Raw genomic sequence first — 65,377 nt, forward strand, 5'->3', positions numbered from 1 at the left:
CCTCAAGCAATATAATGATAAATAGCAGACCTGAGAAAATGTCCTTGTACATGTCAGCTCTTACCAGAAAAAAATGAGGGTGGGTTCTTTTCGATACAGAACATCTCACATCAAAATAAAATACAGAATAATGTAAAAGATAAATAGTAAATAGTAGGATAGATTTAAAAATTAAAATAGATCAAAAATTAAAATAACAATAATACATAAATAAAAGTGACCATCTGAGTACAGGCAGGGAAGAAAGAAGAGACAACAGCATTAAAAAGTAGTTTGTCTATTCTGGTGTTATGATCTCTATCTGGAGGTCGTGTTTTTGTTCTATTAAGCACAGATCACCATTACCGGTGTGTTATTTTTGTGCAACGTCACACACTTAAAAAATAATACTGTGTCTCCACCTTGTGGCAGAGAAGTGCTACGGCAACTGCACTCCGTTTCCTGTTCAATATGGCAACCAGGTGGGGAATCTGTAGCGCGGGGAAGATCAGTCATGACTTCACTGTGGCCCTGAAAACTCTTCCTCCTGAAGACCATCAGGTATCAGTATGAGTATATGCGTAGACACAAAAACATCTCTGGTTTCAAATGCAAGACGTCTCCTCAGGACTCGGCGAGGCTTCTCGCTCCGTGCAGACTGCCTGTATCTGTATCTGCTGTTTCTGACGATCTGAAGTTCACACTGTTACAATCAGGTCCTATTGGAATGTTTTATGCAACCTGCCGCCTAACGGGCTAAATGCCACCGACACTGGGCATCAGTGAATTTATATCATAGACTGTACAGTCAAGCAGTTTGCAGCATTTCGAACACTTTGGCACGCTTTCTTTTATTATTTTTTTTTACCGTAAAATCCGCACTAAATGGGCATCTACATTTTCTTTGCACTCTATAACCTAAGTATTACGGTACGTTTTTTTCCCCCCAGCAATAATTACATTGAGGCAAAACAGATTCAAAAGCAGCTTCAGATGATAACGTTTTATCTATTGATTGATTGATTGATTGATTGATTGAGTGATTTAACGTTGAGATAAATAATATGAGAGAAACTGTAAAACAGTTTTAATGAATTTATTTTGCGAGTCTGGTAAATTTCCATCCACCAAACACTGGGAAAAGCCCAATAGGGCTAGCATTCAATTAAGTATTTGAGTAATGCAGAAAATGTAATATGACTATACTAAGTCCATATTCCTGCAACAAGTTAGATTGTAACGTTGGGCCTTTCATTAAGTTGGAACAGGAGCACTGTGTGTAATATATACTATGCTGCAACTGTATTCACAGGTGGTGGCTGTGGCAGCTCGCAAGTTAGAAGATGCACAGGGATTTGCCAAAAAGCACAGCATCTCCCGCGCATACGGCAGCTATGATGAGCTGGCCAGAGATCCAGACATAGGTTGGTTTCTGTCAGACCTGGGTCAAATTAGATTGACTGATGGCTCTTTGCATTTGCTATTTGAATTTCTTTGAGCACCAGATCTAAGCGACTTGCTGTTTCAGGACACTTCAGAGTGAGTTAAAACTTTACAGTACAGCAAACCTCAACCATCTGTTGAATCTCCACTCATTTCCAGTTTAGTTTGAACCACAGCTGTATAACTTTCCTGTTGCTGTTTTACTGTTACATGAAGTTTGACTGACAGAATAATCTCTCTTCCTACAGCATGCTCTCTGGTTTGTGTGTTTATGTGTGTACAGATGTGGTGTATGTTGGAGTTATCCACCCTTACCATCTGATCACTTGCCTGCTCTTTACGAACGCCAAGAAGAATGTGCTGTGTGAGAAGCCGCTGGCCATGAACACCAAGGAGGTGAAGGAGATCCTGGCCTCTGCCAAGAGGAATGACGTCTTCCTCATGGAGGTAGGGAGGGAGCAGAAAGACAGACATTCTTTTTACAAAAGTAAAAAGAATGTCCTCGTCATAGCTTTTATTTCTTCTTCTCCATTTGTCCCCTGTAAAATCTGTGAGCTTGGGATGTCAGAGTTAGAAGTTGATCTACTTTATTCTTTGTTAGTTACAGAAAGCGTCTGCAGAATGTTTGCAGCGTTGTTACGTGGTACTTCTTTTAATATGTTTCTTGTTTCTGTGAGAAACAGGTCACACTACAAATTAACAGTCATGTTTTGCATCTATGCAAAATGAAGGCAGCATTTCTTTTTTTAATAATACTCATTTGATTACAATTTTTCAAATCAAAATATAACATCCAAATGAAATCGTGGATGGATTAATTCACTGATAAGACTTCTACTGTATCTGTGTTGATATGTAGCAGTAGACATTTTAAAACAACTGATTTCATAATGATTTTGTCAGTTGGCAAGATAACAAGTCACATTTTAATCTCAGTTTAGTATACTCTACCGAGGGTAGTCTGTCTTCACTTCAGTTGAAAAGAGCCCTGAAATTACTTCTTCTAACCAACCTATCTTTTCCATATGGACTGCCTATATAGCCAACCAATATTTTCCTTTGCCATACATGTTTAAAGGCCTATTATGATTATTGTATATTTTTTCTCTTTCTATGATCGTTTATTTTCTCCTTTGTCTTTCTTGTCTGGTGAAGACTCTAGGCCATTTCACATTGAATGTATGCGCTTAGTCTGGTAATGATTGTGGTTGTGTATACTTGCATATATTATGAATCAGTTTTCTTGATGTGTGTGTAAAATTATTGATAAATGCTTATGAATTGTGTAAAGATTACATTGACATGATTGTTTCCTGTAATATGCTGCCTGGAGAATGCCACCTTTCAAGCCCCTGGAGAATTTTTAAGGAAATCCTCCTTCACATTTCCCTTACAAATTATATACATGGATTTCTCGGCAACGTCATCACTGCTTGCGCACACAGCGTTAGCCTAGCCTGCTAGGTAAATATTACGACTGCCTTCGGAGTTGAGTTTAGTTTATTTATGGAAGGGGACAGCGCAAATTAATAAAACACATGATTTCACATGGGTTAAAAAAGCCAGAGTTAGCCAAAAGGCTATTTTTCATCTGTAGTCCCCTGCCTTTGATGTTAAAAAAGGCTTTTTAAAATGCAAAAAAACAAAACAACAAAAAAAAAACCACAAGCAAAACAAAAGAGACAGAGACAGAAAACAACACAAGACAAAATACAACACATAACTTAGCATAAAACAAGACACAACAGAAAAACAGAAAAATATACAACAAGGCAATACAACATGATATAAAGTGAAAAAAATATAAATTAGAAAAGACACAGCCATTAAGAACAATAAAAACAGTATTAAACTAGGGGGAAACAAGTAAAATTCATATATGTTGACTCAAACTAATAGAATAATGAATAGTGTTAGTGCTGACATGTATATGTATGGACCATCCAGTGTTTTAGCTGCTTAGTAAAAGATGTATATGTGTTTAACTGTCTGATATGGTTTGGGATTGAGTTCCACTCTCTTGACCCTCTGATGGACCAGGCTGACTGACTAAAAGAACTTGTCCGCAGCAGAATAACACAGTCTCCTCTTGAGGATCCCCTTGTAACTCGAGCAGTATCTGATCTTCTGTTGATATAAGCAACAAGTGGCGGTGGAGCTAGGTTGTGAGTGACTTTATATACCAGACATACGTTTACATAGTTCATTAGGTCTTCCCAGCTTAAAAGCTGGTACTTCTTCAAAATTAAGCAGTGATGGAAATGCTTAGTTTTTTTATCTAAAGTTTTTATGGCTTGTTTGTATAGTGATTCAAGTGGTTTCAGTGTGATATTGTTGGCCTGGGACCAGCTTGTCAAACAATAATTCAGATGGGTGAAAATCATAGAATGTAAAAACATTTTGGCAGCCTCTGTAGACATGTGATTTCTGATGGTACGGAAATTAGCAACATTTAACCTGATTGTTTTACAGATTTTTTTCACATGTGATTTAAAGGAGAGGTTTGAGTCAATTAGCACCCCAAGATATTTAAATTCCTTCACAACCTGTAATTTTGCACCCTCAACCATTATGTGATGATCACTTGTGGATCTATTGGTTTTAGAAAAGAACATGCTAACTGTTTTAGAGACATTTAGTTGCAGGCAGCACTCTTGTAACCATGTTGTAACATTAGCAATGGATCTTGTGAGCTTATCTGCAAGATCTGCTTTGGATCTGCCATGTACAAATAAAACCGTATCATCTGCGTACATTATGGTTTCAACCTCACAGACAGATGGAAGGTCGTTAATGTATATACTGAACAAGAGCGGACCAAGAACGGATCCTTGCGGGACACCAGTAGATAAATGCATCGACTTCGAGCTATGATTATCAATGGAAACTGACTGAGACCTATTGGTTAAATAAGATTCTACCCATGTCATTGCACTATCACAAAAATTAAATGTGGATAACTTGGCAAGCAGAACTTTATGATTAACAGTATCAAAAGCTTTCCTAAGATCCAGAAATACTGCACCTACCACACCACCCAAATCCAGAGATGATTTTATTTTCTCTAAAAAAAGGCAATTAGCCATGTCTGTTGAGTGTTTGGCTCTAAAGCCAAACTGCATTGGGTGGAGAGGGGTGGAACTGTTTTCTAGATGGAAAACAATCTGCTCAGCTACCCATTTCTCAGCAATTTTGGATGCTGTCGGGAGAATACTGATCGGCCTGTAATTACTTAAGGAAGTTGAATCACCCGATTTGAGAATTAGGGTGACAATAGCTGATGTCCAGGCATTTGGGAACTGTCCAGTTGATATTGAGAGGTTAATAATCGATGTAATACGATTAACGAAAACTGAGCCGAGGTCTTTGAGCATAGTCGTATCCATCCCAAACACATCTTTTGCCTTAGAAGGTTTGAGTGACCTAATGATTCTGATGATTCCTGACTCAGTAATGCTTTTTATGGTAAAGGCAGGTTCTACTGTGGTTACTGGATCCACTCTGCCATGATCTACTAGGAAACTATTTGATATTTCAGCTACAGAGTCAATAAAATAGTGATTGAGGGCCTCTGCTATTTCTGTTGGCTGTCTTAGGAAAATTCCATTGTGGTTAATTTCAAGCATTTTTCTATTGCTGTGATGTTCCCCTGTCAGTTTCTTTAATTGGCTCCAGATCATTTTAACATTTCCTCTGGCTTCATGTAAAGCAGCAATAAAAACGTTTGCCTTGGCTTTTCTAATTTCCTTCGCTACCCTGTTTCTTAACATAATGTAGTGAAACTTGTCATGATAAAATGTTGTTTTAATGACTTTTTTTAGAGCAAGATCACGCTCTTTCATCTTAAATGTTATCATTTAACCAAGAGAGACTGTTGTTTTTGGCCATATGTTTAATCTTACGGGTAAATTTTGAGATAATTTCATGTATTTTGTTTGAAAATGTTAGACAATCTTGTTCCAGATTATTCCCTAATACCAGCTCATTCCAATTTACCTGTTGGATTGAGGTTTGGAAATTATTTTGCTCATTCCTTGGAATTCTATAAGATTCTGTTGCAACCAGTGGTTTAAATTGTTTGTTGTTTAGCTTCCTGGACACTATAATCAAGTTATGATCAGACAGTCCTGTTAGCATATTGAACGATTTTAAGGTTCTCTCAGGTCTATTGCTAAAAACTAAATCAATCTGTGTACTGGTGGAGTTCGTTATTCTTGTGGGCTCTTGGATTAGCTGTGTGAAATCCATCCCATCCATAACCTTTTTCAGATTTTTCCTATTTGGTTTATTCTCCCAATTTATATTTAGGTCACCCATGACAATTACCTCTTTCTTAAGATTGCATTCTTTCAATACATTATCAAGTTTTTTATAAAAAAATCAATTTTTATACAGTCATGTAAAAAAATAGGACACCCATGCTAAAGTTGACTAAAAAGAGGAATAAAAAAATCATCTTTTGGAAATTGATCTTAATGCCTTAATTAATACCATACCTAGAGATTGGCATGGTTTTATTTCAGTTAGCCTAATAGCTGGTTTGATTTGCATTGAGAGATGATTTTATGGAAAGTACCCCATGCCAATCTCTAGGTATGGTGAAGGGTATGTGATGATGTGGGGCTATTTTAATTCCAAAGGCCAAGGGAACTTTATCAGGATGCATAGTATCCTGGATCCATGAAATAACTGGCCTTTAAATAAAAAATAAAAATAAAGATCTGCCTGCCTCTATGGGAATTTAACATAGGGGTGTACTTACTTATGCCCCCTGTATTTTAAGGAAGAACATTTATTTATTTACGATACATTATTCATTCACAAAGAAAATTGGTGTCCTTAAAGATTGGATTTTTCCTCATTTTTTTTAATTAAGGCATTAAGATCAATTTGCAAAAGATGATTTTGTTATTCCTCTTTTCCAGTCCAAATTCCAGTCCATTTTCATTTGATACATTTCATGACAATTAAAAATATTTTTAGCATAGATCATTACCCCCCCCTCCCTTTGAGGCCAATCTGTCCCTTCTATAAATATTATAACCTGGTACTGATAGAACTGCTGAGGGTGAATATTCATGTAGCCAGGCTTCAGACAGGCAAAGAAAATCAAGATTAGATTCAATAAGAAGATGTTGGACTTGGTCACTTTTTGACTTGATGCTGCGTATGTTTAAATGTCCACATAATATACCTTTTGGCTTTGCTTTAGGGTCCCAGATTAATCTTATATCTGCGTCCACGTTGTCAACATAAGACCTGTGGCGTTAGTGCTCCTTTTGTACCATAATTTTATTGAATGAAATCTTAAGCTTCGCTCCTACGAGATGGGTGGGTTTTTGTTACGTTGCACACAAAGCTGTACGTATGCTAGCGGACATTAGCTAACGTAGCCGAGACAGCTGCAGTAGAGTTTCGGCAAGCTAACCACGACAGTGTTGGTGCCCTCTCGCCCACAATCAACATCTGCTGCTAAAAATAGTCAACCTGCAGTGATGTTTTGAAATGGATACACACATATCGTAGCTTTTCCCGGAAATCCTGGCCATTATTTCAAGGCATAAACCAACCATAGGGGTACACTCAGGGGTAACCCTGCTGCTAACATTGTCTGTTACATTAGCCTAAAACGATAATTATAGCCATACATATATATCACAGTAACACTGCAAAATTAAAGACAGACAAACAGATCCAACTAAAATCACGTTTTATTGAGTCAGCAGTTATATACAAACAATAAGGAAAGCTTCAATACTTAAGGTTGTTGCAGTAGCGGACCAGCTCACCAATCTGGCTTTCTGCCCCTGATATGCGCACGCACCCTGTAATGTTTGTAAACAGGAAACCCGTGTATATTGTATCTTTTAAATTTATTTATATGCGTAAATAAAGAAAAGAAAAGGGAAAAAAAGAGGCATAGTTAAAAGACCTTGAAAATGAAGTGAAGTTGTATTGTTTGAGCTATAGTGTAAGTCGAGACCTGGATAACAAAACACCAAGCACATATGTAACTGTATGAAATGCCTCCTGCCCTTTGCTCTAGGCTGTCTGGACCCGATTCTTTCCAGCCTCAGTGGAGATCAGACGCCTGCTGGCCCACGGGGAGTTGGGAGAGGTGAAGATGGTGAGATCGGAGTTTGGCGTGCCGTTGATGCACGTGCCGAGATCGACACAGAAAGAGCTGGGCGGAGGCGCAATGCTAGATATTGGCATCTACTGCCTGCAGTTCATATGCATGGTGTATAATGGAGAGAAGCCAGAGTGCATCCAGGCCACGGGGACCTGCCTGGAAACAGGTAATGACAAAGAGACCATTAGTGTCTCACAGATTTGATTTCTGAAGCTTGCTTCATTAACGTGGGGATGTGTTGTGAAAATAGCTGATTCATTTTCCGAAAAAAAAACAAACAAAAAAAAACAGCAACCTTTGTTCACATGATATGAGTCTAAAGTGCATTAAGAAGCATGTTGTAATTGCAAAGTAATCCTCCTCACTTCTGCTTTCTCTTTAAACGCATCACACAGGTCACACAGGTTGACAGTGGCAGGATAGTTACCCATTGACCTCAGTCGTATACACTCGTGTGCAGCTTCTCATACTATAACAGAATGGAATTTTTATTATGTTGGAGCTTGTAAAATCTTTGCCAGTATAATTCCTGTTGTCTGTGAATTGAGACGTTTTAATCAAGGGACTGTGTTCCTGTCTGATAAGACTTCACCTCTGATGTGTTAACTGGCACAATAAATGTTAAGGTTTGATATCCAGATACCTAGTCACGCCCTGCATTCTTATCTTGTTCTAAATGGCATTCTTCTTCAATGTAAAGCACAGTGGAATCAACATTTTGTTTGCAGTGGACGCATGGAAGACATGTTTCACTTTTTTAAAACTATGTCACTAACTTCACGTTTTGTTTTATTATCACTTCATCAAATGTAAATCACATTTCTGTATGTTATTGCAGGGGTGGATGAGACTGTAGTTGTCACTTTGAAGTTCTCCAAGAACAGGATGGCAGTGTTTACGTGCTCTTTGTGTGTACAGCTGCCCAATGACGCCATTATTAGTGGTACAAAGGGCACCATCAGGGTAGGTTATTACAGCCGGGCTGCTTAATCAAATACAATTCAAATAGTCTGAAATGCAGAACCAGTTTGCACTATGTGCATTTACATGTTGAATATAAAATGAAAGGTTGGTAAGTGAACCAAGTATTAAGGGAAATTGGGAGTTAGGAGGGAAATTGTGGAGTTAAATAGCTGTTGTGTAACACAAAGAAGTATTTTCACTGCACACACTATACTCCATCATAATCATATGTCTACTGTTATTGTTTTTTTTAGATCCCTGCCCATATGTGGTGCCCCACATCATTAGTGGTGAATGGGAAGGAGACCCAGTATCCAGTGCCAGAACCCTATTTGCCTCTCAACTTCCTCAACAGTACAGGGATGCGTTACGAAGCAGAGGAGGTTCGACAGTGTTTGCTTAAAGGTACAGACATTCATAATATTTTAGTGTGTATCTATATCACTAAAATAATTCATTTACATATTAACACAATAACAAAAACAAGCATAATCAGCAGGTAATGAATAATCAGCGTTTTTTGAATTTTCACTTATATACACTTTCAACACAAGGTGGCATCAGAAACACTGAAATCTTAATGGCCACTATGTTCATACGTGCAGACTGAACAGTACACTATACATGTTCTGACAGTGTGATATTTCCTATGTAGGGCTGAAAGAGAGTGCAGTTATCTCCCATGCTGACTCTCTTCTGCTGGTTGAGGTGGAGGATGAGATTCGCAGGCAGGTCGGGGTGACGTACAGCCAGGACTGCCAGTAAACGTTGAACATGAAGCTGGATCATTCCCCCTTGATAAATAGAAAAAGTATGGAATGGAAAATAAATGGTTCTTTAGGTTTTAACTGGACTTTACGTGTTTTAACTGGACTTTACATTAATTCACTCATCAGTGAGGAACATGGTACACTTTTGTGAGGAAGAAGAAAGCAAATCTTGACCCTTTTCTTATTTGGCTGACCAGGATTTGTTTTAGTCTCTCCAGAGTTTTTCACCTGAATAGATACATCTTTATTTCCATTGTATGCAGTACAACAAAATTCTGTTGGAGCCATCCTCTCCAAATAGCAGCATAGATTAAAAAGATATATATATATATATATATATATATATATACACACACACACACACACACACAGTGGGGAGAACAAGTATTTGATACACTGCCGATTTTGCAGGTTTTCCTACTTACAAAGCATGTAGAAGTCTGTAATTGTTATCATAGGTACTCTTCAACTGAGTGACAGAATCTAAAACAAAAATCCAGAAAATCACATTGTATGATTTTTAAGTAATTAATTTGCATTTTATTGCATGACATAAGTATTTGATACATCAGAAAAGCAGAACTTAATATTTGGTACAGAAACCTTTGTTTGCAATTACAGAGATCATACGTTTCCTGTAGTTCTTGACCAGGTTTGCACACACTGCAGCAGGGATTTTGGCCCACTCCTCCACGCAGACCTTCTCCAGATCCTTCAGGTTTCGGGGCTGTCGCTGGACAATATGGACTTTCAGCTCCCTCCAAAGATTTTCTGTTGGGTTCAGGTCTGGAGACTGGCTAGGCCAGTGTTTCCCAACCTGGGGTCCGGGGACCCCTCAGGGGGGCGGCAAAGATCACAGGGGGTGCGCAAGTCTATATCTGGTTTGAGGTTGAGGTAAAAAAAAAAAAAATATGTGCACATGTTAAACAAATTATGATAATACACTAGAATATATAATTTATACAAAAGTCTGTATAAAACCTATATATTTTTGTTCTCGCTTAAAATTGTAGGCAGGCTACTTAGTAGACCAAACCTCCGGGACCTCTTAACCTGTGAGCCTTGCTGTCATCAGGTCAGCTGCTAGCTGCTATCATCCTCGTTTTTCCTGCCGCCACGGCATCACTATTTTATGAATGAAACATGGCAGAGAAACGTAAAAGTGCTGATAACTCTTCTGTATCAAAAAAGAAAGTAAGGCTCTATCTCGGGGGGGGCTCAGCTTTTCTTAGACATGAGTAGGGGGGGCGCCAAGGAAAAAAGGTTGGGAACCACTGGGCTAGGCCACTCCAGGACCTTGAGATGCTTCTTACGGAGCCACTCCTTAATTGCCCTGGCTGTGTGTTTCGGGTCGTTGTCATGCTGGAAGACCCAGCCACGACCCATCTTCGATGTTCTTACGGAGGGAAGGAGGTTGTTGGCCAAGATCTCACGATACATGGCCCCATCCATCCTCCCCTCAATACGGTGCAGTCGTCCTGTCCCCTTTGCAGAAAAGCATCCCCAAAGAATGATGTTTCCACCTCCATGCTTCACGGTTGGGATGGTGTTCTTGGGGTTGTACTCATCCTTCTTCTTCCTCCAAACAGCAAGTGGAATTTAGACCAAAAAGCTCTATTTTTGTCTCATCAGACCACATGACCTTCTCCCATTCCTCCTCTGGATCATCCAGATGGTTATTGGCAAACTTCAGAAAGGCCTGGACATGTGCTGGCTTGAGCAGGGGGACCTTGCGTGCACTGCAGGATTTTAATCCATGACGGCGTACTGTGTTACAAATGGTTTTCTTTGAGACTGTGGTCCCAGCTCTCTTCAGGTCATTGACCAGGTCCTGCCGTGTAGTTCTGGGCTTATCCCTCACCTTCCTCATGATCATTGATGCCCCACGAGGTGAGATCTTGCATGGTGTCCCAGACCGAGGGAGATTGACCATCATTTTGAACTTCTTCCATTTTCTAATAATTGCGGCAACAGTTGTTGCCTTCTCACCAAGCTGCTTGCCTATTGTCCTGTAGCCCATCCCAGCCTTGTGCAGGTCTGCAATTTTATCCCTGATGTCCTTACACAGCTCTCTGGTATGGCCATTGTTGAGAGGTTGGAGTCTGAGTGTGTGGACAGGTGTCTTTTATACAGGTAACAAGTTCAAACAGTTGCAGTTAATACAGGTAAGGAGTGGAGAACAGGAGGGCTTAAAGAAAAACTAACAGGTCTGTGAGAGCCGGAATTCTTACTGGTTGGTAGGTGATCAAAAACTTACATCATGCAATAAAATGCAAATTAATTATTTAAAAATCATATGTGATTTTCTGAATTTGTTTTAGATTCCGTCTCTCACAGTTGAAGAGTACCTATGATAAAAATTAGACCTCTAGATGCTTTGTAAGTAGGAAAACCTGCAAAATCGGTGTATCAAATACTTGTTCTCCCCACTGTATGTATGTATGTATGCATCTATATAGATAGATATATCTAGATACACATACATACACACACACACGTTCATTTCATATTCTCAATAGCTAGAAAACTAAACAGCAGTTATTGGACTGAGGGGGCAAGGGATGTGTGTATGTTTGGATGACATGAATCATTCATGTAAATACAATGTACCACCTGAAATTTAAACTCATGAATATAAATTGTCAAACAAAACATTTGGAAGACAGAGTTAAGGTAAGTGCACATCTCTTTTATTGATGGAAATCCAGTCTTTTCGGACAGCTCAGTACAACAGCTAAACATAAAAACTTTACATTTAGTTAGTTTTTACACTCAGATTATTACACTCAGAAGCATGTTAGACACATGAAGACAGCTACAGTGGGTCACCAACATGAAAGGACAAGCAGAGGGGTTCTACCGCTTACCCACTGTGGTTGAGAGGAACAGGGTGTCAACCCTTCACCAGGTCCCCTTTGAAAAAACCCTAAAAGTGCTCAATAATATCATTCAACTTTAGTGAACCATACACAAATGCCAACTTAGAAATGATCCAAATGCAAATAAAAGACAAAGGCTTTATGATGCATCTAATAAAACAAATACAGTAACTAGCTCAAACACCACTGAGGTGGACATCCAAAACTAACATTTCTCTATTGTCAGACAAAATATAAGTAGTATTGGATGTCCCAAAACAAAACTTTACCATTCACAAAAGTCAAGTATAATATCGAATGTAACATTGTCTGGAGGAGATTAGGAGTGCAACACTTAACAGATACACTTAAAATACAGTGATAGCTGGCATAGAGAAGGGACACTTCATACAGACACCACTACAGAAGGATCTGTTTGGGTGGAAAGTTGGGGCCAAGGCTGCTCTGTGGGAGGAGCCCTTAGATTTAGGATGCCACACGTTTGTTCGTTATATCGGCAAAGGAGTGCGATTAGTAAACTGGTACAGTACTCAAGGTGATCAGCCTGCCTTAGCACAAACTACACCTAAACAAGAGCCAGTATGCACACGCACACAGACCAGGATGCATTCACTCTCAGACAGGTTCACCTTTAGTAATATAAGTGTTTGAGTGAATAAATACAGCAATATTTGGTCAGGGTGTATTAATCTGAGGCCCTGTAGACTGGTTTGATTGAGAAAATCAATGAAAAACAAATGGAGACATAATGTGGAATTGTAGCCTTCACTCCCACCCAAAACAGCCGCTTGGCCATGAAGACTATACTCTATTTTCTAATTTCTTTGCATTATTGCCTAAATGATTAATTGGTCAGGGATTGAGTCTGTGAGCCCGGGTGTTGGATGAGAAGGGCTGTGAGCTGCAGTGGAGTGTGGGGTGGCGAGCTATGAAAGATAGATGAAGGTGAAGGGAGAAAGCAGAGCAGCCCTTGTTCGGCTGTTCAGGCAACCAGAACTACGCGCATGGTGTTGGTGTAACCGGAGCCTGGGCGCCAGCCGGTCAAGACGATGACGACATCTCCCACTTTGAAGAAGCCTCGGGCCTTGCCTGTTAATTAAACATTAAACATTTAACTAAGCATTGCTTTTACATTGTGTTTAGCACAGTGGCACAACAATAGGTATTATGCTGGAAACACTGTACATTTGTAAAATGGTTCTTCTACACTCTTAAATAGTTGTGCAAACTACTACAAAGGTGACAGATTCTTACCCATATCCATGGCAAAGTTGACGCGCATGTCAACATCCTCTGCCCACACGTCGTGGGCGGGCTTGGTGTAGAGGACGGGGAAGATGCCACGGTACAGGTGGGCTTGGCGAGCCGTCTGGGCGTTACGGGTCACAGCGAGGATGGGGGCACGGGGCCTGTACCTGGAGATCAGGTGGGCGGACCTGCACATACACAAACATACAGCTAGGTATAAAAAGGTTTACCTCACCTCATTCACATTGTCTTTTAAACTAATGATTGCAACAGTATGATGTAATACTTCTGACGATTAGGGAGGGAAACAGCTGAACAAGTGCAGTGCTAAAATAATAAATCATGCTTACTTTAAGTGTGCAAAAAAAAAATTAGTTTACTCTTGGTTTTAAAAGTCAGTAAGAGGCTCAGTTACCAGGCATGACAGTATGTTGTCTTTTACATGAGTATAGATTACTGTGATATACATTTAATAGCAAAATTCAGAGACAAATATTGTTTAAAACCTTACGTTGAATAACACTTTTAGCACAGTATAAGCTATTAACCTTAACACCTTTTACATAAATTAACTCAATGAAGATGGATTCTTAGAGGAAGCAATTCAGTGTGATTAAAAACCCTGCATCCCACATACAGCAGGCGTTTTCAGATATTTTGGCTGGTTTAAATTTCATTTGCTGAGCTCAACAAATTTCATATACTTAAATCAAAACAACAACAAAAAGGTTGAGTTGTCATGTCCAAACAAGTGCAACTCAACTAACACTAGTTAGGGAAGCTGAGCATAGTCTTTACACAATCAGCCAAATTAAGTGACACTTCTGGTGTATCTTGGGTGTGCAGAGCCTTAATGTCAGTGGCCCAATCAAAATGTCCACTCTCACACACTTAGTCTTTGATGTGCATTAAACCAGTGAGGACTTAGGGCTGAAGAAATTACCCAATCCACAATTTATACCACAGTGGTATAATAACAGGGATGACAGCTGGCAAGAACAAAGTAACATGTACTGTATGTTACTGTATATAGCTGCACTGTGTACAACTCATGACTTCCAATACAGTTTTCTAGCATTCAATTTGATTAAATCTCATATGATGTTAAATAAGGTACGTGAAGGGTGGCCATTGGGACTGGGCTAATGACAACTCCTACTCTTGCAATCTGTTGCTATCTCCACCCACCCTATGTAACAGCGCACTTCAGACACACACGTACACACAACATCAAAGGAGAGGGGATCTGCAAGAGCAAATTAGGCGTTGGAGGGAGAATCAGAAGCCGTGTTGTCGACACCTTACCTTCTGGACTAGGATCATTTCACCTTTTGCCTTCTCTTTCCTACCTCCCAGTCTTGGTGAGAACAATCATGGCACTAGCGCAGCATTTGAAGGCTGACTCAACGGCACCAACAGCTACGGCCTCGGAGGGGTCTCTGGTCAGTTGGGAGTGTCTCCTCAGTTCCTCAAACTGCTGTCTGTGGAAGGTGGCCGCCTCTGCCTCTCGTGCTATCTGAGCCCAGAGGGACCATGAGGGAAGGGGGGGTGGGGGCGGGGGGTTACTCTCAATCCCCCACACTACCACTACTGCACGCCGAGTCATTCACACCACTGGGAGTGACGGGCAAATACGTAGCTAGATTCCTGGTTAAACAAGGTTAGTTGTTGGTATAATGATGGACTAACCTCAGTCAAATTTTTTGGTAAATGTGTAAATTTGTGCCTTTTTACTGCAGGTCTTTGACAAAGAGCTTAAATTTGTCCACATGGGTAAAAATCAACCAGCAGTCTACTTAAGGCGTTTGCCAGACTTTCCCAGTTACTTCGTCAGTCAGTCAGTCAGTCCCTGTCTGGCCCTACTCTCCCTCTCTCAGACTCCTAAAGTGCCGATTTCATTTTCTTCCTTGAACTGCTAGGACCAGATAAACTGCCTACCTTCCAGAGCCAGTGAGCACAATCAACCCAGAGGCTAAGCTCTTAAAAGAGGCCTCAACAGCGCCGATTGCAATAGCCTCAGCGGGGTCTTTGCAGTACGGCGTGGAACGACGCAGGTCCTCAAACACCTGCCGGTGGAACATGGCTGCCTCGGCTTCACGAGCGATCTGGCACAATTGAGGGCAAGATGCATCAAGACAAGGCATTCCCACACAATGCACAAACACACACGCACACACACACACGTAAAATGAGGAAAATGAGAAAAAAGGAGAAAGGACAGGAAAACGGAACAGAGAGGGACAATGTTAGAGAGACACAAGAAGAACAAAAGATAAAGTAAAGAATTGCAGGGAGAGAAGGGACAGTGAATAGAAGAGTAAAGGTGTGCAGTTAGTGGGGGAAAAACGTTAAAACATATCCAAGAGGCAACATTTTACTACAACCATTTACATGAGGTATTAGAATAACAAAACAGTACAATACAACCCACTCTAATCTGTAGACAACTATGCTGCTGAGATAACTTTTTTTGAAAGGACTATTTAACCTTAAGTTTAAAAGAAGAAAAATGACAGCGCTGAGCTTAATAATAACAAAAATTACTTAAAACTAGAGATGTTCCGATACCGATACCAGTATCGGCTCCGATACTGCCTAAAACGCTGGTATCGGGAAGTACTGGAGTTTATGCACCGATCCGATACCACGTAATAAAGCCCTAAAAAAAAATATATGTTAAAGTACTTTATTTATGTTCTTTTTCCGTTATAACCGACTGTCAAACTGGAGAATAAAAGAACGTTCTGTGGCATTCATGTTTCACAAAGAGTTTAAAATGAGCCAGACTGACAAAGATAGAAATCATATCACATCCATACAGGGATAGTATACAGTTCTTAAAACATAATCAAATAAATAATAATAATAATAATAATAATAATAATAATAATAATAATAATTAAATAAAATATATTAATAGTATCGGATCAGTACTCGTATCGGCCGATACGCAAGTTCAGGTATCGGTATCAGGAAGCAAAAAATGGTATCGGACCATCTCTACTTAAAACTACTGAAAAACAAAAGTCAACTGGGAGTTGAAAAATGGAGCTGGGAGTTAGAAGGCCACACACTGCACACAAATGTAAAGAAATGGTTAAAAACATTCAGGAGGAATGAACAAGAAATGTATTAGAAAGATTGAAGTAAATGTTAAAAAAAGTAAAGACAATGCCAGATAACAAAAGTGACTTAGAAGCAGAGTTGTTCCACGTAATGTTACAAGAAGTCGTCTCAATAAAAGTACGGTTTTAGGTCAGTGAAAGTTGTTGTTCACTTTGGACTGTAAAGCAACAAGGCGGGGGGGCGGGGGTGGTGGGTGCAGTACTGCTGAGTCACTCCTGCATCTGCATAGCAGTGCAAAAACAGAGTGTAGCCGAGAACAGTGGAGGTTAGCCAAGAAAGGCCTGAACGATTAAGCATTGAGTGCATTATCCATCCATGCAATTGATACCAATTGTGATTTTACCTATGACTTCATTATTAACAGTATTGGGTCTAAGACTTCAAAAACATGTTTTACTTGTGTCTGTCCCTGACTGAACAAAAAAAAACATTTTTTCAACAAATTTAGGCATTAATGATACAAATTTTAAGCATTCATTTTCTCAATCCATTATCAGCCTAACTTCATTTAATAGTTGTGGCGTTTTCTTTCGCAGGGTGAAAATATTCAACCAAAACAAGTTCCTTCGCGAGACTATATTATATTATATTATATATCCGGAGCTTCACAACAAGACGATTGTGATTGGTTTAAAAAATTGCAAATGATCCCAGAATGTATCAGAGGTGTAGCCAGACCTTACTCCACAGCGCTGTGGAGATAAGTCTGGCAATGCGAGACTACCTCAGTTTGGGTGGATTCAAATGTCCCAGTGTGTCATTACGGTAAGTTACACATTTGACTGTATTCCTATTGTATCAAAAACCACTGTCACAATTATCCCAACTGAATGGAAATTATGCAGGTCCAGCCGTTTATAACATCTGTACAGATGGAACTAATCTCACAAGGATGCACGAATAGGGGTTTTCCCAACTTTGCACACCATTACCTTTAACTGATCAAATTTGTAATGATGATCATACAATGATTACTCATAAGCATGCATAAAAGGTAGTGAATATATAAATTGGAAATTAGTGGATGGATAAATGAGAGGCGCTTCCAGTTGGCCTAACAAACCTAACCTGTTAGGCCAAGTGGAAAAAGAGATGCTGCGTCATTGGGAAACTGAATGAGAAGCCACAGAAGTGTTCAGGAGAACACAAAAATCAGGAAATGAGAAAGAGCAGTCACCCAGTCTTAAGAGAATGCTTTAAGATATATAAAATCACAAATAAAGCAGATTTATCCCATAAACATAATCATTCTCTCCAATCAATAATCCTTTCTTTAAATTATATCTCGTTATGCTTTGAGTTTGGATACATTATTGTAATGTGTATCTTGAATATAAATTAACTCACCATGTGCTGTGTGCGTACTGCCTCCAGAGGGTAATCTCCCTTGGCAGTCTCTCCACTCAGCATGATGCAGTCGGCTCCGTCCAACACGGCGTTGGCTACGTCACTGCCCTCAGCACGGGTGGGTCGGGGCTTCTTGATCATGCTCTCCAACATCTAAATGGTGTTCGTGTGAGGCGTTAGAAGGTAACATACACAAATCTCAAAATAACAGCCTTTTGAGTGATACAAACATATGTAATGCTCACATGTTTTACGAAGATTTAACTGAGACGGCCCTCCTTCACATTAATATAGCTGCAAATATGGAAACATTTGAGCTGTCCAGTACAGCTGGTCATCTGCCAGTCGTTAAAAATGACATAAACCTCAGCTCCTGGGGGTGATATAGCTGAAGAAAGACAGTTATGTCCTTTGCTTTTATCTAACCTGAGTTGCACATGTGATCGGCTTGCCAGCTCTGTTGCAGCGACCGATCATCATCTTCTGTGCTAGGAAGACCTTTTCTGTGGGGATCTCAATTCCCAGGTCACCACGGGCCACCATGATGCCATCGCTGGCCTCCATGATCTCATCAAATCTGCACAGGAGACAGAAAATAACTCATTTTAATCACAAAGTAAAACTGTAAATTATCATAGGATGTTTGGTGTTGGAAGGCCATGTAAAAGGAGTGGATTCAAAAAACAGCTAACCAAGGAATAAATCAAATAAGACAAACAACTTATCACAGCACACACATATCAAGGTGTAAACGAAAGATCAATTCTTTGGATCCCACACACAAAAAAAGAAAAGAAAAAGGACAAAAACACTATCCACACACACCTGCGTACACCCTCGTGGTTCTCGAGCTTGCTGATGATCTTGATATCTTTGCCTTTCTCTCCCAGCACTGCTCTGACAGCGTGTACGTCTGCTGCTTTGCGGATGAAGGAGGCAAAGACCATGTCGACTCCGTGCTCCAAGCCAAACTGCAGGTCCTGGATGTCCTTTTCTGAAACAGCAGGCAGGTCTACAGCAGCTCCGGGGAGGTTCACTCCCTTCTTGCTACCCAGGGTGCCACCGTTCTCAATCTCACACATGAGGAAATCAGAACCTGGAGAGACAAGAAAATATGAATGGGCTGAAGCCTTTCATTGGGAATCAATACATAGCAGTGCTTTCTAAACATTTAATGATCACAAGAGATTTTATTCATGTTTGCCAGTCCTCCACTCACCAATTTCCTTGACCTGGAGGGATATGAGTCCGTCGTCAATGTAGATCTTGCTACCAATTTCCACCACTTTGGTAATGTTCTTGTAGTCGAGCCAGAGGACCTCCTCACTGCAGTTCTCCTGATAACCATCGTCCAAGGTTATCTTGATCATGTTGCCCTTCTTCAGCTCCACCTCAGCTGTGCCGCTCTGTCAAATCATTAACAGACATCGTTTTTACTTTCTGGTTGGTTTGTTTTCCTGCTAAATGCTTATAAAGCCATTTTAAAAGACTACTAGGCGATGCTAAACTCACTCCCTTGATGAGGCCAGTCCTGATCTCTGGGCCCTTGGTGTCCAGGGCAATGCCGATAGGCCTGTATTGGATACTGCCAGGTTCGAAGCTCTCACATGCCTCACGCACATTCTTGATGGTCTCTGCATGGTACTAAAGAAAAGAAGGGAAGTACAACAGGTTGAAATATCTCCAGAGATAACACCAAGCAAGATACTAAACTGATTTTATATTTTGATCATACCTGTGACCTCTAACTCATCTTTCTAACAAACCATGATACTATTACACACATTGAAATAAAAAGAGATCTCAATTTGGCAGAGGCACTGGTATTACTAGAGAGACTTACTAAAAGATAAAGGTTTTATTCAGCAGACACAAATATTAGGCCAAGTCAACTGAAAGTAGACCTGGGCAATATATCGATATTATATCGATATCGTGATATGAGTCTAGATATCGTCTTAGATTTTGGGTATCGTAATATGGCATAAGTGTTGTCTTTTCCTGGTTTTAAAGGCTGCATTACAGTGAAGTGATGTCATTTTCTGAACTTATCAGACTGTTGTAACTGTTCTATTATTTGCCTTTACCCACTTAGTCATTATATCCACATTACTGATGATTATTTATCAAAAATCTCATTGTGTAAATATTTTGTGAAAGCACCAATAGTCAAAACTACAATATCGTTGCGGTATCGATAGAGGTATTTGGTCAAAAAATATTGTGATATTTGAATTTCTCCATATCGCCCAGCCCTAACTGAAAGGCAAGGTGTGTCTGCCATATCTCACACGTCATAAACATGAGTCATACTGTCAGCATCAGTATAAGGGTCATACAGTTCTTTCTACCAAGTGTCACAGAGGAATCTGGGTGCACCAAGCAGAATAACTTAGAGCCTTTAAGTTCAAGTGCCTTGTGAATCAAGCATTAAATAATTCCATTAAATAAGACCTGAGAGATTACATAACATACATTATCACTTAAGTAGCATTACACAGATATAGTATGTCATCGTATGTGTCCCTGAGAATTGCAATGTCTCTTGCCTCGTGTGTTTTATGAGTGGGTCAGCTAAAGAAGTGCAGTGTTTCTCAAGAGGAAGTTCCTCAGTGAAGTTGGCGTTAAACAATAGACAATACAACCCAACAATCCTATCATAATCAGAAATGTAAAATCATTACTTATGTGGCCTGATATTGTTCACACCGTCAACAGAATCTGGTGGCTGACCTTGACCCTTGAAAAATGTTTTGGGAAATGATAGAAAGGTAACTTTAGAGAAATTCAGCACTGTCACGTTAATGTTGCAGCCATCTTGGCCAGTGCTTGTGGCATTGAAGACAGCTCTCTGCTGCACATGGCTTAAACTGCCTACCTGGGGAACCAGAGCTTTCAGTAATAACTTAAGTGGCAGGTAATCACATTGGCTCACATTTGGTAAGAGACCGAAGTGAGGTAGACAGTGTAATGTTTTGAGACCAATGTTGCACAGGTGACTTAACTGTATGTAATTTTTGTGTATAGGTCAGGGTCCATACATTTGTAATTCCATTTTCTAAATGTATAGCAAGCATGTAAAGTGAAACTCCAGTTAATGTTCAGCTAGTCCTCATTTCATTAGATATTATTAATAGTTTTTAAATGTGACTTTCTGGATTTGCAACATAATCTACTTCCCACTTCTTACTTTAGTTTAAAGTGGACTGACCTTGGTGTTGGTTTGTCAACACACACAGTTACAGAGTATCAACGGGCTGCCTGATGAGGAGATAAAGGGCAGGGCAGGAAGCTACAGATGACGTATTTATAGTACCCAAAGCCAAGAAAGCTCCGATTTATTTAGCTTTTCTCCGAATCTAGACCAACCTTCGATCTAGTTGAAACACCTAGACCTACACAAACCGGATACTTTTCACTAAGAATTAATAATTTCTATATTCTTGGACGGATAAATATTTGTGACTGAACCCATTTTAATTCATCTACACAAACAAGTCTTTTCAAAATGCTAAGAAGTGTGGGATGTATGTGTCACATCTGTTAGTGCAGTGAAATTACATTTTTGGATGTAAAAGCTAAAAAAAAAAAATTAAAAAAAATTCTATGAGCATCTTACATACTCCTAATTTACATGGTCCTCATATAGAAAATTGCCATAATGTCAAATGACACTATGGAATTCAAAGAGCCCCACTTTGCATATGGATGTGCGTCTCCCCTCTTTGTTTTACCTTGTTGGGGCATAAAAACAACTCACCTCAACATGTTTTCTTAAGTTTGCCATAACTCATTCAGAGTTTGATTTGTCTTTTTCCATTAGGCAAGCCAAGCAATCAAAGTGATATGATGACTTATCTGGCTTTTAGATGAGAACTTGTACTGACCGATGGCTAATTCTCATTTGTCTGTTTTACATAATTATAGTCAAGAGGGAGGTTTTACTTGTGAGGCCTCATGGGTTTTGACTTATGAATGGTTACTGAAGTTAGCTTAGGCACATATCGTTTTGTGCACTGATAAAGAGCTGGGTGCTTTAGGTGAGATCTGTAGCTGGTATAAGCCACTTTATTCATCTGTCCTCCAATAAAACTTTACAGAGCACGTGCCCTTGTGTGAGACACAGATTAGGCTTAGTCAGGCTGCATCAGTTTGAGATGAACTTGGTTAGAAAGCCCATACTCTAATCTTAAGTAAGTTAGCACTACTATTTGTTCCCATTCATCCTAGTCTTGCTCAATGTGCCAAGCTGATTTCAGTTTCTAATGAATTACGTGCTTGCTCACTGTGCATGGTTGACCTTCTACTTTCACCATAGTTATTTTAGAGTTACCAACACTGCTTGAAACGCTAAAGAACTAGACAAGACAAACAAAGACCAACATACCAAGAAATACTATTCTGTGATAAGGCACAGAATGTTTATTGGAAATTATCAGCACAGTTTAAACGTGACTTTTAACAATGTGACTGGTTAGCTGCAACTTTAGGTAGAATTGTGCAAAGACCTACCTCATGTGAGCCATGGGAGAAGTTCAAGCGAGCAATGTTCATTCCAGACTTGATCATCTCTTGCAGCATATCCACCGAACGGGAGGCTGGCCCTGCAGGCAGTTATTGAAAGGAAAGGATTTAGACTTGTCATAACTTTTTAAATGTAACATTTATTTTACTTCTCCTGGTAATAAAGTGAATATATGTCCAGATTCATTTACATTTAGATGACACACTATATTTAGGTGAGGAAAGACTCATTTTGATTTAATGATTAGTACATTTCTAGCAGGTTTTATTTATGAGTTCATGAAGTTAAGTGCGTGAGCGCAACCAGGTTTAAAATGTTATTATGCAATAAAACTGCGCTGTTCCCAAAGATAATTGTAATAATGATGGTTCAGCGCTACCAGGTATCCACCTACTAGCAACCCTATCACCTCTGCAACTAAAATGTTTACCAACCAATGGTGCAGATGATGCCAGTGTTGCGTGCGGTGGTGGGCTCGGAGTCAATGTCTAGCAGGCACATGTGTTCCAGGAAGGTGTCAGCCATGGCAGCGTTGAGCTGCTGTGTCTGGATGAAGGCGGAGCCCATGTCTAGAGATTTTAACTGAGGCATGGCAATCACTGGTGCAAATGGAGAAGTCCTACAGAAAAGAAAAATGGAGAAAAAGAGTTAATATTGAGGACTCAGAGATGGCAAAATAGCTTTCTTCAGTTGACCACTGTTGGTCCAGGTTTCATGAACTTTTCTCAAAAGTTACCAGCCACTACCAACCAAAAGTTTAAAAACTGAATCTGCAGGTTATATTGTATACTAGGATTGCACAACTTTTTTTTTTCTAATCGAAATATCCACATGCGCAATAAACACTGAGAAAGATGCGATATTGCAATTACATTCTGTTGCAGCACTATTTTGTCTATGCACTGTGCTGTTAACTCTCTGGCCAATCAGACAGAGCCCTCACTGTTATGCATCGTCTGATTGGTCAGAATCTGCCTGCATGCGAGTGAGGTTTATTAGACTAGTGTTGCTGTATTACTCTGCATGGTTATTGCAAGTAATATCGTTATAGCGATATTCAACAACGTTTTCGCATATTTTCCTCATATGGTGCAGCCCAAGTGTATAGTCTACATCCCAAGTGTATAGTCTACATCAGATAGAGTACACCAACAGTTAAAACGTAATAGCATTTGTCTGGTAGCTGTATTCATGTATAACTCAAAAGGACAGAGATCTAGGGTGAGGGATTTATTCCCCACTAAGGTCAGACTGGCCACAATTAATGGCACTTTATTCACCTTGCTGAAGGTCCTTAACAACATATGGTACATAATCCCGCTGTGTAGATAACCTTGTGATAGTGAAGTCAAAAGAGAGGAGAATGTCCCAGTGGTAATCGATTAATCATGTTGATTGCTGACGTTCAAGTGTAGTACTTCCGGGACTAACAACTGTTGTTATTCACTTAAACATTTCTATTTCTCTTTGACTAACCTCAACCACCAACACTAACAATTAAGATCAGGCTCATTAAATGCTGCCACTGCAATTATATTTAGGGCTGTCAGCGTTAACGCGTTAATCGCGATGCGATTAAGGGCCGACGCAAAGTGATTAATTATTTTTTATTTATTTATTTATTTTTTTTTAAATCACATTAAATCGCATGCCGGCATGAGATTAATTTATTTGACACTTCACTCAGCTTTGCGTCGTGCCTAACGGCTACTATTTTGACCCTTTGGCCCTGCCGTACTTCTTCATAACACATCTTCTGCTGCAGAATGCAGGCAGGCTGCCAGCATGGAGAAAGACAGCAGCAACAAACTTCTGAATGGCGCTTTTCTTTTAAAAAAAGCTCCCGGACGGCTCGGTAGACAAAAGCCATATGCACATTGTGTAAAGCCGAATTAAAATATCACCGAAGCACATCAAGCTTGAGCTACCACCTACGAGCTAAGCATATTAACGTGACGCAGTTTGATGCTAGCGGGCTCAGGCAAAGCACTATTTTGGAGAGTGCTACTTGCCGACCTGTGAATGAAACCAAATCCCAAAAAATTACTACAGCTCTTGCAAAATGGGTGGCAACTAACTGCAGACCTGTCAGCATCGTAGAGGACTCGGGTCGTAAAGAAGTGCTACGGTTGGCATGGTCTGACCCGTCTTATACATTGCCATCGAGGGGGACAGTAGTTTCACCATACACAGCCTGTACGACACGGAGAAAGCAGCCCAACTGGAACTGCTGCCAAGTGCAAACGCTGTCTCATTAACCGGTGATCACTGGACGTCAGTGAGTAATCACAATTATTTAGGATTTACTAAACACTATACTGACTCTGGCTGGACTTTGCACTCGTTTGCCTTAACGGTGGTTGTTAGTGTTACATCTCAGTCAATTGTTCTCAATCCTTGTTAAAAATGTAAAGGTTAAATGTCCTGCTGTGGCATCTGGTTTTTGGACCATTTTGTTTGTACTGTATAAGCAACGTGTTAGTGTTACATCTCAGTTAGGTTAGGTACTTGTAGGAATTGTGCAATAATGACAGATTCACACATTTGTTTACAGTAAATAAATAACAGTCAAGTTCATAAAGTTACTTTCTTTGCATTCATTTGATTCCCAATCAAGATACACTGGTAAGAATTGCTTTCCATTGTTATTATGTACTTAAAAACAGTTCTGAAATGCAAAATAATAGAATTTTAATTGTGATCAAAAACATGCGATTAATCGCGATTAACTATAGAACTTCAGCGATTAAAATTTTTTAATCGTTTGACAGCCCTAATTTAAATAGAGATGGGAGCTAATTTGCACAAGACTGTCTTTTCTCGAATTACTATATGCCTTTCAGGTTTCACAACCAACAGCTTATACAGTGAATAAATGTATGCTTATGACAACTGAGGTAAAGAAAAACACTCCCACCTTTTCAGTTAGCTTCTAATTGTTTACAATTTGATAACAGATACATAATGTTGATCTGAAAAGCTAAGGACCATGTTAAGGCCAATACTTCTGCACTGCCACCATACTCCACACAGAGTAGAGTAGTATAGCTTATTGGGTTGCTACATCATATTGTACATTCTGTTCTCATCCACTTCTCCCTGAGTCACCCATGGCAACGACAACATCTCGAAGCTCATCTACAGGGCTGGAACTGCCAAGCTTTCATCACTCATTGCTAACCAGAAAAGGGAAAAGATACTGTACACTGCAAGCACAGAAAGGATATTACATCAAATCCTGTGTAAATGGCTCAATACTTGCCTGAGACGCATCCTTTTTTCTTCGGTCTAGCCCTGTCACCATTGTGAAGGACACTGTATAAACTAGGGGCGTCACTATTCTCCAAATCCAAGATTCGACTTTCGATTTTAAGGTCGCAATTTGATTTTCCATCTACATTTTTTTTCCCCCAACACTGACGGCATGCCATTGCTAGACTATCGAGTGCTGATTTGTAAAGATCAACAGATGGTTGGTTTTATGACCGGACATCTGTCATTTACATTTTCAAATTCTTCTTTAAAAAGATCGGGACTATTTAAGTCCTGGGTCCTCATGAGGTGGTCAGAAATTGGCCTAATTTTATTTCTTTACAGAAGCTGGGATCTAAAACGAGTAGCCTAGGTTACAGCATTACCAAAAGTCACTCACTTTGCTTGCTTAAGGTGAAGACCTTGCTGGCCAAGAATGTTGCTTCAATACTTGTAAGTGTAAAAACTCTTACAAGAAAGTGTGCTGACTACCTACATTCCCACTGCCATACACTGATGTACACTATCCACCTTTTGTACTTTTCACAATCAATAATACCCATCAGTACGATACAATGTGAAGATACTGTACATGATCATACATTTGAAACTTATGGCACTTTTTCAAAACAAGGATGGAAGGTGTTTCACAATAAAATAAACCAATACATTTAAGAATAAAATTGAAGTTTAACAAAGCAAGAAAGTAAAACATTCATAAAATAAAGGCGATGTATAAGATATGTAGTTGATAGAAGATACCAATAGCCCTATGTATATTTTTCTCAATTGGTTTGAAAATATGAGTGCCTGCCAGACGCAAACTCCACACCACAGTCTAAAACACCCAGGGACAGATTAAGTTCTCTCTGTCTAACTTATACATTGAAGTGCATTTCGACAAAGGACACTCTCACTGGTTGCTTCTTTGGCAGAGCAACGTAAAGGAGAGCTGGGGCAACTGCAACTGAAGAAATGTTCACGGTGCCCCCCAAACAAAAAAAAAATCTCTCAGAGGAAACTCTGTTGCGTTCAGAGGTAACACTAGTGGTCTGACCTCCTCTTAGTCATCACGTCCTAATTACAAAATGCATCATGGTGGGGGATTCCAGGCAATGCCGCTATACCAACAAGCTCCTTCAACTGGAGCTGCTGGCTGATGATGTAACACTTGAGTCAAAGGGGGAGAGCAGTGCTGTACGTGAGCACAGTCACATCCCACTACTGAAACACACACAACCACGAAGGCAGTGGGCAGACAGTGCATTACTGTAGAGTATACAATAAATTCCTTTTTTAATTCATTTATAAAATTCTTTTTGAAGAAACAGAATTGATTTAAAAAAAATCCTGGGGGGAATCCTGACGATAAATAATCAATTCATTGTTTTAGCATTTTAACCATTAAAAATATCAGCTCTTTGCTGGTTACAGCTTCTCAAATGTAAAAATATGCTGTTACCGTGGCTTGTTACATAACTTGGAAGGGCATTTGCCTTAACAATTTTATTTCAAGAATAACACCAAGAATAGACAACAAACTATCTAGACATGCTTATGGCAGCCATTTGGTGAAGAATCCTTCTTAACTGCTTTGCTATTGGAGCATGACCAATATAAATATCGCAACTTCACAGTTTAATGTAATACTACCACAATGCAACACTGACAGTTGCAATTGCAAAACTGAAAGGTGATGCACATTTAGCTTAGGAGGGAAATTATGAGACTCCCCTTTTCCATTTAAATCATAATTTCCCACCATTTCCAGCAAGGCCTATTAAGAGATTACTATGTGTCATGCACTGTTTTATGTTTAGCCTGTTATGTGCATCCACCACAAACTTTGCTCAAAATCTTTGCATTACTATCATGGAGTCACATTTAGTTAGTGAACAAGCATGTATCTTTGTTGGTTTAATTGAATGTCATCCTCAGGTTAGTCAACCTCAAATATTACCTGTCCTGTATCCTCAGTTGAGGTGCTATTTGTGGAGCTATCAGAGGAAATGTGCTTCTGATATTACTTTGAAAATCAGGTAGTAGCCTAACTATCCCTCAGCAAGTGCAGTAATGTCTTTGTATGTCTGATCCAGCTTGCCAAATCCTGGTTGTTATGGAAAGATAAAATTACATCATTGAAAGAACTGCTGACAGACAGACACGGATAGGGTGTGTGACCCCAGGACAGCCAGTGAGCGAGCAGCAGCCGCCACAAGCCAAAAGCAGCCATAATAACCCTGACACTGATGGCTGACTTTAGAGCTGGCTGCTAATAATCACTGCCAATCCCCTCCCCCCAAGACTTCTTCTGTAGCTTTGAAACATACTCTCTCTTTGTAACATGCCCGCAGTCATTGTCTTTCTAAACAATTTCCTTATCACTATTCCTGTGCAATCATTAGCAGCCATCGTAGCATTGCTGGTGCAAGGTGACATGACATTTAGTATTATCTACTATAATTTGATGCAACTCTGGGCTAATCTAAGTTGGCTCACACAGAGACAGTTTCTATCTGTCACGCTCACTCATTCATCCACCATTTGCAGGTTGCACTACATACCCCCAGTAGATTTTCCTGGTCCTCCTGGGGACAAACCGACACGTTCCAACAAATGACCTCCACAACAACCCCAGTGTGTTGGATCTTCCAATGTTAATGAGCGAACCACTCCCTGCAACAGCATTCCAAGCTAAACTGACTGCTGCAGTGCGCGTGCATACATACGACACTTTCAGGTGCTCAAGAGTAAATCCCTTCAATAAGGATAAAGGATATGAAGAGTGCCTGCTGTGACCGGGCAATCGCCATGACCGCATACAATGAACATGCATGAGACTTCCACAACGACACACAAGAGCAGTGCCACACCAATGATATTAGCAGCCGAGGTCATACAACACCCCAGGACTAAAAACGGAGTCTTGGCTAATAATAACGCACAGCATGCAGAGTCTGTTTGTAGAAATATAATACTAAGAATGTACGATGGTATTTGCACATGCTTATACATGTATATTTAATTCATTTCAAATACACGTAAATCGTCTGGCGACATTTTTAACCTGCATCAAATTGAGTGCATAGAGTTTTGTCAGTACAGTCTAGTGAATCTGCAGTGGCAAAGGGATACCCAAAACTGGTAGTTTTCCACCCCATGGCTCCACGTAGCATTAGTCAGCAAATATGCAGCTATGGTGGGCAGGGAAGGACTGCATGAGAGAAGTGCCAGCTGCAAAAGGCCTAGTCTACTGCACTGACATCAAGCTCAGCTGCAACTGTACCTTACCACAACAGCAGGTCATGGACACTTCAATCCAGAACAGAAAATGAAAGTTTTGCCTGGTGGACTCCACATTAGTCGGTCGTTTTGGTCTTATTAAGATTTCTTTAGTTGAATAGTCATTTTAATATGCTTTCTCATGCTAAGTGACTTATTTCCAAAAAAAACATGAGCATATCGCTGGTAAACACAAGATTTAAAAAAAAAAAAAATGGTGCTTTTGCAGGAATGATGCATATCCTACCTAAGTCACGGTTTATGTATTTTACATTACAATTTAAAATGCACCTTTACGCAAAGCACTGCCTTGGTCAAATCTTCTTCTTTCTACAGGCCTTAGTAATCGCATACCAGACAACACAGTCCAAGCTGCCAGACAGAGACTAAAACCCATAACTACTTACAACTTAACTTCAACCTAAACCTACTCGTTGTAGACAGACAATGTGTTAGACCTGCCTTCCTGCCCATGTATCCAGTGTCAACAAGGCCTATTATCTGTGACACTACCACTGCAGCAAGCTACTGCAGTGAAGCTGCATAGGCAATGGAAAGATTTCAAGCTTCATTTATCATAAGATGGTTATTTCCTACAACATAACGAACGAGGTTCAGATTTATTTCAAGTGTTTCTGATGAAATATGACAGGAAAGAATTATGTATAAAAGGATGAACATGAGGAATATATCGACTGACTAACTGCCATGTGAAGGAAAACGACGATAACACACGACTTTTAATAATGCAGGGGAGTTTGAGCGTTGGTGCATTTGTGTACCTAGCTAGTCAAGACTATCAGTATTCTAATATAGGCCTACTTAACTGCAGACGATGCGCTAAAGGTCACGTTCTCATCCTGCGTCACATTTTCCTGATCTAGAGACGTCACAGAGACTGACCAATGGGAGGCCTAAAGGACGGAGCCACCACACCCACAACAGGAGGCAACAGGAAGCGTTTCTACAACGTTCAACACTTCACACGCATCACGCTTAATTTCATAATTTCTTATAATACTTGTGTTTAGCGATAAAACAAGACTACAACGTGTTAGCAAGTTAGTGACAAAAAATATATACACGTACAAATTCCATTACTCTTCATCTATTAACTGCATTTTCAAATCACAATGTTGTAGAACAAATACCAAACCAGCATACCAGGACAAAAAATAGCTCGTCTAAGATCATCACATACGTCCAAGTGTGAAGGCATTTTAAAACATGATTTCAAGCTAGATATTGAAGAGTGGAAACAAGCCACCATTGAACAACCAATAACGTTAACTTACGTTACGTGCCCGGATTTAGCTACAGCTGTAATAAAAGACAAAAGGTTTGAAAGGCAGTGTGTGACGGCGCAAGTGTCCCACAAGTTATCAGGTCACTTAATAGGATCGATAAGCGACCAAGTTGCAGCCCATGTTGAGAATACCCACCTTATATCGCTGGACAACTGTTCTCACTGATGTAACTGCCGTCGTTTGGTCGTTACACTGAGAGACCAGCTCAAGGTGATCTCCCTAGTCCCTCACTCTGCGGAACTACTTTCTAGGGATGCTGAGACATATCCATCCGAGAGAATACAGATAAATGAAAATAAAAACACCGTCTAAACACATTTATACTAACCGCACTCATCACAGACTACTCAAACGTGTGTTTTATTTTAGCATCACTCTTGTGGAAAGTCAAGGAATGTTAAAAACTAAAAACGAAGCGGAATGATACGCAGATATGCGGTGGAAGTGCTTGGTAAAGTTAGGGAGCCAATCATGGCGCATGAATGCAAGGGAGTCCGACATGTGACTGTGGATGGCGTGCTGTAATTTCCTGAAAACCTCAGTGGTTTGGTTACAATGGTTATTCAAAATCTTTCCCAGTTTAATCGCCCTTTTAGAGATACACATGAGTAATTTGTCATGTTTTCATTATGTTTTTGGAACCATTGTCCTACGGATGTGCAAATCATCGGCTGCCGAAATGGTTCATGGGAAGCATCATCACACGCGATGCATTATACGGTAACGGTAGCCAGTAGGATAAAAAAAAAGGATAGATCTTATAAGATACCAAAATATTGCTAACTCCCTTGTATTTATTTTCTAAAAACTGGTGGTGTGATTAACCCCAAATTTCAGTAGTCACAGCCAGTCAATGGGTGTTTGAGTGATGAATCAAGGACCATCGTGGTATTAATACATCCATGATAGTACCTCGCTATTGTGCTGTGTTTAAGGCAATACCTCCATCTAGTGATGAAAAATAATGTAACCGTTTTTAGATGTTTTCCAGTGACATTCATTTACAGTAGGTACGCTACTTCATATTGAGTATTGGAAAAACACGTGTTCTTTTTTCATGATAGGTATCGTTCTTCACATCATTTACTCAATATTTTTACTCTATATTAATATGCTACTCTACATGTAAGTGATTTTACGTTCTACACATTCTAAAATAGCATATTGGACACAACCAATATGGCTATATAGGCTACTAATACTTTGCACAAAATGCAGATGCATCTACCGCTAGCAGTATATAGGCCTACTATTAACTTCTACTACGTTTTTTTAATACTTAGAAATAATAATAATTTGATATCCACAGAACATAAAAAGACTTAGAAACTGTGTTGGAGCACAGTATATTGCTACGCTTTTTTTAAACATAAGTGGAATGCCATCCCTTTGCTAGTCAGTGGTGGCATATTAATGGCCGACAGTCACTACAGATATGGTTGTTTGTCCAGTGCAGACTCTAGCCCTCTGATGCATGAATTATGAAAGCCTGAGTCATAAAAATGTTTTAATGTGTTTTTACTCTTCTTAAGGCATGAAAAAAAACTAATGTTCACATTTTTTTCAGAAAATTACAGACATGTCCACTACACTGGATTACATGCGCATAAGCACTAAACATAAACAGTATACACTTAATGGAAGAATGAATCAAATTGAGTTTTTTCATAAATCAATGGACAGTTATTTAATTTTATGCTTTGAAAAGCACTTAACCATACTTTCACACACTTTAACATTCTGTAGCCCTATTGCAGCAGCAGTGGCAGCAAAAACTATCCTGTCCTGTTAGTAGTGTCCTGAGGAGTGTCCCGGGACAGCCAGACACTGTCCTGTACACTGTCCTGTGACTCCCAGACACTGTCCTGTGACTCCCATGACTTTCCTGGGGCAGTCAGACACTGTCCTCTGACACCCAGACACTGTCCTGTGACTCCCATGACTGTCCCGGGACAGTCAGACACTGTTCTGTACACTGTCCTGTGACTCCCAGACACTGTCCTGTGACTCCCATGACTGTCCCGACAGTCAGACACTGTCCTGTGACACCCAGACACTGTCCTGTGACTCCCAGACACTGTCCTGTGACACCCAGACACTGTCCTGTGACTCCCAGACACTGTCCTGTGACACTCAGACACTGTCCTGTGACTCCCATGACTGTCCTGGAACAGTCAGACACTGTCCTGTGACACCCAGACACTGTCCTGTGACTCCCAGACACTGTCCTGTGACACCCAGACACTGTCCTGTGACACCCAGGCACTGTCCTGTGACTCCCATGACTGTCCCGGGACAGCCAGACACTATCCTGTGAAACCCAGACACTGTCCTGTGACTCCCATGACTGTCCCGGGACAGTCAGACACTGTCTATGTGACTCCCATGTCACAGGACAGTCATAGGAGTCACAGGACAGGATATATATACCCAAAATGCACTGAATTGCAACCAAGATAGTCATAATAAAAGATGACTCAACCACATGACTTGTGTAGGAAAATATACTTAGCAATGCATGACGTCCACTTCATTGGACACATATCACAATTTACTACTTATTTGAAATAAAAATGTCAAACCAAAAAGAATAATATTATTCATTAGGTATTCCTGCATATCATCATTTTTTTTACTTCTAGGGTTCTCCTGGTATAGAAGAATTGGCAGGATATTCCAGCAGTGGTCAACAAGTGTGGCTGTCTGTCAGCCATCTTGGATTTAGAGGAGGTTCACTTGTAGTTACAACAACTAACCACTGAATAAACCCATTCTCTTAATATAGCCATGAATAAACCTCAATGGAGGAGGGCAGCAGAGAGCATTCTAACGGCTGATATGCAATTCCACCATAGAAACTATTGCATTTTGGAGAAAATGACTTTTAAACAGCTGTCCACTGTAGTGACCGCTATGCGCCAGAGGGCTAGACAGCTGTGTCGCAAATGGATGAATTCTGGTGCTGTGATGGCAGACAGAAACTAAATCTTTGACACAGACACATACATACACAACTGTCTATATCTTAACCATTGAGTGGTTAACATCTAAACATTCAAACTTTACAACAGAGATTAGACTTATCAACCTGGCAAAGATACTCCTCAAGTAGTTTTATAAAAAAACAAAACACTGATGCTATTATCAATTTTTCTTTTCTTGACTCCTTGTAGTCTATTGTACAGGTGGACACTTCACTGAGTCCATGTCTCCTCTCGCTGTGTCCCTTTTTGCTCTCACCTGTTCACAGCTGAGGTGGTGTTAGAACTGCTGCTTCCACTGCCCATGTTGCTGTTTCACTGGCTGCTGGCAGCTTCTGCCTGGATTCACTCCACCACTACCTGAGGCCAATGGACACACCTGTCCAGGTGAGAGACAGATCTGCTGTCTAGTCACCTTGTCCACTGGCCAAGCCCATATCTGTCAGTCAGTATTAATGGCTGCTAACCCCTGGGTCACGAGGTACAGTAAGACACTGTCGGTATATGCTCAGATAAATCTCAGGACTGAGCAGATAGGATGCCCTAATGCTTCGGTGTGTATTATTACTGCATGAGTACAGCAACTGCTACATGTGAATGGATTATATGAATAAAAGAGGAAAAATAATCAAACTACAAAAAGTAAAACAAACACAACTCCATTAAGGCACACATAGAAAAACTAAAATAGCACAATTACACGTTGATTACATTGATTATAATACGATAAAGAAAAACAGAAAGACACAATAGATTCGATTGTCAATATCGAAACCAAAATGAGACATTACAATTTGTAAATATTTCATACTCTCATAGTACAAAATGAAATAAAAATTATATGTACTGACTGTTGCTGTACAGTGTATATACAATGGGGGATTGTTCTAGGGCTACTTCTAAAGTGAACTTTTCATGAACCTGGAACACCTATTCATATACAAGAAGTATTGGGCTGTATAACCAGGGTTGCGGAGGCAACTACTGTATATGGCATGATGTCAGACTGGTTACCCATATTTATATTGTGCCGTCAGGGCCATTGTCCTTTAGTTTGCCTAACTGTGTGCCAAACAAATGTTTGAAGAGATCTTAATTTTCTCTTCCTTCCTCTCCTGACAACAGCCACACACTTATCAGACAGTTGGCCTAACACCTGTTTACTCTTTAGGTCAGTTCTTAAATAGATACCTTGATATAATGAGGGTAAAGACTGATTAGCTCAAAAGCCTAATGGCCATTGTCTCACACATGCACACAATGACACAGTGTATCATAGTTTCAGGGGATGTGATTTGTTATGTAATGTTATATCAGTTTTTAAGAACTGAAATATAACTTGTTATGCATTAAGACTTCCAGGCTATATCAACCAGATGCTGCTTCCAAAGCATGATTGCAGAGTAACAGACACTGACTTATGCAATCACACAAACACACAGGCAGACGCATATACATGAGCGGAGCTATTTTTCCTCCATTTTTCCTCTTGCTTCTCAGCAGCAGTGCAGTCAGCTGCAGGTCACATGACTGGCTTGCCTGGTCTCAGTGAGCATGCTCAGACCCCTCAGTGTTGTCAGGCAAAATATAAGACAGCAGTAGCAGCAGAGATCTGCAATAGATAAACACACAGTCTCACACACACCAGCTGGATTGCTCGCAGACACACCACAACTACAAAGGGACAGACGCTGTAGAATTAGAGAACTGTGGCTCAGACTTCTCTAATATTCTATTTTAATGGGCTTATTGTCATCTATCATTTCAGTGGAAAACAGCCACAGAGAAAGAAAGAGGCAGGTGTGCCCTTTAAGAGGGGGAGCAGCTGAGGCAAGGACGGCATCAGAGTCTTCATCCTCTGTGGAGGTAAGTGTGGATGGATGCGGTGGGGGTGCAGAGCGTGGGGGGAGGGGGAAATCCGCCTGATTGCATCTGTGTTTGTGTTAAATATGATCAGAAAGCGGAATGGGGGCGATGGTGGTGTTGGAGTGTGTCGGGGGAGGCAGTTTGTCGCGACTCTATTGGTATGTGAGACGACAGAGGATATGGGAATGGTGGGGAGTGGGGGCGGTGGAGGGGTGTAGATGCTAGCAGGGTTGAGGACATGGCAGGGCAGCATACATATAGAGACAAGGAGAGGAGCTGAAGTGGAAGATGATAATGACGGAAGAGCCTTGTTTAATGGGATGCAGTTGATGTCTGGAAGGGTGTTTTTGACAAGAAAGGAGCCAAACCGTAACACGGAAAAAAGGACAGAATGTCCACCATCAGGAGGAGAAAAACCACAGTATTATGATTATTTTGTGTAGACTGCATGTAGATAATGGCCCAATTAAGAGTAAGGATGAATAAAGCTACATTGCCGTTCTGTCTTTGTTTGCACGTCTAAGGATTCAGTGCTGATAAATGTAAAAAAATAAATCGTTATTATTTTGGTTTGACATGCACTAGACTGTAAATGACTGTAAATTGTAATTATTATTCTAATGCTGCAGTGTAAAATATGCAACTCTGCATCCACAGCTTTAAGTCTTTTTGAAAGGGACATCATGCTCATTGTTTACATGTCTGACATAAAATGTGATGGTCCGCCATGAAATGCAGTATACTGTAGCTGTCTCTGTTATATCAGCGATGTTGTTTACCCTTGCAGTTTTTCTTCTGATTTTGTCATAATTTATCTCAAAATTTGGACCATATCAAATTCAAGATTTTGTTATTCCTCATCATGACAACTGTAACTATTCATTTATAGGCAACCATTATTTTATTACGTAAAATTCTTGAAAAATGAATAATCTAATCATTATTTTACTCAACACTGTGTGCCTACAACGCAGGAAATGAAATGGTGTTTCAAAGATTTATTTCATTTATTTGCCAGGCAAAATCAAAGACGTCAGTCTTACAATGCACTGACATCATTCGCTGTGCATCTATAAAGGTGTGCCATCATTTGGTGCTTCGGTACTAATATATTAAGCTCCTGGAAAAACAAAACAAACAAAGAAATGGAGACACGCTGGGTACTGAACGTACAGCAAACATCTCCCACACACTCTCTTCACAGTGATTAACGCTGCTCTGAAAGGAGGCAGAGATGGCTGTTGCTAGGATACATGGCAAGGTGAAGTGCAGACCATTTAAAGAAAAGAATAGGAGGGCACCATTTACAAAGCATGGCATCACTGGAGATGGCCTCTTTGTTTCATGTTATCGTCCTTAGTTAAATTTTAATTTCTATTTCTCCCAGGATTTGCGGTTCTGAAGAGTGCAAGAAAGAGAGGTGGTCAGCCAAAGCTCTCTGGTTTTCTGTTCTCGTTCCTTCCACCTGGACATAAGCTGCAATGGTTGGCAGTATTCAAAGGCCCAAACCTGTCTGAGTGAGCCCTATGAACAGCAGACCCAATGGTAAGACAGCTAGTATTATATTGGTGTAATCACTACATTCGATTAAGCTGTGTCATCCATTCATGGTTTTGTTTTAGAAAATGTTACATTTAGTAAAATGACATTGCTGTGGCTATTTTCCATAGACATTTGAATATTATATTAGCTTAATCTAAGGATATGGAATAAGTGAAATACTGTAGGTTTGTGCAACAGGACCTGGGCGGTTTAGGTTTTGCTGGAAATGACAACAGAAGTGGCTATTTTTCTAAAATAAATAGATATTTTGATTAACTCATCCCTTTTGATTGTAAGTTGAGTATTCTTTTGAAGGTTGGATTTTGAGAATATCCTGTCTTTTGGAAATGAATCACGCCTCTTTGTCTCTCTCTTTGAGATGCCATATAAAGCAGTGTTTTGAAGCCCGGTGTTTTGAACGGGAGTCTAAATAGGGAGATGTGAGAAAGGATGTGAGATGAAAGGATGATAGAAAGAGGTTGCATTTTCTTTCCGCTTCACTATAATGGCCTTTTCACAATGTGTGGCCTCACAGGACATCAAAGGCCAGTGTTGGACAGACGAGGAGTCGGACGGGGAGAACGAGTCCGAACAGTTCCTGTATGGCATTCAGGTACAGCAGAGGCTCCTGTATTACCTTTCCTACATCAAATCTGTGTTTAATCTAGTGTTTGTCAGGATACTGACATTTTGTTTTCAATAATGATTCTCAGCAGCACTGTCTCATCTTTTTAATTTAACAATACAGTAATATCAAAAAGGTTTTTATTATTATCATTTTTAGGAGGGCTGAGATGGAATTGAGTCCCCCTAAAAAGGGTCTACAATTGCCCATGAATATGACAAATTACCTCTGAAGTACAACACAGGTTTAGTACTAACACCCTATGGAACCTTAAGTATCAATCCCAAGCAACACTGTCAAATTAATATCTGTGGCCGCCATTTTATGTATCGTCTCATCTCGTAAAGTTCAATGCTTCACTTCCATATAAGATCTTAATCTGTTAGTCATCTTTTTTTTTATCTTCAAAGTCCTGTGATTGAAATGTAAATCCAGTCTGGGACTTAAAGCTCATTTCTATGCAGTCAGAGAACATGAAAGCAGCGGGGTGAAGATAAGGATGAAAGTGTAGGATCTGTTCTACACACTCAGCTGAGGAGATGAGAGTCTGACTTCAAGTCTAGACACCAGGAACGCATACGACAAACTTAGGTCAACTATTATTATTAATACTTGCTATTTATGGAGGATAACCAAATGTGCTAAGGCAACTACAGAACGTATTAAATGACAGGATGTAAAACGATCACTGAAAAATGCCTAAAAATATACAGTAGGCCTACAGTTTTAGAAATGTACAAAAATCTTCCATCCTCTTTATCAAACGTCACATAATGTAACTCTGATTTTATTGCAAATATAAATTGTGCTTGATGTTGGATCAGATCTAGGAAAGGCATGCCATTACTAATAATTTAATGATGTAGTGATGAAGTGCCACGAGAGTGTGGTTGAAGAGATGAGAGATTGAGTAGCACAGCTGATTTGAAAATAAAGAAAGAAATTGATTTGATTAAAACAATGTGAACATATTGAGTCAGCTGTAACACCTGAACACTACAGTATGTGTTGCGATTGAGAGTGGGTTAAAAAGAACTAGTTAGCAAGTGAGCAGAGAGGTCTGAATAGCTAAAAGCAATGGATGAATACATTGTTAGCTAAAAGCAATGGATGATGGTTGAAATAGAAAGCTTAAACAGTTTAAATAGTTAGGTAATTATAATGGATACATTTATCTTACTAAAAGATAATAAAATGAATGGTTGATACAGTAAAATAAAGCGTTCATTAAACATTGCTGTAACAAAATCCACTTTTATATAGTAAATTTTCTTAAATAACATCCAGTTTGAAATAATCTTTAAATTAAAATTTTGAAGCTGCTAAGATTTACTTCCATGCTATGATTTTCACTCATATAACACATACTGTATAACCACTTGGTCTCTTACCACGGATACAATATTAAAGTCTGCACAATCTGTATATGAACAAGCTCTCGAATGTCCAGGACAATAAGCCTAAAAGCTACCATCACTGTAATGTACTGTACTGCCTAAATATGGTCTCCTCTCCTGCTGGGAAAATCTTATTACATTTCACAATGCTCGTTTAATATTCACAATTCTTAATGGATTTATTATTAGCACCTCCCCCACCTTACCACATTCATCACTCAGAAACATGTTCAGGATAGATTAGTTGTCCCAAGTAGGAAAATATTTTTCGGCCAGACAGCTTCTACAGTTTTGTAACAATTAGAAAATGTGCCTTTGGCTAACACCGGCACACTTACAGTGATGTTGATCAATGTGTATTGTCTCTAAAAATCAATCAATCAATAGATGAATGCATTTGGAACGTGACAGGTGGCTTCACTGAAGGGTACTTAAATTCATCTGAGAGGCCTGTGGGGATACTTCAGACAAAAGGTTGGAAGCCACTGTAGCATGTCCTGTGCTGTGATTGTGACCAGTGTTAATATACTGCTTGTTACAGGGGAGCTGTGCTGCTGACCTGTACCGCCACCCTCAACTGGATGCAGATATTGAGGCAGTAAAAGACATCTACACTGACAGTGCTGTCTCTGTTAGGTACAGCACAGATACACACGAAGAAAAATCTTGGCACATTTTGAAGATATTATGTATTAATTTTTAAGGACAGTGTGGCAAAAAAGGAAAAAAAAACAAAAACATATTTTTTCCCTCAATGGATAATGTGTTTAAAGGGTTGGAGTGTAATGAATCCCATTACTTATGATAAATGAACTGTTTCTGTTGTTGTGTCTCTGAACAGGGAGTATGGAACCATTGATGACGTGGACATCGATCTTCATATTAACATCGGTTTTTTAGATGTGAGTCAGCATTCCTCTTTGTCTGCACACACCTCCTCCTTCTTTCCCCATTACTATTCCAACGTTGACATTTTGCAAAGTAACACATCATTTATAATGCATTGTGTGCTCATTATTTATTCATGCAATGAGAAATGGCCCTAATTAGGATGCTAACTCTGTATATTTGTGTGTATGTGTGTATGTGTGTGTGTGTCTGAATCAGGAGGAGGTTGCGACAGCTTGGAAAGTTATCAGAACAGAGCCCATTATTCTGAGACTGCGCTTTTCTCTTTCTCAGTACCTCGATGGACCTGGTGAGTAAAGATGTCAGTGTGGATGTTGGTTTTCTGGGAGGGACTTTAGGTATTTGTGCCACTCACTGAGCGTAGGAGGTGAGTACAATATGTGCTATACAAGAGGGAGAGTGAAAGAACGAGTCTGTGTTTGTCTGTGCCCTGTGTGATAATGTTAGTCATCTTTACTCAGAGCCGTCAGTAGAAGTGTTCCAGCCCTCCAATAAAGAAGGCTTTAGCCTGGGCCTGCAGCTCAAAAAGTAAGTCAGCACCTATAATGTTTTATAGTGAAATCGTACATCGTATATTTCATACAGTATTCTAACCTCAGATTATGCACAACCAAATATGCTGCATCAGAAATATAAATCACTCATTCGATTTTTGGTTGACTAATCCAGTCGCACAAAATAATAATGCACACCAACAACAAAATAGCGTAATTCACCGCCTGCCAGGTTCACTCGCATTTCTTCCTGCTCAACTCTCCTTATTTGTAACATGGCAGGATCCTGAGCACGTTCACCTCACAGCAGTGGAAGCACCTCAGTAATGAGTTCCTCAAGGCCCAGCAGGAGAAGAGGCACAGCTGGTTCAAAGCCGGAGGAACCATCAAGAAGTTCCGAGCCGGGCTCAGCATCTTCTCCCCCATACCCAAGTAGGTCTCGCTCACACTGTGCATCTCTTTCAAGGCATCTACACAACCTTGTCTATGTTTTAAATAAAAAAGCTTGATTAAATAAAGCTTAAATAAAGCTTGCTGCATACATCTTAGGCTTGCAATTGACACTCCAATCCAGGGTAAATGTAAGATGTGAGTCATGATTTGAAACAAATTTGACCAATGATAATACAATGTTTCCAAGCGTCTGCAATCACTCAAGGAGAAGATTAATTAACCTTAAGTATCAATAGCAATTAGGCTATTTTTAGTGTTATTTTGGCATCTGCAGTATGTTTTTGCAGTTCTTCTTGTGCCTGAAAAGTACGCTTTCCTATGTTGTCACAAAGGTTTTAAGGAAGGACTGCCGTAGATCAAGTTCATCCATAACAAATGGGTGGTATTTATCATTTAGAAAAAGCTTATTATTGCTTATGGAGTTTAATTTTTAAAGAATTAGAGGATATTATGCCCTCCTAGTTCAGTTCATCATGTTCTTAACTCCTCATTCTGCAGACGCCTTTACCAGTAAATATTTTGTTTCACAGGGAATGATGTCTAGAGTGTGTGTTTTCTTTGTATTTTCTATTTTATTTATTGCTTCCATATTGTGTTTCTATTTAATGTCTTTCTTTTTCACTCTTTTGTGAATCACGTTGTGATGTCTAATCTGGAAAGGTGCTATATGAATACATTTACGTAATTACAATTACAAGACTGAAGATTTCTGTTGGAAGATAGTGATGAAAATACTTTGAGAAGGTCTGTCTGTGAAAGATAAACTGTAGCAAAGAAGACAAGCAGGGAAAAGGAATCTCTGACATTGCATGTTGCAGATTGACTTAAATTCAATATTTGACACACTCAAACAATTCCCCAAGGGGGGGAAGTACTCTTGTCGGCCTCTGTCTTACTCCGGGATGCTTTGACAGTTATGGGTGCACAGAGATTAAATCTCGGCCCACTCGATGGAGGTCAGCCTCACTAACTACTAGGCTGTCTTGACATCCTCACAACTTGACAGGAATCTCATGTCAAGAGTGTACATGGATATTGTCCTGAGAGTGATAGTGGAAGTGAACACTGGTTCTTGTATATTAACAGTTAGTGACTTGAGGTACTGCCCAAACAGATGTCAATTGTCAGAGGTAGTATAATCTGCTCTGATTGGCTTGAGAGAAAAATATGGTCCACCTTTGCAAAGGTAGTTCTCAAGCTGTGGATGGAGATACTCAGATGGGGGGCGGTGTATTCTAATAATAATAATAATAATAATAATAATAATTTATACTTGTATTAATCCTGCAAGGGAAATTACAATGTTTTTTCACTCTGTTGTTAGAATACACATTACACACAGGCCTGAAATACACACACATGCTCAGTACCTATACCTGCACTAATGAAGATATGTCAGAGTGAGGGGGCTGCAGCTGTCGATGGACAGGCGCCCCGAGCAGTTGGGGGTTCGGTGCCTTGCTCAAGAGCACCTTGGCAGTGTCCAGGAGGTGAACTGGCACCTCTCCAGCTACCAGTCCACCACCATACTTTGGTCCATATGGGGACTTGAACCTGCATGTGACATGTGTGGCTTGTTGAATCCCATGTTTTCTGATCTAGACAGCCCACAAAAAAACTGACTGGGTCATCTTATTTCTTGGTTTGTGGGTTGGTAGGCACTCCACATACCCAAAATGTGAGTTTTTTTGTAATGTGTCTACTTTAACACATTGCAGTCTTGCCATGCATGATTACAGCTGAGGAGATGTTGCAAATGATATCATTAGTAGTTAAGATTGTATTCATTATAATAATACATTCTAAAATTTCTGATTTGGCCTTTAAAGCCAAACCCTCCACTATGTCCTCTCTACAAAGACATGGACAGCATCAACATTAGCATTTTCTCATCATAGAAAAATGGTTGATGAGGTGCTGTGCATGAATTGTGTTTTGCTTTTTTCTAGGTCTCCAAGTTTTCCTTTGATCCAAGACACAGTTTTAAAAGGGAAGCTGAGCGTCCCTGAGCTGAGAGTGACCCGCCTGATGAACCGCTCTATCTCATGTACCATGAAGAACCCCAAAGGGGAGCTCTTCAGCTATCCACCAAACAGTCAGGTCAGTGCCAGTCTGGACAAATCAGCACACCCACATCTCTCAGATTTGGAGTCAGATACCTCTCAGTTTAAATTTGAATTTACTGCATTAACAATGTTCCACTGTCCTCCCACCTATTTGTCTTTAACATGTCTCACTCACACATGTCAAGTTGTGGTCATAGTGTTTTTGTCACAACTCTGAGGCTCTAAACTTCGCACCCCTTACATTTGTTACACTGCTGATGTAGAAACTCATGACGCTATAAGGAGTTCAAAATAATCCACACTTCTACAAAATGTTGATGACGAATGCTGTTTTAAGGCACTGTATGTTGTTCGTTTCTGCTCTGTGATCCACTCTGACCCTTTTCTCAGTCACCCGCCACCTGCACTGTTCCCACCTGAGCCTTTCCTTACCCCTACCATAACATGGCTTGTGCTCCGTTTCCCATAATGCTTTGTCTTCACTTGACTCATCAGACTGTGGCTGTCCCGGCGGCCAGGGCCCCTGCGCAGATTACCACGAGGCAGCTGATTGAATTGTTTTTCTCATCCCAGGCGGGCGGCCACTGCAAGAACATCCCTACCTTGGAGTATGGCTTCTTAGTGCAGGTTAGACCTCAAGGAGATATGACTATCTGCTGGTAGCTGGCAGTGACAAGGGGTGGGGCCCACAGTGCATTGTTGTGCTAGGACAGGTTTAGCCAATCGTAACTGCAGAACAAAATTGTAGTTTTGTGACAATTTTTGCTGCCAAACTAGTCTTTATTCCTTAATATGGCAGTTCTTTTAGTGGGAGTTATAACTGCGAACACCACTTTTCTCCAAACAGATAATGAAGTACTCGGAGCAGAGGATCCCCACACTCAACGAGTACTGTGTGGTGTGTGACGAACAGCACGTCTTTCAGAACGGATCCATGCTGAAGGTATCAGAGATGAGAAAGAGAAACATACTGTATAGATTGAGAAACCATTCCATATTGGTTTAAAAAAACAAAACATTATGAAAAGCATGTTTGTGTTGTTTTATCTCTCTAATAACCCTGTTATTGGAAAATCTACTGATCATAGTGGATTTTCTGCAATCGTAGTTTGGAGGTAGCAAGATAAAGAGTGAGAGAGAGAGTGTCAGTATGTGTGTGCATGAATGTTTTTGTGTAGATATGTAATACACGTTGAAATGACTGTATTTTTATACCTCTTTTGTATGTACTTGTGTGTGTGTGTGTGTGTGTGTGTGTGTGTGTGTGTGTGTGTGTGTGTGTGTGTGTGTGTGTGTGTGTGTGTGCGTTTATATATAGCCGGCTGTGTGCACCAGGGAGCTGTGTGTGTTCTCCTTCTACACTCTGGGTGTGATGTCCGGAGCTGCAGAGGAAGTGGCCACTGGAGCAGAGGTGACAACAACACAACACATAGTATATGATATAATTCAGATTATTTGTATTTTTTTTATTTTCCTCCAATAATGAATTCTTATTTCCCCCAAATTCTCTTTGGATTTTAGATTAAAGGATAAAAGTCTAACGTATATGTAAGAAAACCAAAACACAAGCGACAAACACTGACACACGTGATGACATTCATTTCTGATTATTTATAGTTTCTACGTGGTATCGGAATTGAGGCCCGCTCTTCTCAATAAAAGCATCAAAATGAGCCGATGACAGCGTCACATAAAGGCAGAAAATGTTAATGTGAAATCACTGTCTCCACAGGTAGTGGACCTACTTGTGGCTATGTGTCGAGCTGCTCTCGAGTCTCCCCGTAAGAGCATCATCTTTGAGCCGTACCCATCAGTTGTTGACCCCAACGACCCCAAGACTCTGGCCTTCAACCCAAAGGTCAGCATCCTCACTGCTAGAATCGTGATTACTAATTAAATCAATACGCACATTTCATTCCAAGATGTAGTATTTTGACGCATTTAGAAATCGTAACAATATTTCAGCAAACCTTTTACCTCTACAAGTGATTTTAGATGTCTGTATGTTGTTCCCTCTCTCATTGCATACAATGGATGTTTGGCTCAACCGATGAACACAGAAGAAGAATTATGAGAGACTGCAGAAAGCATTGGACAGCGTCATGTCCATTCGGGAAATGACCCAGGTACAAGGAAGAGATGGGAGGGAAAGAATCGATGGGCCACAGTACAGTTAGGCTTGATGTATAATGTTTAAGATATAATCTAAAGTTTTTTTAGTTTATATAAGATCATGACTCTATGTCCACCCCATGACTGAAAATGTCCATTGCAAAGTCCTGTATTAAGTGGACTGTTTGAGCAGCATGGGTAGGGTCTTTGTTTATCAAAGTGACAGTGTTTGCTGATTAGTTTATCTTCTCTATTGCTCTTCTTTACTCTTTTTTTTTATATTACTTGTTTACCCACTGTGGCTTGACTGCATCTGTACTATATATAAAACACATCATAAGACTGTATCTGAACACTTGCTCATTTGGCTTTGAAAAAAAACGAAACCCTGAAAACTGAAACACATTCTTGTGTGCTTTTCCAGGGCTCATATCTAGAGATCAAGAAACAGATGGACAAACTTGACCCTTTGGCCCATCCCCTGCTACAGTGGTAAGTAAAGAGTATCTGTTCCAAAAATGGATTTACTCTGCTTTGCATGCTAAAGTAATAATCTTGAATAATTAATTTTATTAAATGTCTGTTATGTCATATAACACCTAACAAGGTAACACAATGGTGATTGAGCCTATGGCCCACTGTTGAAAGCCCTTGCATTATGCATTTGCAGTATTACGAACTGGGTGTCTGTGGCAACATTCCCTGGAAAAATCTAAAGCAGCGTACAGTTAGTGATGCAGAGACTGTAGGCGGAGCTAACGCAAAAGACTCGCTTTTCAAACCACTTGTGTGTGAAGTAACTGCCAACTGACTGATGTCACACACTGTTTGGATCTCTGGGAAAGTGAGATCCAAAAACACTTATCGCCATAGGTGCCGCAAAAGAGAATGAAATGGAGATCTTTGAGATTTGACTTAATTTCAGAAAATAATATAGCGCACTGCCAACAACAACACTGAGACACTTGAGTAGAACATTGCTGTTGTTAATGTTATTAGTTACACCCGGGTTTTTCGTACTTTGACAAGTCAAAATGTCTGCTGGGAAAAAAGTCCTATTGTGGTTTAAGCAAAGTAGTAGCCATAGCTGTAGCAAAGAGGTTATTATTATGAAGAGGTTATTATTATAACCTCTTTGGCCGTAGCCAGCTATGAGGTCACTGAGGTCCAGACCTCAGGAATGATTTCCTAAGAAACCCACTGTATCTGTGCATCAAAATGACGCAAAACCACTTAAAACTGACGGCTATCTACTGACGGCACGCACACACACACACACACACACACACACACACACACACACACACACACACACACACACACACACACACACACACACATAAAATACTACAGTATCAAAGGTAAAAGTACTGATTATGCAGAATGGCTCCTATTTAAAGTGTTATATTATTATACAATATTATATTATGCAGTTTTTATCACAAACAAATACAATGTAAAAAGTAACTAAGTTTCAAATAAATGTAGTTGAGTAAAACGTACAATATTTCCTTCTTTTATGTAGCGGAGTAGAAGTAGCAAAAAAGGAAATGCAAGTACCAAAAAACTGTACTTATACAATACAGAGGTAAATGTAGTTAGTTACTTTCCACCACTGATTGTGACAAATTGTGCAGCTTTATTAAAGGTGTTTTGCCAACAGGTTCCTCGGCATGTATTTAATTATACAGTAGATAATGAGTTTGTGTGTAGTGTATAGCTTAGGTTGTGTTTGTAGGTGTCATTTTGGTATGACTATTGCTCGTTCAGAAATGCCGTAAATAAGCTCCATTTATAAGAACATGTTCTGAACCTCACTAATCTCTTAACCTTGGTTACGGCCCTGGTGGTAGCACAATAGCTGGTACTTTACATTCTGTTGTACCTTAATTTATTCATGTTTCGATCTTCTCTCTGTCTTTTTGCAGGATTATTTCCAGTAACAGGTCTCATATCGTCAAGCTGCCTCTGAGTAGGGTAGGGAAGCAGAATGACATCCCCTCAAGTGTTCTATATCAAATTCATTTCTTATTACTGCATTATTATGTCATTGAATGGTTCATACTCACTCTGTATCTGTCTGTTTGTCTCTCTCTTGCTCTCACTTGTCCTGTATGATCTCATTGTGATAGCAACTGAAATTCATGCACACCTCCCACCAGTTCCTGCTGCTCAGCAGCCCCCCGGCAAAGGAGGCTCGTTTTCGCACTGCCAAGAAGCTATATGGCAGCACCTTCGCCTTCCAGTGAGTCCACGTCGTTCCCCTCATTAACTGACACATCATTCATAGTATCGAAACTCAATGTTGTCATCGAATGGCTACTTTGAAGCTTATTGCTCGTAAAGCTACAGTTACAGAGTTGAAATCATTTAGGCTGTTATAAAATATCAGAAAACAATTTGTTATTATATTCTTAAGCTTGTAGCTGTTGGGCAAATATAATTTGAGAAATCACTTGCTGTAAATAATTGATCTGCAATCAAGCACAGTCACTAAAATACATGCATAATTAAGCGTTACAGCGGTACACTCTGTCAAACATGAACACGTCTCAGTGTCTCGCCTGGTCATTATGTTGCGGATGGAGGAAGCACTCCAGCAGATTTTTATGGAACCATAACAAACGGCAAAGAGCAGTGGCCATTCTCTTGGACCGAGAAACCACCTTGCTAAGCCAGCGCACGGAGCCAGCAGTATCTGTGAGATTGAGATTTGTACTGTAGCAGATGGGGCTTTGCTGAATATTTTAGATACACACGGCCCATCTGGGCACTCGCAGGGTGCAGCTAACACATGAGCAGTGACTACAGTCTCTCTTCATTCTGGTTAATACTACAAATTGAATCATTCTCAACAGGAAATGCCAAATTTGTATGTAAGCTTGGCTGCCATCATTTTATACTGACATAAATAGAAACATAGAACATATAAATACATGTTTAGAGTCAGTTTAATGGCAAAATGCGAGATTTAGAATCCACACTTTGATCAAGTGAAATTAAGAACTTATCCGTGTTTATTTATTAGACTGTGGGAACAAGAACTCTATACTGCTTTGAAAATAGTTAAAAATAACAGCACCCATGACACTGCTGTGACTTGTATTTTATTTGAAGATAGTCCAGATAACTGCACTGGGAGACATATTTAAATAACTCATCCTGTGCTGAAAGACAGCAGTGATGGGTTGTCATCTTTGATCTTCATCTTTTAAAACTTTTTCTTTAGTACTCAATGCTATAAATTTCGAGGACTATGATGATGTAACAGAATGTCCCAAAATGTCCTTGCACAAATTATATAAATAGATGACTACAGTTAGCTCATTTGTGGTTGGCAGAAGAGAGCTTGAATCTTCTTGCCATGAATTTCTAATTCTAGGTTTTATAAAATATTTAATGTAATGATAAAAAGTAAAAGCTGTAAAGGTAATATGACACATTTTGTTGATTTGTTTTTTACAGTAATAATTCAAGACATTTTCAACTTCAGTAAATAATATAATAATAAATGAATAATAGTAAATGTCCAATCAAAGATCCCAGACAAAATGTGCCGCAGTGTTATTTAACAGCATGGATCTGGCCCATTACGCATCAGTGGATCCACGCTGTCATTATATTCACACAGCACTTTGTTTTATCTCTTCTTTCTTATCTCTCCCTCTTTCTACACTTGCTCTAGTGGTTCCCATATAGAGAACTGGCACTCTGTTCTGAGAAATGGACTAGTCAATGCCTCTTATACCAAACTGCAGGTACGTGACCCTGGCAGTTGGCTGGAATTTACGATGCATCTTTCCTCGGACAGTAAACCTGCTCTCTGACAGAGCAGGCTCGCTGTCCGGCTGATTCATTTTTGCAGTTAATGGATGCCAGCTTCCCTCTCGTCAGCTTTGCAATTGGCATTTTAGCGAGCGGGGCACACTGGCAGATTTTCCTGGTCAATGTTGGCGGCTTTCTGCCACCAACAGCAGCAGGCAGCACGTCTTTTCCTGCTGTGGGACAAAGAGAGGGGGCTGTGGTGTCAGCTGTGATGACAGGAGGCTGCCTGTGTGCCCTGTTGGGGTTAACCACCTAGAGCACTGAGTAGGCTAGGTCTGAAGCTGAAGGATGCAAAGGACAAGCTTCACAGTAGTGAGTATAGACTTCCTGTGGGTGAATAAGGAGGGCTTCCATAAAAGGTCAGTAACTGGCACCACTCATTATCTATTCAGACCTGGGTCAAACAGTAGCCTCAAAACCCTTTTGTGCATGAATTATGACAATCTCAGTCAGGATTTTTTCCCCAAGTGTTTTTATTCTTCTTTAGGCATGAAAAGATAATAAAATTAACTTCATTCTATTTTAAACACGCATTTTTCAAGGACTTTTTCACATGTCCACAGGTAGACTGCATACATTTCAAGGTATTCAAATTTAGAAATATGTATTTAACACTAGAAAGGCCAGCATTCCATTTACTCCTAAACCGCAGAGCGGGTAATATTTACCTGCTGCCAAAACAGCGTCAGCACTTGCAAAATATGGCATTTCTTGAAGCAGTTAAGTTATTCATTTTTATCTATTTTTTTAACCCTAACCCTAACTTTTTTTTAAAAATGAGTACGATTTGACAAAGTAACTATTTAAAAGTCATTTTGTGGCCTTTAGGCTCTTTTACTACAGATCAAAAAACACACACACACACACACACACACACACACACACACACACACACACACACACACACACACACACACACACACTACACTCTCAGTACGTGCTCCAGTTGTAGACACTGTAAATATTTAGAATTACTTTAGCTAGTGCAGTAGGCTAACATTAGAAACTGCTAACGTTACACAAGTTACGCCTAACCAGGATGTGTAATGTTATCGCTGGACTGTAACTGAGGCACCTGTCCGTCAGCGTCTGAGGGCAGATGATACGGGTGAGCTGGGCACTCATTGGCAAAAAATGAGGCAAGGGTCTCCTACTATAGAAGTATTGGCAGGATATCCCTGAGCTGCTAAGCATGGTAGATCCTAAATCGGATTTTCCAGAATGGTCAACGTAGTTAGGTTTAGGCATGGGGAGTGGGGATTGGTTAGGGTTAGGGTAAGAATACCACGGTTAGGTAGAATAAGGCAGGCCAAGAAGCATGTCCTTTGACGTCAACACGTCTATCAGATCTGATCTAGCATCTACCGCTTAGCATGTGTGACTGTCTGTCAGCCATCTTGGATTTGTGAAATTTGTGTTTCACTTACAGCGGCTGGACAGTGGGAAGCAGTGTGTGGAATGACAGACTATTGTTCACTGTGGTGGCTGATGTAGTTATACCATCAAAACCCATGCATATACACAGAAATGGCTTTTGAATAGCTGTCCACTGTAGCGACCACTATGCGTGAAAGTGTTAAAGAGTTCTTTTAAACCTAATTGATACCAGATGAGTATGATTGACCAAATCATGACCATAAAGATAGTTTTAAGGAAGAAGCAGAAAAACATGCATTCTTTCAAAGTGTCTTCACTCAGGTCTGCATCCATCTGCATCTTTATATTGTTTTACCAAGGTTGTTGTTGCTCTGTGACCCAGGTCTGTAAAAGATAAATAACTAAAGCAAGAAAAGAAGTGAGCACTAGAGATTGAAGAATTGTCGCATTTGCACAATACTGCAGATAATGACTTCTTGGAGATACAGCGGCATCTCCTGAAAATAGATGAAACACAATTCAATGTGAAATCTAAAACATCTTTGAAATGTTCACATCGTCCGTGATTGCTCCATCATGCTGATGTGTGTCACTTATGCCTTCTTTGTTCTCCGACTTTTTGAACTCTCCAGCTTTGATCTCGCCTCAGTGCTCATCTGCCTCCTCTTTCTCCTCTCCGCCTTTCACCACCCCTTCCTCTGTCATTGTGTTTCACAGGAGTAGGACTGAGTCCGCCTCCAGTTCCAACCATCACACAAAACCTCTCGTCTATTGTTCCTTTTGATTTCTTCCAGATGTGCCACTTCCTGACATCCGTCTCCTTCACATTTCATTCCCAAACTATGAAGTTGCTCATTGTTCTTCCTCTTGTTTCTCCACTGGTTTCACTTTGGCTTATGAACACCATCTCACACCTGTGGTCCTTTTTGTTTTTTCTCATTCTGGACATTCTTGTGTGACGGATCATCATCATTATCAGTCATCCTCATACTTTACCATCTTTACCTTCAAGCCAGCATACATGGTCTCATTTCTCATGTCAGCATTGCTTGAACACCTCAACATTTTATACACACATTTCATTCACAAAATTCAAAAGCATCGTATAATCTTCTCTGGACTACATTATGTTGTAAGCAGAAAATATGTTGTGGTGACTGTGTGGGTTATAGGAGTTGTTTCAGATCACTGGAATAATAAAACTATCTTTTCTTTCTTTGGCTCTTTGGCTCGCCATCCACCGATTTTCGTGTGTGTGTGTGTGTGTGTGTGTGTGTGTGTGTGTGTGTGTGTGTGTGTGTGTATGCGTGTGTGTGTGTGTGTGTGTGTGTATTTTGTATGCTTGGTTGGTAGGGTTTGCCAGATAAATAAACTGTCACCGAAACATTTAACACTGACTTATACATGCTTTCCTGTGATTTAACTACAGTAGGACTGGTATGTATTGCACTGTGTGTATGTGTGTGTGTGTGTGTGTGTGTGTGTGTGTGTGTGTGTGTGTGTGTGTGTGTGTGTGTGTGTGTGTGTGTGTGTGTGTGTGTGTGTGTAAGTGAGGTTGTCCTGTGCAACTGCTCAGTGATCCTTCCTTCCTTCCTGCTTTTTTCAAACCCAAGCTGCATGGGGCAGCGTATGGAAAGGGGATCTATCTGAGCCCCATCTCCAGCATATCTTTTGGATATTCAGGTAGGAACAGCTCATTCCTCGCCACTCAGCCCCCCCCAAAACACGCTCCCTTTTATTCCATGTTGACTGAGTACGCTCTATGTTTGTAACATGGCCTGATATCATCCTGGAACACTTCATTCTCATATGTGGGAGCTGTCCTCCATGCTATCCTATTGTGCTGCTCTGTGTTGTGTGTCCATTGTTGGGTGCTGGACTTGGGCCTCTGAGCTTGTGTGCCACCTATCATACCATACATTATGTCGTGGCTGTGTAAAATAGAGATGTCAGTGGATCTGTGTGTGTGACTTTGTACTTTGTTGGCTTAAAATATTATTTTCATTTTCTGGTATGGGGGTGAAGAGACATTTAAACTAAACTTGAAGTCCTTACCTTACTCCCCCCTTGTGTATTTCCACTAAACACAATTTCAGAGGTTGGTTTTGAGGTTTTCGACTGTGATTGTGGTGTTGATTATGAAATGATATGTTAAGACGTCAGCAGGTTGAAAAAGGGGCCCACCTGTTAGCATTATAACAAGCCCCTAAAGTAGAGATATTCCAATAGCGATACCAGTATCGGAAAAGCCTCCGATACTGCCTAAAATGCTGGTAATGTATCGGTGAGTTCTCAAGTTTATGCACAGATCCGATTCCACTTCATTTATCCCCAAAGAAAATCTACTTTAAGTGGTTTATTTATGTTCTCTGTCCGTTTTGACTCGTTGTCAAACCAGATAATATAAGAAAGTTCTGTGGCGTTTATTGTTTGTGTTTGTTCATGTTTCACAAAGAGTTTAACAACAACGATTGCAATCATATCACATCCAAACAGGGATGGTACAGCTGTTAAAATGTAATAAATGTATGTATTTTTAACACACTGGTATCGGAACGGTTCTCGGAATCGCTATCCGGAAGGAAAATGGTATCGGAACATCTCTAATCTGAAGCACTGGTTCCCAAACTTTTCCATGTCAAGGTCCGCTAAACTGACCAAATTAAACCACAGACCCCTATTTGATAAGATTTCATCCCCCATCTAATAGGATTTTTTGCTTTAGATGTTTTATTACAAAGTGTATGAAACATGTTACCTAAACCCTCATACATTCTTTCATTGTGTTACTTATGGATGGAATTAAAGTGAAGATATATTGTTCCCCTATTTGCTGGGGACCCCCTGGAACCCCCTCATGGGCCCCTGTGGGTTCACGGACCTCACTTTGGGAACTATGATAAAAAGATAACAGCAGTACTTGCTATATCACCTTTTGGTGTCGAAACTGAATGTTGCAATTCACGCTGTAATTTAATTTTGAAATGTTGAAATATTGAGTAGCGTTTTGGAACAACCTTCATATGAAGGTTAGCACTGTGGGTAATAATTTCTCTGTACAAGGAGCTCGAGACCACTAGCGGAAGGTTTTTCACAGCTTGAGTGACTCAAGGTAAGGTCGTTCTGACTCAGGGTTGTTTGCTCTCTGTCTGCTGCTTCTTGCAGGAATGGGGAAAGGACAGCACCGCATGCCCACCAAAGATGAACTGGTGCAGCGTTACAACCGCATGAATACCATACCACAGGTGAGAGAACTGGAAACATAACATAACATCCTCACATGTAAAGGTATACCATATATTTTTAAAAGATGGTTGGGCTCCATGAATCCAGAATGCCATCACATAAAGAAGATGCGCAAATAAAGGGGCAGCAACATGGAGCGATTTGAAGCATGGAGAGAACTGGTAGCTGTTCATTGTATTTCAAATGTTTTGTATTCTGAGTTCAAATGTTCCTTATGTACTGGTTCTCACTCTAACACTGTACAGTGTCAGTGTTTGTAATGATCAGTGTTTGAACATTCCTCTTGGATATCATCAGCTCAGTCAGATCATGCCATTTACTGTAGCAGCTTGGTGAAACTTAACGTTGTTTCTTTTTGCAATAGAGCCGTCCAATACAATCAAGGTTTCTTCAGAGTCGAAATCTCAACTGCATCGCTCTGTGTGAAGGTAATCACAAGCAGAAGATAGTATATGTGTTAAAGCTGAGATGATAGTGAATATGTGGCATCAGTATATTCGATTAATGTACTTTGATGTGTATCTGTCTCCAAACTAATACACTTTTTTTTTTAAAACAACATAAAATTATTATATATCGAAATATTACATTCATTAATTATTATATTATCTAATACACACTTTTAATGAATACAGTGTCTCTTTTATCAAATTTGCAAACAATTCCATAAAGTTGGATAATTCAAATCTAAAAAAAACGGGCTAATGTGACTCCTGTCTTAATGTGCAGTTTAACAAAAGCCATAGCAATTATCGTAATATAATCATCATCATTATAAATAGAAAAAAACAAAGATAAAAAAAATAATGTGCATCAGTTAGGATAATAACTGAGTTTAAGCCCTTAAGCTTTAGTGGATCTTACATATTATATAATACCACAAACAACAGCAACACTATATGGAATAATAATAATAATTATTATAATAATAATAATAATTATTATTATTATTATTATTATTATTATTATTATTATTATTATAGAATAACAAGAAAGTAAATACATACCACCATTTCTAATTTTGTGGTGAAAAATGCTTCTTTCTTTCCAACAGTTATCACATCTAAGGATCTGCAGAAACATGGTAACATCTGGGTGTGTCCAGTATCTGACCACGTCTGTACTCGCTTCTTTTTTGTGTAAGTATTCCCAAAACTTTTATACTCCTGGATAACTTCTACAGAATGAATTAATGCATCATTACCAGATGAGCTTGCATAGATACCAGGCAGCAAATATGAATCATAATAATCACACTTAAAATGCATAGTTCATCACTCAGGTTGCTTGTTTTTTTCCCCCTGCTGAACCACACACGATGAAGGTGATTTAATGAAGAATTGTGGTATATGCTGTGGTTGTCCCTCATCACTCATCATCATTTTAAATTAGCAGTGAATAAATTATCCTGATGGTTGAGTTGTGTTACCGCTTCACTAAACTGGGTTCCCCTCAGGTCATAGCCTTTCAAATTGATGTTTAAAACTGTGCTTTTTAAACTCACCAAATATCAAATAACTGGCTGCTGATGTTATTGCTTTGAGTCCAAGCTTTGGACACAAAGGCAGTCACCATATGGCAAAGTCTACTATCATGTCCACTGCTGTCTTCTGAGTTGGAAATTAGATTTGAGAATTCCTGCACTCAAATTTATATCACAGCTAAATATAATTCAATTCAGAACTTGTGCTTAGTGCATGCTTGTGTTTTTCAGCTTGAAGTCAAGTGCACATGATTAGAATAAAAACAAGAACATTTGCTGTGTCAGACCTAACAATGGCCCCTCGAAAATCACTAATTCACTTGCTTCTTGACAAGAGCAACTCACAGTTTACCTTTTCTATCATCAGTCTTATGCATTGTTGATAAGATAAGAATGAACGTTAGCTATTTATCTTTTAACTTGGCCCTTATACTGCCAAGTACTAGAAAAATTGAGGGAGTGGGCAAGAGAGGGTGATAAAAAAGCGTAAGCATCTGTTGATGAAAAGTAAAAAAAAAATAACATGTTTACTCACGTATGTGTATGTGCAGGTACGAAGATGGCCAAGTAGGAGATGCCAACATCAACACCCAGGAGCCTAAGGTGCAGAAAGAGATCATGCGTGTGATTGGGACCCAGATCTACTCCAGCTAATGGCGGTTCTCCATGCGTCTCTCTGGCGGAGGCACACAGGCAGGCAGACAGCGAATGTTTGGGCGGGGCCGACCTCAGGCCCGATACGGAAGGCTGAGGGAGCTCTTGAGCACATTAAGTCGTTTTTGTTCTTGTCCTCTCATTTTCCTCTCCCTTCTTTGTTCCTCTTCTCCGAGTGGTTACACATTACATGTTCATTTAACCTTGAGTTAAAGTCAGTCTGCTTTTCTCAGTTAACACACTGATGAAGAAAAAAACAAAAAGGAAGTAGTCACTGGTTTGGCTCCAAACACACACACACACACACACACACACACACACACACACACACACACACACACACACACACACACACACACACACACACACACACTTTCAAACCATTGGTCGACTGGGCTTTCTCCTTTCTTGCTGCACTTTTACTGATCCTCTGGACTAATGAACTCTATCATTTCTCTTTGTGAATATCGAGTAAAAAAAAAAAGAATAAAAAGAATAATTTCAAACAATTAATTAGATCCCTTTGTGGCAAATAAGTGATGGATTTACGTACACACAGAAGGTTGTTCTCTTATTGTGTTTGCAAAGGCATTTTTTCCCATCCATTTATTTAATATTTTTTGACTAATGACATGAATTAGGTCTGTGACATGGTTATCTGAGCGGCAAGCACTGCTCTGTCACTTTGTCCTTGTTCGCTCCCAGAATCCAATAAGCGAGGTGTGGCTTGAACACATACACTATAGGCACTTTGTTTTTGATAACATTATCACATGTAATAAAAACAATATATTTTTTTTTCATTACAGAATTAAGATGGTTCTCATTGATAATGCACCTTCAAACCCTCACAGCCCCCAAATGTCAAACAAACAGGAATTAAAAAAAGAAAATTAATACTTTTATCTTACTGGATGAAAGTGACAAAAAAAACAAAAAAAAACAGTGGATTTAGTCTGTGGACATATTATATCTGTTATCTTATGTTCTATGTTCAATAATCTACCACAATATGTCATCACTTTTTCTTTAAGTGGTGGATATGAGATGTCAAAATGAATCTCTCTGTGTATGAACTCTTCCCATTGAATTCACAACTTATAAAAATCCACTGTACAGAAAATCATGGACAATTTTACCCAACTGACGCTTTCCAGTCCAGGTGAGCTCACATCCTCCCAACCCCCTACCTGATGGACACTGGATGTTATAGATCGGCATTAATGTGCAACTCTGGTTTCATCTTGGAGAATGGCAACCTTGTATAGCTAATCAAGTTTATCAGTTAGTCATGTACTGTATGTATGTATGTACGTGTGGGTTTGTATTTTCTTGACATTATACTAGACATTGCACTTATTCAACGTTTGCCTAATCTGGAGAAATGGACTGTCCTTGGACCTGCAGTAGACGGGTTGTGGAGGAAAGGTGGTGAAAAAAGTATTTATGGAGTCAGCAAGACTAGAATATCCAACACCATGTCTGAACTGAGATGGGCTTTCAGTGTCTCCTGGAACTTAAGATTCTGACTACTAAATGGACTTTGAGGCACAAAAAGAGGGCAACTTGTAAATAAGGACATTGGAGACCTCGTTGAAATGTATTGCCCAGAAAAGGAGTGGACATGTACAGCTTACTCATTGTGTTGCGGGGACTGTGCTAATAGCTGATGCCTGTTTTTTGAGGTTTAAGCTACGAGTCTCTTTGAGAATCTATTCTCTGGCTGTGTGTCTCTGGTGAGTAATGTTTTCAAAGATGACGTTGACGACAGTGATGGTGATTATGACAATGGTGATGAAAGGCGACGATGCAGGAAAAAAAGAATAAAGCCTCATTTTGCACAGTTTTACATACAGCCTCCATTTCTTTGATGTCTCTGTGGGAAATAAGTGTGACCAATAAATGTAGAATTATGAGTGAAGCGTTGTGCTTGGATTTGGGCAGAAGGGGGCACAATTACTCCATTGACAACAACCTGAGCTCTCTATTCTATAGTCTAAAATAGACTAACACTTGTAATTACTTGAAAAGGTTGATGCCTTGATACCTTAATGCTACTCCCTGAAGAAAGAAAATTGATGAATAATAACCAAAATGTATGCTGTTATTTCCACATGGTACACATATACCGTGCAAATGGTTATTTTAAGAGGAGGTATAGTGACAACTGAAGAAGGTGATCTAACCTCTAAATTGTCATTTACCAACAAAGCGTCAGTGAGTATGTGAGGAATACATGCCACATACAATACATAACCCTAACCCTTGCTGAAAAATGTACTGTTGTACTGTTTATACACCACATCATACTAAACTAACTTAAAACAAAAAAAGAAAAGTAAATAGAAGAAAAATAACATCACAGTCCTTAAGCATGAATATCACATTCTAACTGATTTTCCTTTCAAAAGTTAGTGATTTAGTTACGGAGGAAGTGGTATAGGACGGACCAATATACCGACATATACTGCGCTACCTACAGGTTTGCTAAAACTACATCTAATCGATTTATTGCATCACAAATTCATTCAAGTTTCCATTTATTTATTCCAATATAATCTTCCCTGGTTAAATATGGCAGGATATGGTTTCACCTCAGAGAGAGCAGATCACTAATAGTTGTTGACCAGCCAGTTGCTCAATCTGTCCTCCCTCTCCCTTCCTCTCTCTCTGACCACAGTAAGCTCTCCTCTTTCAAACCAGCTGAACACATCTCATCGCTACTCCGTTGCAAAAAGTCAAGTCTGATGGCTGTTTTGGCAAAGGAGGCACTGTATGTGTACAACAAGTGCTGGGTGTGTAGAGAGTGGGCATAATCATGGGGAAGCTGAAGCACTGATGGGCCCTTGAAAGGCACTTTATGTGTGTATTTGTGGCTACGGTAATTGGGCCTCTCCCTTTGTAAGCTGACCCATTTGACAGGGTCCTGTGGCTGGGCCCTTATACTGATGTCTGTGTGTGTGTGTGTGTGTGTGTGTGAGACTAGCAGAATGATGTGTATGGTTCACGTGTTACTATGATCTCTGAAACCCGGCCCTCATGTTGGACACGGTCCCCTGCTTTGGCTTTGTCCCCCATTACCAAAGCCAGCTGGCTGGTGGCACACAACTGCACATTGCTTTTAGATGGGGCTCGTTTTTGTGCAGTTCAACCATCCACCACTGAGGGGAGCTCTGGTGTTATTCTACTTTGCCTGGTTTCAACTGATTTCTTTGCATATTTAACACTGAACACACACACTCACACACACACACACACACACACACACACACACACACACACACACACACACACACACACACACACACACACACACACACACACACACACTTGGCATTAGCCCGCACATGCAGGTAAACACACACAATACACAGTGGTTGTTTGGTCAGATAAAGGAGTAGTGACGGGAGGGCATAAGGTCACTGAGGGAGTCTGGCCATCGGTGCTCCCAACCTTCCTCTCTCCTGCCTCAGTAATAAGTGTGACCGTTTGATTTCTGCACAAAAGGAGCAATTACAGGGAGTTGTTTAATCACCCACACTTTTATTGAGCTCAGGGTCTCTTAGCTTGCAGCTCAGGCCCCCGTCGTCGGCAGCAGCGGGCAACAGGAGTGACAGAGAAGGTCGGTGGTTTAACGGGGCGCGAAGGGGTCTCGTTTGAGTTAAGACTTCGCAGGCTACTCTGCACGCTGCGGAGGCCCCCGGGACAGAGACAAAGAGGTAGATGAGACCAGAAGACAGGCTCGCCAGCTAGGCAGAGAGATAGATGGACTTAACAGAGAGGAGCCTAGAGGGCAGAGTTTGGGGGACACATCAGAATCAGAATCACTTTATTGGCCAAGTAGGATAAATGTGCAGGAGTTTCTCTGGTGTTAGCACAGAAATAAGGTGGCGACAATTTAGCCTGTACAGTGTAAAATACGTATTCAGGTACATGGCAGTTGCACTTGTTGAGCAGGAGGTGTGGCGATTCCCAGGAGTGCAAGTTTATTGTTTTTGGGTGGGAGAAATGAAATAAGCTGGAACAAAGCACAGACATGATTTCTGAACTATACAAGCAGTGTAGCACACAATGACTTGTGTGGACATTGTGAGCTCAGGGATGGCATACAAAAATGTTTTGTTTTTTTTAACAAAGAGAGAGAGAAGAAAAACAACAGAATTCGATTTTCCTACTTTACAGTCAGCCCAGAGCCCCAGTAAGCCCAACTCCCATTCAAAACAGTACCAAGCACTGTCAGTGTCAGTGCCTTTTATTGAATTTTCAGCCCGGGTGTTACTCTATATTTGTGTGCATGCCGAGTGCCTCCTCCTCCCTGGATATGAATGATGGAGTACAAGTCCTTGTCTAGTCCCTCAGAGATGGCAAGGTTGGTGGTGTGAGGTGAAAAAATGGGGGCGGCGACGAATGGAAAGAGCTGATGGTTGCGGTGGTTTTTTTGTTTGGGGGGGGGGGGGGGTTGTTTTAAAATGGAACACACTGGAAAGAACAGTGGACCAAGGTGTGTGTGTGTGTGTGTGTGTGTGTGTGTGTGTGTGTGTGTGTGTGTGTGTGTGTGTGTGTGTGTGTGTGGTGGAGAAGAAGAGGGTAGAAAGAGATAGAGACTAGGATGAGAGGGAGAGGGAGGGATGGAGGGAGGAAGGGAGTACACCACATTCGCTGCTCATAAAGCCAACAGCTGTGTGGGTAATGTTTTGTGACACCGAGCCTCTCCGAGCCCTTCTGTTTCCCAGAGAGCTAGGAGACGCCATATTCCGTCGTCACAAATGGCTCTGTCATTCACCCCCTAAGTCTTAATTATCGCTCCCGGTTTTTTGGCCACGTTTTGCTCAGGCGTATGGATCCATCTGCACGCTGTATAATTCCACTCCGCAATTTACAAGTGGCATTTATTACAATGGCCTCCACGGCATCTCCTCTTTAACACCGGCAGCCCTTTTCAGAAAGACAAGGGGGAACAAAAGAGCAGTGCAATCTGGCAGCAACAGTGCCCACCCTCAGTTCACTCAAATCTCTCTCGTCTTTTTTTTCCATCTGTACCCTTGCTCTCTGTACGACTATCTCCCTCCACCCCCATACTACTCATTTTTCCACTTTTATTTGTGTGTGTGTGTGTGTGTGTGTTTTCCCTTTGTTAATAATTTAATTTTTATGGGATTCACAGTTCTCGCACAAACCGCCCCCTATCTGCCTCGAAGCAGAGGAAAAGGAAATAGCTGATGTTGATTTTTTCCCCCTCCTCTCCTCCTCTCCCCCCTTCGTAATTCATTTTGGATTAATTCCCCTATCTTCAGAGACAATCCTAATTCTTTATTATTTCCACTTCACAGGCTTGATGACATCCTCGTATCCACATATCATATCCAGGGGAAACTTTACACCCAGCAGACCTTCTTGCTTTCTCTTCTCTTTTTTCATATCTCTCTCCTCCTTCCCCTCTGACACCCTGCCTCTCTCTTTCTCTGTGTTGTTCCTATGTCTCTCTCCCACTCCTTTTTCTCTCTTTCTATCCATTTCTCAACATCCTCCCCACTCTGTCTTTCTCACCAGAGTGAAGTTACTTGTTATTTTCTACCCAGCCGCTGGGCTCCTGACTACCCAACAGAAGTCGGCTGCCTGTCTCACACACACCCTCCCACCTCCTTCAATCAATACCATAATATGTGTGTGTGTGTGTGTGTGTGTGTGTGTGTGTGTGTGTGTGTGTGTGTATGTACAGTTCATGTCATGTCTGCTCGACTCTTCCCATTCACGTGGGAATAAAATGAGTGTTCACTGCCATTAAAGTGCCACTGGAAAAAAGAAATCTTCATCATTTGTCACTTGTCTTCCTCTCCTCATGTAGTGCTCCACAGTGCTTTTTTTTTACTCCCTTGTCAATTCCCTCTGCTATTAGAGATGCTCATTGGCAGATGGACACTCAGGCTTATCATATAGCAGCTCTCCTTCAACCTTCATTTCTTGCTTCTCTATCTTTTTCGTTCTTTTTCTCTCCCATTCTCTCTCTCCCCCCGTCCCTCTCTCCTCTTCATGTTTCAGCTGCTTCTGCATTTCATTCTCCTTCTCACAACCTTTCCTTTTGCCTTATCTTCCTCCCCTCTGCATCTCTATCTTTGGACCTCTCCAATGCTCTTCCATTCATTGCATCATTCTGTTCCTCTGCCTTTCTTTCTGTTGGATCTTTTTCAGCGTAGCTTTCTTCATTTCTTTCCACGTCTCTTTCTCTCTGCTTTGTGATGCCTTTTTTTTCAGGGTCTTTTTTTTTACTCTCATGTCAAGTAGTTTCTCAAATCAGCCTTCTTCAGATTTTTTGTGACCTTTTTCGCTGCTGCCATGGGCACTCTCCTTTGTCCCACACTCACAACAACTCTTACCCAGACACACACACACACACACACACACACACACACACACACACACACACACACACACACACACACACACACACACACACACACATGCAATGTCCCATCTCCAATTCACTATTAAGTGGGCCCTGAATTTCCCCTGAGCTCTGGTATGGTGGCGGCCGCCTCTGGAGTCCGGCTGTGCTAGATGTGTTGTCTGCTCCCTTACCATTCAATTACCCTCCTGTAATCTGACAGGCTCCTCATGGCCTGCACTGGGACAATCGCTAGTGTGTGTGTGTGTGTGTGTGCGTGTTTGCTGTATGAGTGCAACTCTCTGTCTATTTTTGTGTGTATGTCTGCTATTATAGCTGTTTCTGCAAGCGTATTCCTGCATTTCAGATGCACACAGAAGCAAGGACCTTTCTGCATGTTCTGCTTTTCTTTTCTGTTTCTTTCCTTATTACTTCTCTCACTCAAAGTCTCCCCTAGATCTCTGCCCTAAAGTCACTTGACATCCTGCTGCACCGGCAGAAACACACACTGACAGAATGAAAGAAACTAAGTCATGCCACAGACAGTCAAAGCCAACATTTAGTTCTCTTATGCTCTATGTTATTATTTTTGCCTTGCAATCTAGCTCTTGTTCATTGTCACTCTCTTCTTTTCACAACGTTGTCTCTCTCTATCTCTTTCTCCATCATTCTATCATGTTCCCCTAATCACTGTCCCCTTGTTTTACCTTTTTTTTTATCTTCATCTACCCATCCCCCGCCCCCCAAGCTGACTCTGTGTTGACCTGAGAAGGACTGACATTCAGAGGCCGGTCCCCTGCCTGCAGCACTGACATTTCTGCCAGACTTTGATGGCGCCTTTGAACAGAGATGTGTGGAGGGAAGAGCTGCCTGTCTTTCCGCCTTCCAGCAGCTCTAGCTCTGCCTCTCCACCACTGAGAGTGAGATGTACTGTAGTGAACTGCTCTCCCATCACGCATGCAGGCCCACATGTGCAAACACATGCGCACACACACATGAATAGGATTGTACATGTATACACACCTGAACTCATTTACTCACCCTCATTTACTGCACACATCAACATTCTCACATTCGTACAACTGTACGTGTGAATCTATGTGCATTTAGGTGAAAAACACATACACACACAATCATACACTTCCTGCTGGGATGCCTTCAAAGACCCTCATTGCTCCCCTTCGATAAAACTGGCACAGGGAGAGAACAGAGTGTTGGAGGGGACCCGGTTAGCTTGCCCACCTCTCCCCTATCTACTCAACCCCCTCCACCTCGCCAACCCCCCTTCCCCCCCTGCTGTGAGGCCTTCAAAGACACCCATGTTACTCCAGGAACCCTGTAGCTCCTCTCCTCCTCTTCTTCTTCCTCAATGCATTCCAATCTTATCTAACCTCTTCTCCGTGCACCACACTCCCTTTGTTACCAGCTTCTTACAGGGTTACAAAACACAGAGAAGAAAAAAAAGAAATAATTAAATAAAAAAGAAATAGAAACAGAAAATTGCTTGATGGGGGTTGCTCTTCTGACAATGAGTAGAGCATGATGTAAAAATGGCGCTCTGTTCCGTTATTCAGTGAATGCCGGTTCTGTGCCAAGCTGCCTGCTTTGGCAGACCCCCCATCTCTCTGCTGTCATTAAGGGGAATGGGATTTTTCTTTTTCATGTGTTGGAGGTAGGGACCAAAGCATGTGGTGCTCTGCGAGCCTAATTAAAATGACATGGCTACTTTGCCATGCGATGGTGTCTCTGAGAGGTGGATGAGAATTGAAACACTTAATTTTGTTTCGTCTCGTTCCTCCTCTCTGTGGAGTTGGACTGAGCTGAGCCTTTGATGAGAGTGCGGATTTGACAGCTGTACATTAGTTTGTGTGTGTGTGCACTGCAAAAAAATTTAACAAGTCACTTAATTTGTATTCAGTCCTATAGTCATAAATAATATATCTTCCAATGCAGGGGCATTAAAATGTCCTGACCACAAAGTGTAGAAATTGTGGTGCTCTTGTCAGGCAGTTTATCAGCTGAGTTTGACTTGACTCATGTTGGTTTTATTGATGTTCCTGGAAAGAAGGATGAGACTGATTTCCCAGACGCCTTGATGAAAGATATACTGCCAAAAATGTCCATCTTGTATTATTTCATCCTATTATCAGTCTTTAAATCAGTCGTCTTGCACAGTAAAACAGTCTAGCTTTTGTGATATAAATTCACTTGGGTCTAATGCAACCCAGTCACTTTCAAGTGCCTTCTCAAATTAACTGACATTTTCTTGAGAAGCGCAGCATAATCGCCATCTTTGAAGATACTGTCACTTGTTTTGAGGAAAACTCTTCAACCAGTAAAAACTGCATAAACAACCTGAAACTATCTCTGTATATAGAGATTATGGCCAGCAAAAGTAGTGCTTGAATTGCATGCATATCAAACTGAATTGCAGATTTTGATAATGATAATAATAATAATAATAATAATAATAATAATAATAATAATAATAATAATAATAAATTCAAAAAGGTCTTTTTGTACAACTTATGACAACTTAGAAAAATCACTACTAGCAAGTTAAATTCCATAAATTAGATTCAAGTTATGGATTTTAACTTGTAAGTAGTGAGTGTTCTTTCTTCAAATTCCCCTTTCTCAGTCACACAGAAACACAGCTTTTATTTCCAAAGTTGGACTGGAGGGCACCTTTCGCCTCAAAGGATGCCAACAATGCATCACTTAGTGTGCCAGTTTTATTAGCCTGGTTTTGTTTAAGAAAAGTCAGATTTGAAGATTGAATTTGCAGAAAAATTGTGCCTTGATGCATTTCTTGCTGTGTGTTTGTGTCTATGTGTGCAGAAAGAAAAGAAGTGACAGGTCCAACCCCTTCAAACAGCCCTCTGGCCCAGTAGCATGGTATGATTCCACCTCAGCCTTTCTTGCCAACTCCCCTCTCACCCCTTCCTCTTTTCTCCTCCCTCCAAGCTGGGGGCCCCAGGGTGCCTGCAGCCTGCCTGTACTGGGCTATTGATTAGGAACAGGGCTGCAGCTCACCTGCTAATTGAAAGCCGATTGGGGCCCTGGGGCAGAGCTGTAAAACAGGCCCCACGTGGCATTAAAAGCTGAAGGCTGACGGGCCACTGTAAATCCAGAGCTGCTAATAGTGGTGGTGTATATCCATCTGTGTTAGAATTGGATGAGTGTATGTGTGTGTGTGTGTGTGTGTGTGTGTGTGCGTGTGTGTCTATGTGTGTTAGCTTGTTCTCACACGTACATAATGTTACTGCATGTATGGACGTGTGTGTGCATCTTAATGTGTGTACGTGCTTGCACACACTTGAACTGTGTTTTTTATGTGCATGGGCTGTATTTTTGTGGATGTACTGTGTGTAATGTGTGTAATCACATTCAGTCAAATGTGTGTGCATGTTCGAGTGGATTGGTATATTATATGTGTGTATGTTTCTGTGCATATGCATACACACACGCACACACACACACACACACACACACACACACACACACACACACACACACACACACACACACACACACACACACACACACACACACACACTCATACACAGGTGGTTCACAGTGACAGTCTGGTCTCCCATGGCACTAGGAGAACAGTCTTGTCTGTACACATCCTTCCTCTTTCTTCAATCCTCGTGACAACAGCTCTTCATCCCTCTCTCCCCCTCTCCCCGTCTCTCTCTACCTTCCTCC

The 65,377-nt window shown here is 40.4% G+C and overlaps 3 protein-coding genes across 4 annotated transcripts; 2 read left to right on the forward strand and 1 right to left on the reverse strand.

The window, feature by feature from the left end:
• Positions 1–433: 433 nt before the first annotated feature.
• On the forward strand, positions 434–9,366 carry dhdh.2 (dihydrodiol dehydrogenase, tandem duplicate 2). The gene is made up of 7 exons (XM_078252676.1): positions 434–540; positions 1,292–1,403; positions 1,706–1,869; positions 7,469–7,721; positions 8,394–8,518; positions 8,773–8,923; positions 9,174–9,366. The coding sequence occupies exons 1-7, from the start codon at positions 451–453 to the stop codon at positions 9,281–9,283; spliced, it is 1,005 nt and encodes a 334-aa protein (XP_078108802.1). The 5' UTR covers positions 434–450; the 3' UTR covers positions 9,284–9,366.
• Positions 9,367–11,956: 2,590 nt separating this feature from the next.
• Positions 11,957–30,500, reverse strand: pkma (pyruvate kinase M1/2a). Of its 2 annotated transcripts, none has more exons than XM_078252699.1 (11): positions 30,390–30,500; positions 22,848–23,032; positions 22,401–22,492; positions 19,401–19,532; positions 19,108–19,294; positions 18,714–18,984; positions 18,315–18,465; positions 17,889–18,041; positions 14,765–14,931; positions 13,422–13,603; positions 11,957–13,256 (listed from the first exon to the last, which is right to left on the reverse strand). In XM_078252699.1, exons 2-11 carry the CDS (start codon positions 23,002–23,004, stop codon positions 13,150–13,152), a joined length of 1,599 nt encoding a protein of 532 aa, XP_078108825.1. In that variant the 5' UTR covers positions 23,005–23,032; positions 30,390–30,500; the 3' UTR covers positions 11,957–13,149. The 2 variants fall into 2 exon arrangements, with proteins under 2 accessions (XP_078108825.1, XP_078108815.1); XM_078252689.1 differs by lacking the exon at positions 14,765–14,931 and adding an exon at positions 15,354–15,520.
• A 6,648-nt stretch (positions 30,501–37,148) lies between these two features.
• On the forward strand, positions 37,149–57,092 carry LOC144522764 (protein mono-ADP-ribosyltransferase PARP6). Its single transcript, XM_078258070.1, has 21 exons — positions 37,149–37,256; positions 39,207–39,301; positions 39,507–39,567; positions 39,773–39,863; positions 40,036–40,102; positions 40,351–40,500; positions 42,471–42,621; positions 43,083–43,214; positions 43,435–43,530; positions 43,906–43,998; positions 44,320–44,445; positions 44,648–44,713; positions 45,124–45,191; positions 46,628–46,676; positions 46,832–46,944; positions 48,385–48,457; positions 51,515–51,584; positions 53,067–53,146; positions 53,512–53,575; positions 54,202–54,286; positions 55,182–57,092. Exons 1-21 carry the CDS (start codon positions 37,149–37,151, stop codon positions 55,282–55,284), a joined length of 1,941 nt encoding a protein of 646 aa, XP_078114196.1. The 3' UTR covers positions 55,285–57,092.
• Positions 57,093–65,377: the final 8,285 nt, after the last annotated feature.

This window comes from Sander vitreus, chromosome 1 (genome assembly GCF_031162955.1).
Source record: "Sander vitreus isolate 19-12246 chromosome 1, sanVit1, whole genome shotgun sequence".
Classification (NCBI taxonomy): Eukaryota; Metazoa; Chordata; class Actinopteri; order Perciformes; family Percidae; genus Sander; species Sander vitreus.

Bases quoted from the DNA above. Each gene is read 5' to 3' on its own strand.
- pkma (XM_078252699.1), bottom strand. From the start codon at position 23,004: ATGCCTCAGTTAAAATCTCTAGACATGGGCTCCGCCTTCATCCAGACA. The intron at 22,493-22,847 runs GTTGGTAAACAT...AACTGCCTGCAG, and splicing joins TGGCATCATCTGCACCATTG to GGCCAGCCTCCCGTTCGGTG. The intron at 18,466-18,713 runs GTGTGTGTGGAT...TCTCCTGTGCAG, and splicing joins AACCACGAGGGTGTACGCAG to ATTTGATGAGATCATGGAGG.
- dhdh.2 (XM_078252676.1), top strand. From the start codon at position 451: ATGGCAACCAGGTGGGGAATCTGTAGCGCGGGGAAGATCAGTCATGAC. The intron at 541-1,291 runs GTATCAGTATGA...CTGTATTCACAG, and splicing joins TTCCTCCTGAAGACCATCAG to GTGGTGGCTGTGGCAGCTCG. The intron at 1,870-7,468 runs GTAGGGAGGGAG...CCTTTGCTCTAG, and splicing joins ATGACGTCTTCCTCATGGAG to GCTGTCTGGACCCGATTCTT.
- LOC144522764 (XM_078258070.1), top strand. From the start codon at position 37,149: ATGGCCTTTTCACAATGTGTGGCCTCACAGGACATCAAAGGCCAGTGT. The intron at 39,302-39,506 runs GTACAGCACAGA...GTCTCTGAACAG, and splicing joins GACAGTGCTGTCTCTGTTAG to GGAGTATGGAACCATTGATG. The intron at 39,568-39,772 runs GTGAGTCAGCAT...TGTCTGAATCAG, and splicing joins TTAACATCGGTTTTTTAGAT to GAGGAGGTTGCGACAGCTTG.